The following is a 72089-nucleotide window of genomic DNA, read 5'->3' as shown; positions in this document are numbered from 1 at the left end:
AAAAACCATGCATGTATATTTTTTAGCAAGAAACATTGAATGGGAATTGTAAGTTAGAAAAATTTTTACAAGGCCACAATTTAAGTTAATAGATTATAAATATTAAATTTTCAATTTTAAATTTAATATAAAAATAATTATATAAATTAACTAAACTAAATCTTTTATTTGATAAGTAAGATGCTTTCCAAATTAGAGAGTTTGTAATTATGTTTAACAATACACTTACCATACATAGCAACTCTGAGTGGTAGCCATTAGCCACCAATTTTCAGTCTTTATCGCACTGCTAAGTGATATGGTGGGACCCTATGAAACTTTCCATTTTTACATGCATGGACATGGCTTGCCTATGGCTATGTATTCAACCTATATCAAACGAATTGAAAATTTGCTTATTTCCTTAGCCTATAAAAGGAAATGGCTTGACTGTTTTGGCCATCTCCTTCGTTACTTTCGGTGATACCCCTATTGTTAGATACAAGTTAACACGTTGAAAAGACATCTATATAATAAAAAGTTTAATTTAATTAATTTAATTAATTATTTTTAGAAATGATATTTAATAAATTTAAATTTTAAAAATTTTTTAATTTTTATCAAATTATGATCATATAAAAAATATATATTTTAATTCTATTATTCAAAAAAGCTAGGATGGTAAATTCACTCATTAAAATTATCAAATTATTTTAGGTTTCTCATTTTTTAAAATATTTTCATAATTTATCAAGTTGATATAACTCATGTTAAGTATGAAATTAAATCACAAAATGCTAAATGTAAAAAACAATAATAAAAATATGAAAGTTGAAAAACTTGAAGTCTCAAAATTGTAAGTGATATAATTTACGCTATCATCAACTATCAAGCGGGGTCAGATTGGGTCTAGGTGTGGGTTAACCGACATAAATAAGTTGCGTAATCATAATTAGATTTTAAACAATTTTTATAAATAAAAAAATATAAAATTTTTTATTTAAAATTTAAATTTATTAAATATTATGTTTTAAGATCATATTTAATATATAAAATTATAATAAAATAAAATAAAATAATATTATAAATAAAATTAGATTAAATAATATTATCGTATGTTTTTTTGATGTATATAAGAAATATGATAAAATAATATATTTATTTGTTAAAATTATTCTTTTTTCAAATTTATATAATTTAAAGTATTGATATAAGTTTTAAAAATATAATTAGATATATAAATTTAATCTCATAAATTAAAAATAATTTTCTCTAAGTAGAGAGGATGAAATAATTATATGCGAAAAGAATATTAATTTTTCTTACAATTTTTATTTTTCTTTTTAAATTTAAATCAAGCATGATATAAAATGATTATCATTTTATTTTATTAATAATTTTATACGTTAAATATGACCTAAAAATAATATATCAATTAGTTTTAAATTTAAAATTTAAAATTTTTAAAATAAAGGTTGAATCCTCATTTTATATAAAATTTAAATTTATGTAATAAATCTTACTTCTTACTCAGTTTTTTTTTTATAATTTTACAAAAAATAAGATTTTTAAAAACTTTATGTATTTAAATTTTATTATTAAAAAATTTAGAAAAATTGTAAATAAAAAAAATCATTTAAGACATTGAAAAAAAAAAGAAAAAAAAACTTAAACTGAGTCGGCGAGAATAGATGTTTACACGAAACCAGAAAGAGCAAGAAAGTGAGAAACCATTGATTTGTGCATCCTGACTAAAGGAGTGTTTCCACTAATTTGCGGTGCCTTGGTAACAAAGCGTTCATAATCTTGTAGTCGAAGACTAATTTATTTATAGAACTTTGCGTGTACAGAAAGAAGATCCAAAAGAAGGAATAATGTGATAAACAGCAGCCAAATTACAAATTCCCAAGTGTACCTTCACCAGCAAACAGAAACCCCAATTCCAGCCTACCTTCACACTTTTTTTTTCCTCTTTCCTCAGGGTTTTTCTTCCTATAAAATAATTTGGAGTGGTCTTTGGTACTGTTTGATCAGTCTGAAGAAAAAAGCAATGGCGAAATTAATTGTTTCAGCAGTTCTGGAGAAGTTGGGTTCCCTGATAATGATACCCGATGAGATAAAACACAAAGTTGGGGTGGCTCTGGGTCTTGAAGAAGAAATCCGAAAAATGACCGCCAATTTTCAGGATATTCAATCGCTTCTTCAAGATGCAGAAGCAAAACAGGAACGACGAGTAGGCTAATGGTGAGAAGAAAATCGAAAAAATAAAAAATTAATTTAAAATTATAATGTTCTGTTTGATGCATATCAGTTTTTTTTTTTTTATTTAGTTTGAATTAAATTAAAAATATTTATATATTAGTTTGAGATAGGATTTCAGATTGAAAAATAAAAAATAAAAAGGTTTGAATAAAACAAATTATATATTTTTATTATTTTGTATATTTTTTTTAACATTTTTATAAATAAAAATAATTATTTTTTATGTAAATTTATTTAAATATATTAAAATTATATTAAAATAATATATATAAATTAAAAATTAAAAAATCATTAAATTAAATCAAATTAAAACAATAAAATTTAATTCGAATTCGATTTCAAAATCTATAAAAGTTGGATTCGAATTTAAATTAAAATTAAAATTTTATAACGTTATATATTATTCAAAAAAATGAAAACATATGAAAATTTGATTCAAATTGAAATTTAAATTTAAAATTTTATGTATTATTCAAGTAAATAAAATATGATTCGCTCCGAATTATTATCATCTTTTAACATTATCTACTTTGTCAGATGGGCTATTTAGATACTTTTCTTCTGATTTTGTTAAAAAATTATTGAATTTGAAATCCTAGGATAAATCTAGGGTTTAAAATTAAAGATTTTAAACGATATAAGAATTGAGGTGGAAGTAAAAGTGTGCTTATAAAGTGTTTAAAAAAAATAAGTGCACTTAAAAATTTTAAATGTCTAATATTGTTGTAAAAAAGTATCATGATCAAATATTTAAAAAGATATATAAAATAATAAAATATTAAAAAGATATAGAGATAATATAGTAATTTTTATTTTAATCTGCATTTTTTTCATTTCAAAAGTACTTTCTAAAGAGTTTTTCAGTTTGAGTTTGTAAATTAGAAAACTTGTGTGTGTGTGTGTGCGCTTAGCATTGAGGTTAGATAAAAAGTAGTTTTTAAAGGCAAAATCTACTTTCAACAGGTAAAACTAGTCTAAATCAACAACCAATTCACAATCTTAAAACTTGGAGTTGACCTTTTCAATAATTTCCTAAAATAATTCCCAATGAAAGAATGCATTCTTTTTATGATAAAATGCTTTTTTCACTTGAATTCAAGTCGGAACATATTCTGTTTTGATTCCATTGTGTCTAGTGGGACAGAATTTCGGACTAAAAGTATTGGGCTGTATAAAATTGTTCATTGAATATATACTTGGGATGCTGATACATTTGTAGATCTTATCTTTGCCTTCAACAGCTAAAGGATGCCAATGTGAGCAATCGGTGAAAGAAACTCAAAGATGTAGCCTATGACGTTGATGATGTGTTGGATGAGTGGAATACTGCAAAACTCCAATCACAACTGGAGACAGAACAAAAAGAAGTTGAAAATTTTCCCTTGCTTAAGAAGATACGCTACTCTATCTCTTCTTTTACCTCTCGAAGTTTTCTATACTATAATGTTGCTTCAAAGATAAAAGACTTGAATAAACAACTTGAGTGTATAAATACTGACAAAGATAGGTATAAATTTGGGTTAGAGAAGGTAGTTGAAGAACCCGAAAGGCAAATAACTTCCTCTTTCATAGATGAAGAAGAAGTTTATGGTAGGTGTCAGGAGAAAACGATTCTAGTGAACATGTTGGTGGGAGAGAATAGTAATGGAGGAGGTTCGAGCTTGCAAATCATCTCTCTAGTAGGGATGGGAGGAATCGGAAAAACGACACTTGCTCAACTGGTTTACAATCACAACGAGGTTGAATGTTATTTTGACAAGAGACTATGGATTTGTGTCTCAGATCCTTTTGATGAGATAAGAATTGCCAAAGAGATCCTTGAAGCATTTAAAGGCGAAGCTTTGAATTTAGTTGGAAAGGATTACATGTTGCAGCAAATTCGTAGTCATGTTTTGGGGAAGAAAATACTCCTTGAGTTGGATGATGTGTGGACTGAAGATGCTACAAAATGGGAGCAACTGAAAATTTCCCTCAAGTATTGCTCTCATGGGAGCAGAGTATTGATAACCACTCGTAAGGAAAAATTTGCCATAATTATGGGAACAGCGACAGCAAACGTATTTTCATTACATACCTCGTCTCAAGAGCAATGTTGGTCATTACTTAGTCACAGAGCATTCTATGGGAGGACAAGAGATGAGTGTGAAAATTTAGCAGATATTGGCAGGAAAATTGCAGAAAAGTGTCAGGGCTTGCCACTTGCTGCAAAGATTCTAGGTGGTCTGCTCCGGTTCAAAAGAACTAGAGAACAATGACAAAGTATCTTGAATAGCGAAATATGGAGCCTTGAAGAGGCTGAACGAGATCTTTTCCCTCCCTTATTTTTGGGTTATTACGAGTTACCTTGGGCTCTTAAGCAGTGCATGTCATATTGTTCTGTTTTTCCGAAAGATAAGATCTTAAACAAAGATGAATTGATCAAGTTGAGGATGGCAAAAGATTACCTGAAGGGAGTGCAATGCGAAGAGATGGATATTGTTGGTGGGGAATATTTTGATGAGCTAATGATGTGTTCTTTTTTTCAGGATTTTAAAAGGTCTGAACTTCACAGTGGTATTACGGAATTCAAAATGCATGATATAGTACATGATTTTGCTCAACTTTTAATGGAAGCCGAATGTTTGATGCTACGAAATGATGGTTTTGAAGAGCAGAGAGTATACTTTTTTGAAAAGGCTCGCCACGTAACATTGATCCGTAAAGAAGCTGTACCAATAGTCCCTAATATTTACCATTTGAAAAAGTTGCGTGGCCTCCTTATTGACTCAAGCAATCATGATACTTCATCACTAAGCACATCACTGCCCATGTTGTTTGATTAATTGACTTGCCTAAGAACATTAGATTTGAGTAACAGTTTGTTTGGAAATTCAATTGAAGAACTTCCTGATCAAACAGGAAATTTGGGTCATTTTAGATACCTTAACATGAAACAAAATAGAAAATTGAAAAAATTACCTGAATTAGTATGTGGGTTATGTAACTTACAAGCCTTAAACCTCACATGGTGTGATAGTCTTAAAGAATTGCCGTTTGGAATTGGAAAACTAACCAACTTGAGGCATCTTGAGAATGAGCAAACAGAGTTTAGCTTGAGGACAATGCCAAAAGGAATTGGGAGATTAACAAACCTTCGGACGCTAAAGGTGTTCATGGCAATGGATGGTGGAATTAACAAAGAAGCATCTACACTTGGTGATCTTGGAAATTTAATGCATCTTCAAGGACATCTTAAGATAAGTGGACTGGGAGTTGTGTGTGATGTGGCTGAAGCTAAGAAAGCAGAACTTCAAAACAAGAAAGGCCTCCGCAGTTTGATACTAGATTTTACTAATTCCAAGGGGTTGATGCCAGAGAGAAAAGAAGATGAAGGACTTCTTGAAGCTTTACAGCCACCTCCTTGCTTGGAAAAATTAGAGATATGAGGCTACAGTAGCCCCACCATTGTCCCCAACTAGATGATGGGCTTGGCCAAGCTGAGGCATGTTTCGATGGGTTTTTGCTTTCATTTGAACATTTTGCCTCCTTTGGGGAAATTGCCATCCCTTGAATCACTCTATGTAGGGGAAATCAGAAGTTTGGAAAAAGTGGGAGTTGAATTTTTGGGTGTTGAAAAAGAAGAGATGTCAGCATTGTCTGCATCGTCAGAATCACCTTCATCTATTATTGCCTTTCCTAGTTTAAAACATCTCGAATTTCGTGATATGAAAGAGTGGGATTATCGGATCCCATTAACAAGCAAAGAAGAAGAGCTTATTAGTATTATGCCTCGGCTTTGTTCCCTAACAATTGATTCCTGCCCAAAGTTAAGTGCACTGCCATGCTACATTGTTCAGAATACAAGTCTAAAGCAATTGGACATAAGTCAGAGTCCTATTCTTTCAGAATGCTGCAGAAAGGAGACGGGTGGACTGGCTTAAAATTTCTCATATCCCTAGCATCATAATCGATGGTCTATGCGTGCAAGTAAACTGCTCTTCTACAGAAGAGTTTGGAGTATTGCAATTGCAGCCACTACACAGGTGTTTTTATATTTTATTATTAATATCTGTCCAATTTGCAGCACATTCAAGTGTATGGCATATTATTTGCCTAAATTTGTGGTTGAATTGTCTAAAATTTTCCTATTTCTGAAAACATTACTCCGAAACTGGCATGTGATCAGGATCTGTCTCTGATATTGTTGCCTGTTGCTTTTAAATTTTCAATGATAGCCTTACAAACACCTTTGCAGTACATTTAGTTTTAACTTCTTTACATACCTTCTTTATGATTGTATTTTAGAGATGAAGAAGATTTTCCAGCTACTATAAATTAGTTTTTAACACAAAGCTTTCTAGCAAAATGAACTTCTGATTTTTTCCTCTTGTCAGCGGGAAAAGAAAAGAAATGTTACATCAATGCTATTACATCTCTGTCTTAACTAATTTGCTCTTGCTATTTGCTTGCTTTTCTGCTCTTTGTTAAGTTCTAATGATTTCCACAAAGCGTTTCAACAAGACTGATGTGTATCAGAGGAGAGGTATGCATGAAGTATGAACTATAATTACCTTAATCTCATTTTTTATCAAACAGACATAAAATTGTTGAAGAATGTAATATTTGTTTAATCTATTTCTTTATTTTTAGCGAGCAACTTGATGTTGATTTCTAGATGGAAAATCGTAATATTTAGCAGGTGACTTGTTTCAAGATGCCTTTATAATTATTGAAATACATGCAATGTCACTCATGAATGCATAGTTAACCATTGGTGTTTGAGCTAGCATATGAAGCTCATATGACATCCTGGTCTATACTTTTTGATTTCAAAGCATGTGTGGAGGAAATTCCCCCATAAAATTTTTGGGTGATGCACGGAACATAGACTAGGTAATGTGGTTTTTTTAATGTTAATAATAAATAGAACTAAGTAATTACTAGTTTGGAGTTACGGAATATGAGTTCTGAAGTGATGTTTTCTAACTACTTGCCATTGATGTTGTGTGAAGACAGGAACTGGATATTAAGTAACAAGGGATGTCAAAGAAAGGGGACTAAAGCAGGTTGCGTCAGATTTTGCTCGATGCTAGTAAAGATTGAGAGATCTCTTTGACAAGGTTATCAAAGAAGACTTATCATATATCGATCCTTCATTTCGAAAGGCTGTTGCTTCTCTAGTCATCTGTCTCATTTGTAATCTTAATTTCCCATCCCGATTGCAACACTTTTATTGTACATATTTCCTTTCTTTAAGTTACATTTGATTAGTACAAAGAAGCAAAGTTATATAAAGCTCTTTGCTCTAAGAGGATGAAGAGACAAGGAAACTTTCAATTTCTTTGTTTTTAAAGGTTGGGAGTGCTTTCACTTTTGGAAGATTTGGTAATTTGTGTATCCATATTGCATTTGTTTCTTGTCTAATATATGTAAAATACAAAAATTATTATGTCAAAATTCATATCAATACGTTAAATATGAAATATATTTTTTTATTTTTATCAAATTTATATATAGTTTTTATTAAATATATTTTTTTATTTTTATCAAATTTATATATAGTTTTTATTAAAATTTTAGATTATGTATTTTTTGTCTTTTTTGTGTCGCTTTCATATAATATTAAAATTATCAAATTTATTTTTTCACATAATAAATTGGTTTACCATCTAACCATTGAATTAAAATATCTAACAAATCTAAACCATATATATAACTTGTATTATAAATTAAGAGCCAGGTTTTTCAACCATTGAATTTAAGACCTGTTCCATCTATATTTCTAAGCAAAAATCTCAGACATGGTAGCAAGTTTTGTACTAACAAAAATTGTACTGATTATGTAATTGTGGAGCCTGGCAAGTCATTCAGAAGTTTGAACTTTTGAAGATTACTCAGAATATGTCCGAGCTTTGGTCTGAATAAGAGAATTAGACTAAATGATGTTTGTCATTTCTATAGTTTAATTTAAGATGAATTGTGCTTTTTATGCTATGGCTTTTTGACTGCAAATTAACTACATTTAGCACTTGGCAGGTGGGTTTTTATGTGAAAGACTAAGTGAATTGTGCATGATTTCTTTGGCAAAATCATTGCCATATGGATGTTACATAGGTAGTCCAAAAAAAATCCCTGCCTCAGTCCCTCTTTCATTAAATGAAATCTCCAGTACAAGAGCAATGGCTTGATTCTTGATTCCAAACTAGAGTAGAATCAAGATTGAGAGTTTGTAACCAACCTAGATAAGTTATTCACCAATTCCACCTACAACTGTAATACCCCAGCCCAAATAATAATTAGGTTAGACTAATACTAAAGCCCATCAGTTTATTAAAACATTATTTAGTAAAAAAAAAAAAGTTGAAGTATTAGATGAAAAAAAACCTAACTATCGTGAAACAGAAAAGAAATAGAATTCTTCTTCTTCATCTTCCTTAAGGTTAGAAAATATGAAAAATCAAGTTGGAGATTCACAATCAAAGGCTACAATCAAGTTAATCCCTTAAAAGTGAGTACATACCCTCTTTTTATTTGAAAAGAAATATCAAGTTGATTGCTATTATTTGAAGTTGAAGTTTTGAGAGCAAAACCAAGAAAAATCATGAAATCTTTCATTAATCTTGATGATCTATTTGGATAAATTACTGGGCTTTGTTTATTTCATGTTCTTAAGATTTATTGATGATTATTGAATGAAGTTTGAAAGCTGAAAGTAAGGATTTGAGTTTTTAAAGATTGAAGGAGAAATTTGATTTTTGGATGAGATGTTGTGATCTGTAATAATGAATTAAAATAGAATTTTGTATTAATGGATAGATTATTGCTATGATTATTATAATCATTGGAAAGCATGTTGAATCTAGTAAGATGTGTGAGCCTATACTTACTGAGCTGTGGTTTGCTCATTCCAATTTTATTTTTTCTTTACAGATGACTAAGTGATAAGTTTGGTTAGTCTTGTGTGAAGCTAAAAGATGAAATGGGAAAGATTACTTAGTCGTCAGAGAATATGTTGGCCAATGAGATTTTAAGAGATGGTTTTGTATTTTATATGGTTTGTATTTGAATATATAAAGATGTATCATCAGTTGGATTAAAAATATAAATTTTACTTGTAAATTATTTTAATGAAAAATTTTAGAATGTTTAAAAAAAAATATTTCGTATTACTTTGAGATTTTCTTCAAAATAATATGACCGTGTTACGTCTTGATCACGGGGCGTGACAACAACAGTTCATGAATCTTATACTGTAAAGGACCTTCTCACATGGACATTCTGGACACCAAGGCAAATTTTCAACAAAAAGCATGTGCATATAATAGTAGAGCACATTACCAAGTACCATGGAATGTGAATTGTCATGGAATCTATTACTAAGAATAAGAAACAAAACCTATTCTCCAAACTTTCACAGATGCCTAAAATGTTGATCTAATTACAATGGAAACCGTCAAACTAATATGTTTTTAAAAGCCATAAAACTAAGAGGTTACCATTGGTTTGATCAAGGAGGTGAGATTGTAGAGGCTTATGATGGTCACGAAGAAGATGAAGAGATACTTTGGGCTCGTCCCAACGTGATGTGAGACATGCGATTTAACCCTTTCCATGAGATTCTCCTTCCCCTTTCATCTCTCTCGTCGCTCGCTGCCATATCTCTCTTCCTCTCCTGCTCTTTTCTTTGTTTGCGGCTTTCAAACAAGTCTGTTAGTTATTTTGTCAGCAATTCACAAAAAAAAACCACAAAACGGTGTCGTTTTAACCTTCTCTTTTTTTTTTTTTTCCAACTCTTTTATCGATTCTAAGTTGAAAATAAATAATTTAATTGAATAAGGAAATACAAATAAAATCAAATAAATCAAATAGTCTTACAATAACGAAAGTAATTCAATTATTAAAAAATAAAATTTAAGAATTAGTGGTTAAAAATTTTTTTCACAGCGCGTCTCGAAGATCAATACAAAGAGTTTGTTTAGGCATAATGATATTCTTTAGTACAAAATTCTATCGTTATCAAGGGACAAAATTTGAAGTGTAGACATTTTTAACTTAGCCATTTTCCATTTGATCAATATAAACAAATGTTAATTAGTAACTTTTTTCTTAAGTGAAGGTGATTTCATTAAATCAAAAGGAGCATTTCGTGTATTACAATATCTTTAATATCTTCTAGATAGCCACCATTCCAGGTCAGGGACTCTAACCTATCTACTACAATTCTTGCCAGCCTATAGGCCGCACCATTAGTTTCGCGGCGAGTATGGGAACATGGCCATTCTACAAGATGGTTTAGCTCCAGCCTTGTGTCCATCACCCGGTTTCCTACTGCAGACTGATTTCTTCCTTGATCATATGCAATTTGTGCGACAATCCCAAGTGCATCTCCTTCCAATATAATTTTCTGGAACCCCATCATGCATGCATATTCAGCTGCTCGTACCGCCGCCATCCCCTCTATAATTTCTGGGTCTTTAATCCCTGTTACAGTGTTGCACAACGTTCCCAGGACCTTCCCTTGCTATTTCTCCCAATGACACCTATTCCAGCAAACTTTTTTTCTTTGTCCAATGCTCCATCGAAATTAATCTTCACCGTTTCTCCATTGGGTGCCTGCCACTTGCTTGTTCGCTTTGCCTTTACCACTAGTTGTCGTTCATGCGAACGAGAATAATCCTCCATATACAAGTTCACAAATTCCACTGTTTGCTGGGTTGGTCTTAGCACTTTTTTCTTCACAGCTTCACTCCTATTTCGCCGTATTGCCCTGCGTAACATGGTGACTTTGCCAAATGACTCCCTGCTGGTGCTGTTAGCCAGTAGTGACAATCATTCTATCGTAGTCTTTGCCTGTGCAGTCTGCCATGCTCCATTCTTGGTACCACACTTTCACACTTTGGATGTCAATCTTATCCATACTTAATAAAAAATCTGACATTTTACTCGAATAGGAATGAAGATGTGCATTACATTATGAGTACGGAGATTATATGAGAATAGATATGATTTTAAATTTTTTTTAACGAATAATATAGCATCTGCTTATACTCATATCTTACATATATATTCATATATATTTAATAAATAAATTTTTTATTAAATAATATAAATCATTTTTTTAGATTAATTAAAATTAATATATTTTTATTCAAAAAAATATTAATATATATTTATAAAAAATTACATAAATATACAAAATAAAATTAAAAAAACCTTAAAAAAATAAATTTTAGTTGTAAACTTTTTTAAAAAAATTACGGATAAAAAAATTACTACCCATTAAAAGAAAAAAGATAGAGATATATTTGAAAAACTTATTGGTTATAAGTACGAGAATAAATATAATATACAAATTAAGTAATGGGAATGTGAATGTTCTACTCTCCCCATACTCTACACATTGTCATCCCTCTTTACGTATTAACACTTTTTTATGAACACTTTTTTATGGCATGCATAGTGGTTTCATTGTGCATGTTACATCGTGGGCATGTCGCTTGATCCATTATTTCCCTGTTTTTCAAGACATCAAACACTGGTAGTAATCGTGACACAGCCTTCAAGTGAAAATCTTTACCTTGCTTGGTACCACTAAATGCCATATCCGGTTCCAAACCATATTCAAACCATTGTCAGTTGACCCTTCAGTGCTTACGTTTCTCTAGTTATAGATGCGCTCCCTTGATACCAACAAATGACATCCTCTCGTGCCATTTCTACCCCTTGTATGTAGTTTGTGTTAGGTGTGGGCCTGAAGCTTCCATCTCTTGAAATCCATTTGTCTTGCCAGACCCGAATACTCTTTCTATTGCCCATGCGCCATCTCACCCCAAGCTCCAAGACCCTTTTCTCCGTCCATTTACTCCTCTAGGAATAGGATGATATTTTGCCAAGCTCAGCTTCAAGGAAATCAGATTTGGGGAAGTACTTTAAGTACCCTGTAAACTAATGACGAGGTGTTTTGTAATAAACGCCAACCTTTTTTAGTAATCATGGCTTTATTAAATAGCTCCATGTCTCTAAATCCCATGCCACCCTTCTTTTTTCTAGTGCTCATTCTTTTCCAAGCCTTCCAGCGGATCACTCCTTTTTTCAATGACTGCTGCCACCAATATCTACTGATGATCTTATTAATTTCATGGCATAATCCTTTTGGGAACTTGAAACATGGCATTGCATACCAAGACATTTACTGGAGCACTGACTTTATGAATACCTCTTTGCTCTCTTGTGATAACCATCTGTAGCTTTACTGTTTGATTTTCTTTTCCATCTTTTCCACAATTCCTTTAAATGCTCTCTTTTTCTCTCTATCGACAAACATTGGAAGTCCAAGGTATTTTGCAACATTTTTTGTGGCTTGTACCCCTAAAGAGTTCTTGATTATCTCCACGATATTGACACTTGAATTTTTTTATTAAAAGTATGCCCGATTTTTCGCAATTGATCTGCTACTTCGAACCTTGTTCGTATACTTCTAGCAAGTTTCTCACGTATTTGCATTCCTCTTGGTTTGCTTTGAAGAAAAGCAAACTGTCATCTGTAAAAAATAAATGAGTGATTTGCAAGCCTCTGACTCTTGCACGTACTCCATGTAACAAGCCATCCCGTTGGTATTTGGACAAGAGTGTTGATAGACCCTCTGTACATATCAAGAACAAGTATGGTGAAAGAGGGTCTCCTTAATGGAGACCTTCTCGTAGGAGAAATTTGTTAGTCACATGTCCGTTAATAACCAACTTGTAGGTAACAGATATAATACAACTCATAATAATCAACCTCCATCTAGAACTGAAAACTAATATTTCTATGATGGCATTAAGACAATGCCACCCTACCCAATCATAGGCTTCACTCATGTCTAATTTAGGGGCTACCCAACCATCCATGTCCTTCCTCTTTCTGTTCATGCTATGGATTAACTCATAAGCAATAATGGCATTATTAGAGATTAATCAGCCTGGAACAAATGCACTTTGATGTTCTATAATATAGACAGAAAGTGCATGTGTTATCCTATTAGCTAGGGTCTTGGCAATGATTTTATAGAGAACATTAAAAAGACTTATAGGAAGATATTGAGACATTCTCTTAGGGTTGCTGCTTTCAGGGATGAGTATAATGTGGGCATCATTGATATCATTCAAACAACCATTCCTATTGAGAACATGTAAGCAAAATGCAATAACATCCGATCCTACAATATGCCAAAATTTCTAGTAAAAGATGGCAGACATACCATCCGGTCCAGGAGCTTTATTCGGATGTATCATTTAACTACTTCATAGACTTCTTTGACTGTGAACTCTGAAAGGAGTTATTATTCATCTCATTTGTGATGCAAGGGGAGATTGTTTCCAGGATTTGATCAGTGACGGGTGATCCTTGTGATTAAACAAATTGTTAAAATAATTTACTGCTTGTTCTGCCACCTTTAATTCATCTTCATGCCAGACACTATCATCATCCTCCACGCTTTAAATTCTGTTTATTCTTCTCCTTTTTGACGTTTGGCGTGAAAAAATCTTACATTACCATCCCAATCCTTAAGCCAACTAACCCGGACTCTCTACTTCCAAAACAATTTCTTTTGTCCTCATTCACGGTTTAGGCACGATTTTAGCTCCTTTTCTTTTGCCAGGTTGTCCTTATTCACCGCCTGTTATTGCACCTCATAAAGGTCATTTTTTTAGTTTTTCTATTTTGTTCCTCATACCAAAAAATTTTCCGCTAGCCATATACACAATCTGTGACGTGTCTCTTGTAACTTTGCCTTCACATCTTTATATATTCCATCTACCCAACATGTTTCCACTATATATTTGCTTTTGCCTTCAGAGGCCTACATGGCTTCAAAGCTTTTCTTCTTTCTTTTAAGTAACCCACACCTTTCTATTTGGCCCTTTTAATATCAACCATGATTGGACAATGGTTCAAGACTGAGTAAGCCAAGTGTTTTACCAGAAAATTTGGAAACTCCACCTCCATGCTTTGTTTGCTACAGCTCTATCTAGCCTTTCTCCTATACTATTAGCCACATTCCTACCTCTCCCCTATGTAAACTGAGGTCCTACAAAGCCCACATTATGAAGTTTTGTTTCTTCCAAGATTGATCAAAATGCCTCTATTTGCCACGCCGGCCTTACACTCTTGCCCTTATTTTCGTTGTCTCACATTATCTCGTTAAAGTCACCGAGACAAAGCCAAGCATAATCACTACCCCTAACCAATCTGCATAACATCTCCCAAGCAACATGCCTTTCCCTTGTTAATGGTTCTCCATAGAAGCTCGTGATCCTCCATGTTTTCTTTGTTGAGTCCTTAACCCCCATATTAATATGATATTTTGAAAAGCTCCACAACTTCAGCGTTACTTCCTCCTTCCAGAGTAATGCTAGACCTCCGCTTCTACCATTTGCTTCGATCACAATCATACCTTCAAACTGACACAGCCTCCTTATTCAGTCAATTTTTGTTTTATTAAAGATAGTTTTCGATAGAAATACCACCTCAGGATCATCCCTCTTCAAAATGTTCTGAAGAGTTCGGATTGTACATGGCTTCCCAAGCCCACGGCAGTTCCAAGCTAAGTATTTCATTGATCTTAACAGGACTAGGATACCAGTCTTCGCCGTTTCCACAAATTTGTTCCCCTTATCATTTTTCTCATCCTATTTACTCCTCTTCCCTATGGTATCCATGTCCATTGTTGCTGTCTTGTCGATTCCCAATTTTCTTTTCCCCATGTTCACTTTTACAGATTTCGTTCCCTCCTTTGCAACCCTGGCTAATTTCTTCCATTTTTGATGTGATTGCATCCCTGGGTTAATTAACTATCCCAAGTCTCTTTTAACTTGCTCTTGGCTAATGAACCTATCATTTACCAACCCTTCTAACCCAGCCAGCTTTATTTTTTTCCTTGGTTCTATCTATTTGATCCATCATGCTATTGAAAATCGTCTTGCATGAGACCATGTGATTACTCTTAATATTTTGCTTATCATTTGGACCTTTTAAGGTGGGCTTCATCATAATATTATTTTACGCAATATGTTGGGCCTTGATCCATCACCCCCTAATCGATGCACCCTATGACCGTCAGTTTAGAAATTTGACAATCCCTGCATTTTCACGCTAGAATTATGGAATTGTTCTTCCTTTTGTAATCGAATCATTATCCCTGTATCTTCAATATCCTGATTTAACAAATCTCGATTTTCATGCACGTAACTGCTATATTGATTTATCACTAGATTCAGCTTCTGAACAACTCCCTCTCTGGCCACCGACATTAGTTGCTCGTTGTTATGACAGATTCCCTTCCCTTTGCCGTGCATTCCAATCCTTACATTTCCCTTCTCCCATGGCATAGGTTTGTTTTAAGTGGTGAGGCTCGAAGCCATCCCCCGTATTACTTTATTGGTGATGACTGAAATTGTTCCCTTTTCCCATTGCCACATTCGTCCTCAATATGCCCTAATCTTCTACAAACATAACAGAAGCTAGGTAACCGCTTGTAGCTTAATCTGCCCCATATCTCCTTTACCTCAACTCCTGTGGTGAGTAACACAAGTACACAACCCTCCTTAATGGTCTTGTTATATCTACCTCAACTAACATAGAAACCAAGCCTTGCCTCTTGTTTCAGGGGTTGCATCAATTGATTTAAGGTTGCCTATCTTCTCTCCAATGTGATTTGCGATCTCTTGTTTTTGCATGCCCAATGGCAGTTCATACACCCTTACCCAAAAGAGCATTGTATTGAAGATACAATCCTCAGGCTTTAATCTACCATCGTATTCTATGAATAATATTAGTTGTTTATCAAAGCTCTAAGGTGAACCTTCTGTCACTCTTTTCATGTTTGCACAGGATGAGAACTTAAAGAGGAAAAAGTTGTGCTCTAGATCTACAATATCGACCTTTCTTGCTAGCCTCCAGATTAACTTCAGTGTGCTTTTCATCGCCTCTTCGTTATAGGATCGATTGGTTAGTAGTTTCCCATCCATCCATGCCTTGTTACCGTTGGCCTCTTGTCCTGATCCATTTGTTTGTGCTTCAATTCCATCTTTCTCCTCTTTTGTTAACTATAACTGTCTCCACAGAATATCAAGATTTTCCTCCATTCCCCAATCACAAATTGCCCACCATGATCTTCAACTACACCTCACACTATGATTCTCAAAGACCACCTAGCGACAATCTTGAGATAACTCCCTTGCACCCCAAACAAAACTTACTAAACCCCTAGAGAGATACAGGTCTCAAGAGACTTACTAAACCCTAAAGAAGACCACTTTGTTTTTTCATTTTTTTTTTTTATGTAAAAGAGATCGCAGCATAAAAGATTCAAAAAGAGATAAGAGAAATTGTAAGTATGGAAAATCGAATCCCAACTTTAAAAAAATTTCATCTCTTAAAAAAAAATAAATTAATCATTTGAATTAAGATCCAATTAGTTGCTATTATAATACCTAGTAATTTGCTAGTCCCTACTTGCCAAAAGTTAAATGTATGGATTTTGTGTAGTAATCTGGAAACTACCTAGTGATTTGCTAGTGCCTGTTTGCCTTCAAATGAGTTCTGACAAACGTAGGCAGTCAATAAAAGGAACGTTGTTATGCTGTCTCTAAAAGAGGACTGAACCTCATTTTTAGCATTCAACCTTTAAACAGTCCCGCATCGTTGAGTGAGGATAGTATAGCATAGTGCTGTATTATAAACATGAGGCAAGCTGCAGCCTTTTATCATACTTACCTGGACGAGGTCATAGGGCGATCAGGAAGACTCACGGCTTAGAGTAGTTGTTACGGGTCGAGATTTAAGTTTTGAATCCGTGTTAAGATTTAAGCTTCAAACCCACGCGGCTCTGAAACTCGGGCATCCACTCATTCGACGTTCTGAATCAATTTGACCACCACGGTTCACACCCTTTGTGAGGTATTATCCGCTCTGGCCCCCTTTGGGCTCACGGTTTTGTCCTACAAAAGGCGCCTCACAAGGAAGAGGTGGTGTGAACCCTTTTATACCCTAGTGACCCTTCTATTATGTTCGATGTGGGATTCAGGACTCTTCCTTAGGTCCGTGACTTCTCCCCCACGCAACCTCGTGATGCCCTCTTCACAGAGGCTGGCCACCTTGCCTACCTCCCTCGAGGCACTTTTTATAGGACAAAACCGTGAGGTCAAGGGGGCCAGAACGGATAATACCTCACAAAGGTATGAACCGTGACGGTTAAGTTGATCTGAGACGTCGGATGAGTGGATGCCCGAGTCCCGGAGTCACGCAGGTTCGAAACTTAAGTGTCGACCCATGACAAGTGATATTAGAGCCAGCCCTAAACCGTTCGATTCATGCCAAGCGCCTTGAGGGAGGTAGGCAGGGTGGCCAGCTTCCGTGACAAGGGCATCACGAGGTTGGGTGGGAGAGAATGTCACAGACCTAAAGAGGAGTCATGAATCCCACATCGAACATAATAGGAAGGTCACTGGGATATATAAGGGTTCACACCATCTCTGCCTTGTGAGGCACTTTTTGTAGGACAAAACCGTAAGGTCAAAGGGGTCAGAGCGGACAATATCTCACACGGGTATAAACCGTGACAGTTAGGTTGATTTGGGACACTGGATGAGTGGATGCACAGGTTTCGGAGCTTAAATCTCCACCCGTGACATAGTGACTTTCATTGCACTTGGGAGAGGTGCTATTCTAAAGTCTCCCAAAGTGGGAGAGCCTACGTCATAATTTGTGGCAGAGGGGTCTTGCATTCGCGTTGCTCCTACCAAATTTAGTTTAAATCTTAACATATGTTTTAGTGTCTTTTGTCTAAGTTTAGACGTTAAAGTTTCATGTGCCAAATTCGTTCCTCGGTGATTATGCAGAAATCTGTCTAGGTCCTTTTCTCCTGATGCAGTTCGATGTTTTTTGAAGTCTAAAATTTTTTAATGACTTGGAATGAAAATAATTGAACTTTTCTCATCAGTTATGAAAATAGATGCCGATATTTGATATAGTTTCTTTTTCTTTTCACCTTTCCAAATTATGAAGCCGACGTAATTATGAACCGGAGCATATAAATCCTGGGTCATATGATTATCACTAGAACTTACCACCAAATGTGATCACATATAAGTTGTATGGTCATGAGCCTCTCTATTGCGAGTTCTAGTTCAAGGATCACTCGCACAAGCAAATTACTTTCTATCATGGATTTATGGCAATAGTGCCATGGTGCTGCTGCTGTTGTTTGGCTGAGTTATTTATCCCACATTGTGAACAACTTAAGGATGATTTACACCGTTTAATTGGAACTTTGGTGTTTCTACTTGGGTTCTCATGCGTCGCCCATGCGTTGCACTACTCCAAGGGCCTACCGCAGGTTCAATCAACTGGATAGCTTTGCAAGTCTTCCCAACCATTGTCAAAGGTTCAAAATTCTAGGTTCTACTGTAAGACGGGGCCATGAAACAATTATAAACACAAAGTGCATGATCCCCAAATGTGAAAGGATATCTATCCTTTGTAAGTGGTATTCTATTTTCAAATTGTTGTAATACAATGGTATTTTGTGTTGTTGATTTTGATTGAACATGAAAAACCTGATAAGAAGAACTTCAGCATTCAAATTCTTTTATTTTCTTCACCAAACAATATTTAAAAAACATTAATGTTTTAAACATGATCATCTATAATTTTAAAAATGTATTAAATATTTGCTACATGATGTTTTAAATCATTGGATTTGCTAGCAAAAATGCCACAAATTACTTGTTAAAATTTCAAACTAAAATGGAAAAGGAAATTAAAAGATCCATTATCAAAAGTGTCATGAGTCTAAGAGGTAATTTCTTTCAAAGAAGTGAAGAAATCGTTTGTCAGTGAAGAAGTATTAGGGAAAAATCTTGCTTTTAACATTCACAACCAGTTAAAACACTAAAAGCCCATATGCCACAAAAGCTACTCTCTTCAAAAATATGATATTTAAAATAGTTAGGTGATATGTTCAGATGTCTGAAAGTTAACCATAAAATTATTTGTGTAAGTAGAGTTGATTTAGCGTTTATCTGGCTAACTACGATTACATTGCTGTATTTGTGCCTTGTTTTAATTTCTTTATCAATCTCCTCACAATTCTGCTCAAGTTTATAAGAAAGAGCTTTCAATGGCAATTACTAAGGCATTGGCATCCATTGCTGAGGAGATGACACTTATCAATTATGATAGATTAAATTGCATATTGCTCATTATATATGTAATTATTTTAGTTTCTTTTTTTCAGTTAGGGATAAAACACTAACTTTGAATTTCTGAATTACATAATTATTGAGCTTACGATTCCTAGTTTTTGAAGGTTTCATATCTATCCACTGCAAGTTCTTATTTATCTTTAGGCCTGGTTTGCATTATTGGACTTCATTTTTCTTTCACATCAATATTTGTATGGGATGTGTTCGTCTTACTTTTTTAAATGCAAGATTTTGTTAATTTCTTTTTTGATGGGAGGAAAAATAATTCTTTGAATATAAATACATGCATGTTACTATCATTTTGGTGATTTTCTATAATTCTATTCTATATATACTATGATAATTCATTGTCTTTAGAATATGATATGATAATTCAATGTCTTGATTAAAAAAAAAAGGTCAAATTTTTATCAATATCATAATAATATTTCGCAAAAGATCAATTGAACAAGTGCATTTGAGTATAATTTAGCTTGCTAAATTGCTATTGAAAATGATAACTTTTAGCCATTTTAATTAATCTCAAGTTGACTCTTGGGATTAGCATGGAAAAGCCTTTATAAAAATGTGATGCATCTCTTCACTTGATTTTTGATTATATAATAGAAGAGTTCTCTTCAATCAATCTAATATAAAATCTCATCTCTTTTATTTTAAAAAGTGAATTGAAGACTTTTAAATTAAAATCTCAGCTTTTAAATGTCGAAAGATCTATTTAACTTGAAGACGATAGAATTATCATTTTACATTTTGAGAAAACTTGGACTCTAGATAATAATATGTACAATATCACTTGAATCCCACATCCCTATCATATCATAAACGAAATATAAGCGAGTTGTATAAGGTAGAATCATATCCCAACATTAGAACATACTTACCTGGACGAGGTCAATGGACGATCAAGATGATCCATGGCCTAGGGCAGTGACTTCCATTGCACTTGGGAGGGGTGCTGCTCTAAGGTCTCCCCAAGTGGGAGAGCCTACGTCATAATTTGTGGCAGCGGGGGCCTGCGTTCGCGCGGCCCCTACCCAATTGTAGTCTTAAATGTTCGTCTCGTACTTCTACGGAGCTTATTACCATAAGCGTCTAACGCCACTCAAATGTTATTTAACGACTCTTTTAATCCTACAAATTTCAAAGCAACATTTTAATAAAATTTTGATGCGAGTCCTCAAAATTTAATTTAAAAAAAAATTTCTAGGCCGATGTATATTCTGGATTTTGGAAACACTCTTGGTAATATCTAATTGTGTATTAAAGTTGCTTGAATCTAAGTATGACACTATTTGTGGGAATTGGAAGGCAAAATGGCATGCCGGAGACTTCCATCTCAGGTGCATTAAATGTTAGTACATTTTATATGCAGATCATATTTCTATATTAGAGAAAATGAAGACAGAATTGACTACAGAGGAAATTTATATAAAGCAAGAACAGCACTATCGGGAACAAGAAAGCTCTCTTGCCTCTTATCTACAACATGAATGAATGAAAATTGAGAAGGAAAAATAAATAGAAAAGAAACTGTCTTAATGATTTATCTATTACTTTCCAACATCTAAAGAACACGAGGAAAACAGATGTTCTGATCACAATCTGTGAATGCAAAATGGATTCTGTATTCTCACTTATAAGATGACAAAATAGCGGGAACTTTTAGAACTGTGTATGCCAAAAAAGAAAGACGACAGTGAAGTGGGGGAGGAAGTGTTCTGGTCAAGAAAAGAAAGGGATCGACGTGGACAATTTTGGGCCCTAAATCAATGTTAGGGAAAGCTGTTGAGACATTTCTTTCACAAGCCTCTAGACTAGAGCCATTTCGAAAATCTCTATAAATGGAGAGGGTTAGGAGATGCATGTCGAACCATTAAAACTAGGAATTGTAGGGCTTTACCCCTAAAGGAGCCCTTCCAGAAATTCTCGAAGGCCAGGGCTGAACCCAGGCCTACGAGGGGGTTTGGAAATAGTTTTCAACCAGCAATAGACGCGCATCGGTTAGAACCTCACTAGCAGCGTCATTGCCCCGAGCGCAAAGATGGTTGTTACTGTTTGCTGTCTGTATTTTATAGAACGAGGCGAAAGATTGCGATGTCTTCCTTGCCGATGTGGGTTAGTAAAGCAAAAAAGAGATTACAAATGTTGTCCTAATTGATCTGCAAAGGTGAAAGCAATTTACAGTAATAAGCTTACTCATCTCTCAGATTCATGAAAAACTATACAAACAATTATATATTTATATATACGGGACAAGTTATGCGCTAAAATATTTGATCGAATTTATGTTAATAAATTGATATCCCGAAAAAATTTAGTAAAATTCATGTTAATTCAATTGCCTTTCCCAGTGTATTATACTAAATAAATAACACAATAAGCTCAATTATGTAATTCATAAATACAAAGTTAGTGTCTTATCCCCAATTCAAAAAAAAAAAAAAAAACCTCTAAAATAATTACATATATATATATATATACATTGAGTAATATGCAGTCTAATATAAGATATTATAAATGATAAGCTTTATGTCTTCAGCACTGGATGCCAATGCCTTAGTAATTGCCCTTGAAATAAAAACGTGTTTATGAATGTGCTTATGCCATAAATTTAAACCAAAATTTCATGGCTTATGGAAAGTTTTATCTTGTAAATTTGTGCAAAATTATGAGGAGATTGACTAAGAAATTAAAGCAAGGCCTAGTAAACTCAACCTAATTACTTTATATATACACTGCAAATAAAGCAATAAATTGATTAGAATGAAATTATTTAGAAATTTATTACTACTCATATATACAATAATATGATCAAACAATTGAAAATAGTTCAAAAAGTACTATTGGGATTTGTTGGAATCACATTGGCCAAGAAGGAAACATCTTCATGATAGTTGCAAGTCTGCCTATTTTGAATAAAGCTATAAAAAATCACAAAAGCAAAATCTCAAATGATCACTGCTACCAAAATTTTTCAACATATATCAAAGACAAAGAGGTTAAACCAACCTAATAATCTGCCTTTTTTTTCTCTTTTCTACAACTATAGAGTCAAAAAAATCATGCCAAATACAAAAGATTTCAATAAAATCATGCTAAGCAGGACAAACACTCCTCACCCTCTACATGTACAACTTTCAGCTTTCTCAACTTGTTTTTAATAATCGACACATCTTGCAAAAGCCCCATTGTAGTACATAACTTCTCCCATTTTTTTTATAAATAAACATAACTTCAAATCATCAAACAAAATGAAAACTTGAAAGTAGGCAGAATAGGCTCATCATGGCTCATACTTTATTTTGTTTAAGTGGGATAATTTACTATCCTTTTCTCGCACATGCAAGAAAATAGAAGAAACAATAAAAAATCACCCTATCCTAAATCTATTAACTTTAAATATGTTTATCCTATTAAACATGTTCTATTTTCAAGTCCTCTTTAATGGAAAATTTAATAAACCACAAACAATAATCAAGATACAAACCACATAAAAAAACATCACACAACAAGTCAAACCTTGACTTCTTTGTACAACTTTTATTGAAAATTGAGGAGTAACGGTCATGGTAGTTTTCTTTTGAAATTGTATACAACTCATAATTATCACCAAAAATAAAATAACCTATTACACCTCAACTATTGTTCAAATTGCAATTTAATCTATCTAATGTTAACTCCTCCCTTGGCACTTACATTAGATGCAAAAAAATCAATGCATCTCACTCTACCACCACATTTATTAACAACAAAATTAATATTCATATTTAAAACATGGCTTGGACATTTTCTATACATATTAGCTCATAATTTTTTTTACCATCCTAACCATAAACAAAAGCAAATTTAAAATACAATATCAAAAAAGCAATAGCCACCATCAATTGCCATCAAAGCAACCAAGATGCAAAGTACGTACATGATGAAAAAAATCCAAAAATTATCATGATCATCATCTAAACACTTACCTCAACTAGCTACTAATTAATCGATAAGAACAAAAATTAGACACTAAAAACGTACATGCAAATGAACTTCATTTACTTTAACATTTTCCTTCTATAAGCATTGTAAAAAAATTCAACAATTTTTGCTTATTTCTCTCAACTTATTCCTGTTCCATTATTTTTTTTATTCTCTACAAGAAAAAATGGTGTTCAGCTCCTTAATTGAAATTTCGTAACCCTATTTTTATAACATAAAAGAATCAAATTTACTTGAAAAAATATTTAAATATAAAAAATTAAGAGATCACCTATTATTGCTCCATTTAAAGAAGACATTTAATATCATAGTTAGTTAACAGCAATGGGTAGCAACAAATAACACATTAAAAATTATTATATATGAACATTCACTACTCTCTTACAAACTTATAGCTTGAAAGTTTAAAACAGTCCTTACATTATCATTTAAAGCAACTTTAATCAGAAACAAAATCAATTCTAGCTATCAAAATGATAATATAAAAGAAAAAAATGTGAGTATTAATCACAATGCAATACCAACTAACAAAAGAAAGTTCAATGACATACTCATCATTTACATGAATCAAATCTAACATTGCTCTCATTCGGAGAGGCAATATGCATTAAATAATTTCAATATCTCTAAATAATATAGGATCTTATTATTCATACTTGTCGTAACGATTTCGGGACTACCAAACGTAAAAAAATTTTAAATAGAGAAAAATAGGAAGAGTCACCACCAATCTTTTTTAGGGTGTGATTAGCTACCAAAAAGTTTATCTTTTTAATAAAACTATAAAAACGGGTTCAAAGTTTATCAAAAAGATAAATTTTGATATATAAAAAATCAGGTTGAGCTCAAGAGTTGGTTACGTGTGGAGAAAGATTAGCACCCCCACAATGCCCATATATTGGTACCATTTAATCATGCACTATTTTTTATGTTGGATGCAATAGTTTCAGTTTGAAATTTAATAATAATCCCTTTTTATTATTTTTTTAAAAAAATTAATTTTATCAAAATTCTTTATTTAGGAATATCGAGAAAATCTTTAAGTTAAAGAATTATCTTATAATTCTCCAACATCTAGGTAGAACTTTAAAGATAACACTTTTAACTAATATTTACCATGACATCCCTTGAAAACGAAAACAACATTCTTTGGTAAAGATAATTATTGATAACTTTCTAACATTTGGTAAAGTACCAAAAATTATTCCCCTCGAGATGTTTTTTTTTTTGTTTCACACTTTTAAATTAAACACATTTTTTATACAAAAATGTCAATTATGGTATTATTATACAACAAACGATAAGTAAAAGCATAAACATGCGAATTGAGTCCAATCAATAATAAATAGACACATTAATAGATGTTATGCATAATGATAAAATGCAATTTTGAAATTGAATTCTTAAATATAATGAGACCACCTTAACTCTCCAACATCTAGGCAGAGCTTAGGTGCAACTATTTATATTTAAAATCTCATTTTATTATTATATTTTTTTATAAAACTTATCATTTTGAATTAAGGACTAGCATGAAAAACTTAATGAAATAAAGTTTCTTGAATACCCCATCGTCTAGGTGGCATTCGAGAACAAATTATTTTAAGTGAGATTTTCACATGTATCGTTAAGATTTTGGGATGGTCTTGATTAAAGGTTAGGTTGAGGTTTTAAAGGTTAGGGTTTCAAGATTTGGAATTTTGGATTTTAGGGTTTTGGTTTGAGTTTTAAGGGTTTAAGGATTGGTTTTAGGGTTTAAAAGGTTTAGAGATTCGATTTTAGGATTTGGGGTTTAAGGTTTTAGTTTTGGGGTTTAAGGGGTTTAGGATTTTAGATTTACGGTTTAGAGGATTTAGGGTTTTGACTTTAGAGTTTGGAGGGTTTAGGGTTTTTATTTTAGGGTTTAGAAATATAGGATTTAGAGGGTTTAGGATTTCAATTTTAGGGTTTGAGGTTTAGGGTTTCAATTTTAGGGCTTGGAGGTTTTAGGGCTTTGATTTTAGGGTATGAGGTTTGGAGTTTTGATTTTAGGATTTTAAGGATTTAAGGTTTAAAAATTTAGGATTTAGAGGGTTTAGGGTTTCGATTTTAGGATTTGAGATTTGGGGTTTCAATTTTAGGGCTTGGAGGTTTTAGGGCTTTGATTTTAGAGTTTGAGGTTTGAGATTTTTATTGTAAGGTTTGAAGGGTTTAAGGTTTAGAGGGTTTAGGGTTTAGTTTTAGGGTTTAGAGGATTTAGGGTTTATTTTTAGAAGTTAGAGGATTAGGGTTTTGATTTTAGGGTTTAGAGGGTTTAGGGTTTACTTTTAAGATTTAGAGGTTTTAGGATTTTGATTTTACGGTTTATAGGGTTTAGGGTTTTGATTTTAAGGTTTGGAGGGTTTAGGATTTAGTTTTAGGGGTTAGAGGATTTAGGGTTTGATTTTAGGGTTTGAAGGATTTAGGGTTTTGATTTTAAGAGTTAGAAGGTTTAGGGTTTTAATTGTAGAGTTTAGAGAAAACGTGAAATCTCTTAAAATTTCTAACATCTAAGTAGATTTTTGAAACAAGTTTGATTTTTATAGTTTTTGAAAATTAATTAAAATTTTTCATATATCCTTTTTTTTATGAAAATTTATTATTATTAATATTATTAATTAATTTTTTTATTTTTTTATAATAATTCCCCAACCTCTATGTGGAATTATTATTATTTGAAACACAATTGTATTTCCTCTGACATCTAAGTGAGAAAATTTTCCTTATTACTAGTTCATTTTATAATTATTTTGACATATTTTTATTATTATTATTTTTTATTTAACACTTAGGTTATTAAAAAATATTAAAAGGAATTAAAAGTTTTAAAATCATTATTATTATTGTTATTATTATCATTATTATTGTTATTATTATTAATCATTATTATGAAACAATAAATATTTATTCTAATAAATTCTAAAAGTTTTAAAACATGCATAAATAACAATAATAATAAAGTTAAAAGTGATATAAATAATATATATGAAAAAAAAAAATTTTACCTGAACCGGATCAGTCAATGTTGGTTTGGTCCAATTTGACGATTCATGGTATAAGCGGTTCAAACCAGTTCAGTTGGATCGGTCAGGGCCAAGGGTTCAGTTAGGTCAGGTCATCAGGTCGATTTGTGCGGATCTCAGGTCGGGTCATAGGTACACGGGAATCTTTCCTTACCCAAACGATGTCGTTTTGCTGCTTTGGCTTCTATATAAATGTCAACTTTTTTTTTGTTCATTTTATCCTTTCCTTCAGAAAAAAAAGTCTCAACCTCTAAAAATTCTCTATGGCTTACCCGAAGTCTGGTGCTAGACTGTCATGTCGATCATCACCTGAGGTTATCATCGAAGGTTGCCAGTGATCAAAAAATGCCAAGCATCACCAAAAAATTTCTTTCAACTTTTTGAACTCAGATCTGTCTTTCTTTTTGCAAGAAACAACCTTGATCAGCGTAGATCAGAGTTTGAAGTTTCAGTATTCTTTTTTTTTTTTTTTGAAAACCTAAACTGATGATCTCTTTTTTTATTACAGGAAGGCTTTGGTGCTAAGGTTCTTTCCTATAAGAAAAACTACTTGTTTTTTTTTATGGTTTGTTTCGGGTTTTTAGCTTTTTGAGAGGTAAGGGTTTTTGGGTTTGATTAGTGTTGCCTGGGGATGAGGCTATAGGAAGGTCGAGCCATGGGTTCTTAGAGCTAGGTCTTTGGGGGCTGGAGGTATGCAATGGTATGCATCCGAGCCTTAGGGTTTCATGATATGGTAGATTTGGGGTTTCTAGAGGTTTGAGGGCTTGGGTTTCAATGCATCCATCGAGTAAAGGGTTGGGACTCTAAGACTGGGGTGATTGCTTTAAGTGAATACTAGGTCTTTTGGGTGTGATAGCTTGGGTACCAAGAGCCTCAGGGGTGTTTGTGCATGAGTGAAAGGAAAAGGGGGATTGGTGTTTAGGTTCCCTTTCTTAGAGAAGGGTATAAGGTTTTTAAGAGCTTCAAAGAGGAAGCAAGTGGTAGTTGTAGGGGTGATTGTATGGAATGGCTATAGGTATGGCTAGGGGTTGTAAGGGTGGCTGGTCTGGCTAGGGTAGGCTATAGGGGTGGCTGGCCAGGTGGCTGTAGGGGTGGCTCGTACCAGGCATCAACCCACTACTTTTTGCTTTTTTTTGTATTTTTTTTCTATTTGCTATTTTTTTTGTCTTTGTATTTTTTTTAATGTTTAATTAATAAATGATATTTGATAAATAAAAACAAAAGCAAAAATGAAACAACAATAATGGGCTCGGGCCCAAAAAAGAAATCGAGCTTTAACTCGTAAGCTTGATAAAACTCAAAAATTTAAATTGAGACCCGAAAAAATTTAGTATCTACAACTACCCATTTTTTTTATTACTGAGAATTGGGAATAAAGCAAAGATAAAGACGTCAATTTTGTCCGGAAGCAAATCAAGGACTTTTCAAAAATTTTTTTTTTTTTTAGGGATTGAACCATAAGTCAAGTGATAAAAAAAAGATCGGGACAACACCGTGAGTCAAAAAATATATAACGACCGAGACAACATCGCGTGTCAAGAAATAAAGAATCGATCGAGACAGCATCGCAAGTCAAATAATGAAAAAAATGATCGGGATAACACCAAAAGTCAAAAATAAAGACTCGACTAGGATAACACTACAAGTCAAATAAAAAAGAATAACTGGGACAACACCATAAGTCAGAAGATAAAGAATCAACCAGGACAACACTGTAAGTTGAAATAAAAAAAAAATGACTGCAACAACACTACAAGTCGAAATTATATTCGGAGGTCTTGAAAATATACCCAGAAGTCTTGAAAATTATGCTCGAAGATCTTAGAGATTTTGCTTGTAGGTCTTGAAAATTGTGCCCAAAGGTCTTATAAATTTTGAAGTCTTTGAATGCTCTTCTTAATCAAAGGTAATAAAACTTTAAAATATTTTGTTCAGAGGTCTTGGAAATTATGTGCCTGAAGGTTTTAGAGATTATGTTCGAAGGTCTTATAAATCTCAATAATCTTTGAATGCTTCTCATAATAGAAGTAATGAAATTTTAAAATATTTTACTTGGAGGTCTTAAAAATTGCAAAATCTTTGAATGCTTATCTTAATCAGAGGTAATGAAACTTTAAAATATTTTACCAGAGGTCTTAGAGATTATGCTCGGAGGTCTTACAAATTTCAAAGTCTTTGAATGCTCCTCCTGATTAGAGGTAATGAAACTTTAAAATATTTTGCCTGAAGGTCTTGAAAATTATGCCCGGTGGTCTTACAAATCTCAAAAATCTTTGAATGCTCTCCTCATAACAGAGGTAATGAAACTTTAAAATGTTTTGCTCAGAGGTCTTGAAAATTGCAAAATCTTTGAATGCTCCTTTCAATTAGAGGCAATGAAACTTTAAAATGTTTTGCCTAAAGGTCTTAAAAATTGTGCCCAGAGATTTTAGAGATTATGACCGAAGGTTTTACAAATTTCAAAGTCTTTGAATGCTCCTCCTACTAAGAGGCAATAAAACTTTAAAATGTTTTGCTTAGAGGTCTTGAAAATTATGCCATGAGGTATTAAAGATTATGCTCGAATATATTGCAAATCTTAAAAATCTTTGAATGCTCCTCATAATAGAGGTAATGAAACTTTAAAATGTTTTGCTCGGAGGTTTTGAAAATTACAAAATCTTTGAATGCTCCATTCAATCAAAGGCAATAAAATTTTAAAATGTTTTGCCCAGAAGTCTTGAAAATTATGCCGGAGGTCTTACAAATTTTGAAATCTTCAAATTCTCCTCCCAATCAGAGGTAATGAAACTTTAAAATATTTTTTAAAAAATCTTTTTGAAAATGGCTTTCACCTTAGCAAAGCTTTTTTAGACTCTAAAAGTCTTATTTGAAGAAGGTTCCTCCCAAATAGAGGCTTCGAAATCTTGATTTAAAAATTGTTCTCCTTAAATCGAGGCTTTGAAATTTCAAAATCTTGTTTTTCTCTCTCTTTTTTTTTTATATTTCTTTTCCCTTTTTTATTAATACTTGCAAAGTTGATAAATGCAATCATGATACAAATGTCTATTCTCATCAAATGATGCTAATGGAAATGTCGATGCAAATGCAAGAATGTGAATGCTTAGTGCAAATATAATTGACTTTTTCATAATGCAAATGATAATGTTTTCTTCATATAAATGCCCCTACAAATACCTTTTCTTAAAATACGGATGCCATGATGCAAATGCAAATTTTTCTTATGGTACGAATGCAAATGTCTCATACAAATGCAAATGCAAATGATGGAAATGCGAATGTCTTTCTTATGATGCAAATGCAAATATCCCTTTCATGATGCACAGGTAAGTGATGCAACTACAAAATGTCTTTTTCTTTTTTTTTTTCATTTGCAGGTCAAATGTCTTTCCCATAATGCAAGCGATATAAATGCAAAGACTATTTTTACCTTTTTTTTTAAATCTTTATTCAAATTTTCAATGTCAAATTTTTACTAAAAAAATGATCTCAATGTTATGTCTAAAGTGTTCAAATAATCTTTAAATTTTTCAAAAGTGATCACAAAATTGTCCACATAAAGTATCTTCACAATCAATGAGAAAATTTAAAACTCAAAACTTCCAAATCTCTTAGAAATTGATGATTACTATTTAAAATACTTGTGGATATGGGGTAATTGACAATTCAATTCTTTGCACTGGTAGGCATATCTCGTGAAAGCTAGATGAGGGTTACAAGGATTTCTCTTAAACTCACGAAAGAGATAACTTTCTAAAACATTTTTTTTAAAACGTGATACTTCAATGTGTGTCAAAACTAGCCATTACTTTCTGAATAAGATTTGAGAAGAGGACAAAGCTGGCTTTCTTTTTTTTTTTTTGATGAAATGCAAAGTCTTTAATGGGTATTGATTTTTCAAAAGGTTTTGCATCGAGATTTTTTTTTGTTTTGGATAAAACCTTGAAACTCTAAAATTCATTTTGGGACCTCAAGAATAACTTTAGCTTTAAACTGCCCTCTTGGGGTTTTCACCTTAGAGCTATATTTTCTATCAATGAAGAACTTGGTGGAATCTTGCCAAATACCAACAAGTATATACAAATTTTCAAGGACATTGCTCTTCAATTCAAATGTCCACATTTGATTAAAATAGACTTTTCAAAGTATATAATGTAGGTCAAGGTTAGGGGTTCTGAAAAAATGGATAAATAGGCTCAAAATAATGTTATTTAAGGTAGTTAGGCTAAGGATCTTGAGGAGCATTATCTGGCTTTCTTTTTTTGCTTTTCTTTTTCCTTTTCTTTAAAACATCAAAGCTTTAATTTCAGCAACTTTATTCATTTTTTTTTGCCTTGAATTATCATTTTTGAGGTACATGCTTTCTTTTTTTTTTTTTGGGATTATATCTGAAGCTTCAAATTTTTATCCCCATGGTTTCTTTGCTCTTCCTTGGAAATGCCTAACTTTATTTTTAGCTGTTTAATCTCTTGAATTCTTGGGATTCCAATTAAAGCCTTATTTCACTTTTTGCCTTAAACTCTTATCTTCATAGGACATGTTAGATGCTTTCAATATCAAACACTTTCATTTAAGTTAGTCTCTTGAAGGTATCCTTATTTTGCCCCTAATGTAAAAGATGATCATTGGCCGAGGTTTATTTTGGAATAAAAATTTAATAGATTTAAATGGACAATAAGTGGATAATTTTTATGTACGAAAAGGATAGAGTAAGATGGTCATTCATCATTTTAAACATGATCACTTGGTTAAAAGAGTAAATAATTGAAGATGTCTTTTTTTTTTTCTTTTGTTTTTATCTTTTTTTTTTTTTGTGATGCCCCATCTTATTTTCCATTTAAGGTTCTAATGATGATCAAGATGTATAAAATCGATCGCACAGTTCAAAAAGGCTCTTTGGGCTCTAAATTTTTTTTTTATTTTCTTGGTCAAAAGAAAAAAAAAAGTATAAAGGTATGAAACAAATTGTCTTAAACAAAAAGAAATTCTGTTTTTTTAATCAATGTGCCTTAAGACATGAAACAATGGCTACTTAAGAGAAAATGTTCAAGCATTTTTATGTTTATGGTCATGGCAAAATTTTGATACACATTGAATTACCACTTGAAAATTTGAAAAAGCATTTTAATTGATTTTTTTAAAAAAAAAGTTCAAAATAAATTTTCAAAATTGACCTCTTTCGCTCATTGTCAAAAAAAAATTATCACCCCTTTAAAGTATGAATTCAAACTTATATTCCCTAAGAGATTATGGTTGATGAGTCAAATCATTTGAGTGATTAGGGGCATGAAAGTATTCAAAAAGTTGTGGAGGTATTTGATGAACCTTTTTCTAATAGTAATCATCATTTCTTTCAATAATCCTTCCATCTTTATTACAAAAAAAAAAACTTTTTTTTTTATTTTTTATCTTGAAAGTGACTTATGTGGGACTTTTATTCAAACAAATGCATAATGAGAAAATTTTATAGAAAAGATCCAAAGTATTCAATTCTTCTAAAATAAGTTAGATAACTCTTAGGGACACCATGCGTATGTCATACATAAATAGTGAAAAGATTGAAAAAAAATCATCTTATCTTGATTTTTCTGAACTCGAGACCTTTTTTTTCATCTCAACTCCTCACATTTGGTAATTATATGGAGTTAACTTTTATTTTTCTATCACTTCTGGAGTCAGAATACCATTCTTGATAAAATCTTCAACCATTTCTTTTAACTGTCTGCATTTTTCAATTGAGTGACCAATTGCTCCTATATGATAATTACACTTGCTATTGGGATCATAACTCATTGTCGATGGATTTAGTGTTGTTTTTAGAGGCACATGAGTGAGACACTGACCTTTTATTAGTAAAGGTAAAAGGTGAAAAATAAAGATTGACAGTTTTTCTTGATCATTCATTGGTCTCTTTCGATTATTTATTGGTCGGGTGGTAGGTTCAAGTATAGGGACAAGATCATGAATGGTCATTTGAGGATGGGAATTTACTGAAAAGCTCAAATACTGGCTTAGTTGGCAAAGATATAAGTTTTGAGAGATATGGCTTGTGACAAGGTAACTAGGTTGATGAACAGGATAAGGATTGTATGGGATGAAACTCTTTGGTAAATGCCCATCCATTGTGACTCTTGCACTTCCTCTTTATTCCTTTCTGATGTACTTTCCTCTTCAATTTTCGTCACATCTTTCAATTTAATCCTACCATTCTTAATTACATTTTCTATAATCTCACTGAAAATCACCATGTCAAAAAAGTTTTTAGAGACATTCCCGATCATTCTTTCATAATATGGAGTGTTCAAGGAATTGACAGATAGAATAATGATTTCTTTCTTTGACAAGGGTGGTTGCACTGGGGCTACTATGTCTCTCCCTCTATGTGTATATTCTTTGAAAGTTTTAGTTAACTTTTTTTTCATGTTCTGTAGAGACAACCTATCTGGCACCATATCTTTAACATGCTTGTATTATGCTAGAAAGGCCCTAGCCAAATCATTTCAAGAGTAAATCTTATTTTGGTCTAACTGAGCATACCATCTTTTTACAGACCCAATAAGACTATCTTAAAAGTAATAGATTAACAACTTATCATCATGAGTATGACTCGTCATCTTTCAACAGTACACGGTAATGTGTGTTGAAGAGCATTTTGTTTCATCATACTTCTCAAAATTTAGGGCTTTGAATTTTGATGAAATAACAAGATTAGGTAATAAACTAAGCTTGTTGGCATCAACACTTTCATATATATCATGGCCTTCAATTACTTTCAGTCTCTCTTCCAACAGATCATATTTATCTTTCATCACTTATCTCTTGATGGATCTAACACCTTCTTTAATTTTTTAATTCTTTAGGATCATCCATATTAGACACAACAGTGAAGTAGTAAGGAGTATGCTCGAGATTGACATTTGTCTGAATTGAGGGCAACTTGGTAGAAGTATCAGTATAAGGTTGATGAGTTGTTGAAAGTGTATATAGCATATGGGGGTCTTGAACATATGTGAACCTAGATGGATACAATGGTATCTCAATAGCTATTTTCTCATTTATCTTATGCGTTTTAACAATTTTTTTTCCTTTTGTCAACTCTACTAATATCTGTTTTAATTTTACCAACTGTCTATTCATGTTCTGTTGCATTTCTGTAACTATTTTTTTGATCTCTTCTTGGGCTTTTTTTGTTCTATCCATCTTACTTGCATCTTTATTTTCCATAATTTTGGTACCGACTCGAGTGCTATAAGTGCACAGACTTAACTGATCTCATTTTCTAAGATAGCTATCCTTGAACCTTTTATTAATTATCAAAAGTCAGAAATGCATGACATGAATTTTATTATAAAAAATCTTTTGGCTTTGAAAGTTTAACAAAAGCAAATTCACAATCATCATTTTTTTATCCTTAACTAGCATGAAAAATAATGAATTCAAATAGATGATGCATGATGTGTAAGTTAAATTTTATTATTATTAAGAAATGGAAACTTGAGTTCCATCCTATATTCTGGTTGGGTTATCTAAAGACATTCTTTCCTTTTCCAAAGTTTAATGAAAGCATAATCACAACTATCACTTTTTTTTTCATAAGCTCCTTTAGACATACAATTATTAAAAGTGGACAAAAGCATCAATTCATAGAAAATTCAGGTCAAAAGAAGTTTTCATTTATTTTCAAAAGTATCAAGTTTACACATCATGAACCATTCTAGGGCTAGGGCTAAAAAAAGCTAGATCTGCTCTCATTCCCTTTGTTTTACCTAAGAAATCCAAAAATAATTGACTATGATTGCTAGAGAGGACAACCCTTTGCTTTAAAAGCTTATACTTTTTATTTATCATCTTGGCCAACCTTACTGTTAACCACAGCACTGCCTGCTATCTCAGCATGGATCAATGAAAGATTCTTGTGAACAACTGGTTTTATTTTGGCATCAAAACCCAGATATCTAGCTTTCATCAGTCCCTATACCCTATGTTTCAAAGCCATACAATCTTTCAGAGAATGGCCCGTAACACTAAGATAGCATTCACATCGGGTATTAAGGTTATACCATTTGGAGAAAGGTGGTTTACGAAGTTCAATAGGGATAGGGGCATTGAGGTAGTTTTCTAGGAGCAATGGGTATAACTCTGCGTAAGACATGGATATTTGATCAATAAAGGCTTTTTCTTTGGTGTTGCCAGAGTTTTTTTGTTCTACGATTGGTTTGTCTTACTGAAAAGATAGCGGTATAGTTGGTCTTAAAGTGAATTAAGAAACTCTGGGTCAAAGATTAGACTGAGAAGGTGGTGATAGGATGGCATGCTAAACAAGTGATTGTGAAATGTGAGATGGTGGATATGGATTCAGGTATAAAATTCTTAGAGGTTGCATGAAATTTGGGGAGTTAATCCTAAGTGCTTGGAAAAGAGGTTGGAAATAGTCATGAGAAAGACTTAGGCGCAGGTTTGGACTCGAAATAGTTGGTGATGGTTGTTTGAAGCCAGGTGACTCTTGTTTGAAAATCAAACTTTTGAGCTCAGTCATTTGTGTGGCTAGTTCACCCATTCTTCTCTTTAGCTCACTCAAACTTTGATCACTATTTGAATCACCCAATGCCTTAGTATGCTTGAAAAAGGTATTAAAACCAACAAGAGTCAGTTGATTTTGATTTGATGGAATCGCAAGTGACAACGATCCTTGAGGAGCAACAATCTTAACCATACCACTACCTTTAACCATTTCTATTAATTAAGCAATCTGTTGTTTCATCTTTTGAAGCTTGAGCCAAAATTTCTCTTGATTCAAGTCCAACGCATTAATTCTTGCTTCCAATTGATCTCTCATTTTCGTCATTCTGATTCCTACCAAGACAAACACTTTATTTCGGGACTTAGGCCAAAATTTTATATTATTACCCTTATTAAATGTATGCCACAAAAATAATTTCTAACTTATTGGGCATACATATCATGTTCATGAATGTGACAATGATGCCTAATGAATGTCATGAAATGCATATATACCTAAGACAATGGATTTTATGCATACAAGCTCTAAATAGTAAAAGTTTCGTCATCCATAAATGTGTATGCAACAAATGTAATGTTATGTTGGATATGAAATGCATTGCATGTTCTATAAAACCCTACCATTCATGAATCCATATGGGTGAAATGCTATATGAGTCATGAAATATATACCTGTAATTAATGCAACATACTTGTATAGAATGCATAAACCTATCAAGTGTATGTTATATTTCTACATGAAATGCAATGCTTGTGTTATCTCAACCTAATGAATTGGCACTACCTTAAAATATGTAATAAAATGGAGTGTGCACATTACCTATTAAAATGCGTATAAAAGGCATGTATCATTTATCAACATGTGCATAACATCGATGCATGCACTATTCATTAACATGGATAAGATACAATGCATGTATTATCTTATTATGATTAGAATGGAATGGAGTACATTAAAGATTAAATGAAAATATGAAAGATAAAACAATATTCAAAAAAAATTTAAAAGGAAAAAACATTTTTTTATCACACAGAATACCTAGGACTTGAAAATTAATCTTTATTTGGCCAATAAACAAAGAATTTAATAAAAACCTTTAATTTTTAAAATTTTTGTTTTTTTTTTTTTTTGCTTGTTGGATAATGTTGAAAAAATATTTTATGAAAATGCAAGTTTTGGACAATTACCAAATGAATGAACTACATGTTCAAAGAAAGAAAAAAATATTTCTAAGATAATGATTCTCTTTTATTATCTATTTTTTAAAATTAATACATATTTGGGTTATTTCTATAAAAAGGTCGGCAAGGCTCTAACCTAGGTAAGCTTCCTATGGCCCACGATATGCTGGGTTAGGATTTATATATCTAAGATTCTCAGACTATTCCTTACATCATCGTCTATCATAGACTAACAAGGCTCCCCAACCTTCACCCATTACAGGCTACTAATGAAAAGGGTTCAATCTAAGTGAAAGTATTTCGCTAGCTAATGCGGAGGTTATCACCTCATAAGAATGTAACTATTTTACTTCTTCCTAAAAAGAATAGAGCCATGGTCTAGAGCTTATACATGCAAGTGAATATGCAGAGTGAGTGTAAAGTGACATATTAATCAAAATATGATAAATAAATCATAAGCACAAAATCAAAACAAAATAATAATTAACATACAATTCATTTTATTTATTAACTTGTATATATATTTTTTGAAAAATTAAAATAAAGGGAATTAAATTGAATATAAAAAAACCAATTAAATCCAACAATTATTAATAGCGCATAATTAAAATTTTTGGTTTGATTCTTAAAGGTCCCCAATGGAGTCGCCAAGCTGTTATAATGGTTTTGAGACTGCCAAATGTAAAGAATTTTAAAATAAAAAAAAAATGGGATGAGTCACCAAAAATCTTTTTTAGGGTGTGATTGTCACCTAAAAGTTTTTCTTTTTAATAAAACTCTAAAAATAGGTCTAAAGTTTATCAAAAAGATAAATTTCGATTTACAAAAAATTAGGTTGGGCTCAAGAGTCGATTACGTGTAGGAAAAGATTAGCACTCCCACAATGCCCATAGATTGGTACCATTTAATCATACGCTATTTTCAGTGTTGGATGTAATGGTTTTGGTTTGAAATTTAATAATAATCACTTTTTATTATTTAAAAAAAATTAATTTTATCAAAATTCTTTATTTAGGAATATCGAGGAAATCTTTAAGTTAAAGAATTATCTTATAATTTTCCAACATCTAGGTAAAATTTTAAAGATAATGCTTTTAACTTATATTTACCATGACATACCTTGAAAACGAAAACAACATTCTTTGTGAAAGATAATTATTGATAATTCTACAACATCTAGGCAGAGTATTAAGAATTATTCCCCTCGAGATTTTATTTTTGTTTTATTCCACATTTTTAAATTAAACACATTTTTTATGCGAAAATGCTAGTTATGGTATTATTAGACAACAGACGATAAGTAAAAGCATAAACATGCGAATTGAGTGCAATCAATAATAAATAGATGCATTAATAGATGTTGTGCGTAATGATGAAATGCAATTTTGAAATTAGATTTTTAAATATAATGAGACCACATTGACTCTCCAACATCTAGACAGAGCTTAGGTGTGACTATTTATATTTAAGAACCCATTTTATTATTATACTTTTTTTATTAAAGCTTATCATTTTGAATTATAGACTGGCATGAAAAACTTAATCAAATAAAGTTTCTTGAATACCCTATCATCTAAGCCGCATTTGAGAATAAATTATTTCAGGTGAGATTTTCACATGTGTCCTTAAGATTTTCGGATGGTCTTAGTTAAAGCTTAGGTCAAGGTTTTAAAGGTTACGGTTTCAAGATTTGGGATTTTGAATTTTAGGGTTTTGATTTGAGTTTTAAGGGTTTAAGATTGGTTTTAAGGTTTAAAAGGTTTAGGGTTTCGATTTTAGGATTGGTGTTTAGGGTTTTAGTTTTGGGGTTTAAAAGGTTTTGGGTTTTAGATTTATAGTTTGGAGGATTTAAGGTTTTAATTTTAGGGTTTGGAGGGTTTAGGGTTTTGATTTTAGGGTTTGAGGTTTAAGGTTTTGATTTTAGGGTTTTAAGGATTTAAGGTTTAAAAATTTAAGATTTAAAGGGTTTAGGGTTTCGATTTTAGGGTTTGAGGTCTGGGGTTTTGATTTTAGGGCTTTTAGATTTTAGGGCTTTTGATTTAAGGGTCTGAGGTTTGGGGTTTAGATTTTAAAGTTTTAAGGATTTAGGGTTTTGAAATTTAAGATTTAGAAGGTTTAGGGTTTTGATTTTAGGGTTTAAAGTTTGGGGTTTCGATTTTAAGGCTTAGAGGTTTTAGGGCTTTGATTTTAGGATTTGAGGTTTGAGATTTTGATTTTGGGTTTTGGAGGATTTAGGGTTTTAATTTTATGGTTTGAAGGGTTCAGGGTTTAGTTTTAGGGTTTAAAGGTTTTATGGTTTAATTTTTAGGTTTGGAAGGTTTAAGGTTTATAGGGTTTAGGGCTTAGTTTTAGGGTTTGGAGGATTTAGGATTTAGTTTTAGGGGTTAGAGGATTTAAGGTTTTGATTTTAAGGTTTTGAGGGTTTAGAGTTTAGCTTTAAGGTTTGGAGGATTTAGGGTTTTGATTTTATGGGTTAAAGGGTTTAGGGCTTTGATTTTAGGGTTTGGAGGGTTTAGGGTTTAGTTTTAATGTTTGGAGGATTTAGGGTTTAGTTTTAGTGGTTAGAGAATTTAAGGTTTTGATTTTAGGGTTTGGAGGGTTTAAGGGTTTAGTTTTAAGGTTTAGAGGATTTAGGGTCTTGATTTTAGGGGTTAGAAATTTTAGGGTTTTGATTTTAGGGTTTAGAGAAAATGTGAACATATTTGAAAATCTCCAACATCTAGGCGGATTTTCGAAGCAAGTTCGGTTTTTTATCATTTTTAAAATTAATTAAAAATTTTCATATATCTCTTTTTTATGGAAATTTATTATTAATAATATTATTAATTTTTTATTAAATTTTTTATAATAATTCCTCAACATCTAAGTGGAATTATTATTATTTGAAAACAATTGTATTCCTTCAACATCTGAGTAGAAAATTTTTCCTTATTATCAGTTCATTTTCTAATTTTTTTTACATATTTTTGTTATTATTTTTGTATTTAACACTTAGGTTATTAAAAAATATTAAAAGGAATTAAAAGTTTTTAAATCATTTTTATTATTGTTATTATTATCATTATTATTGTTGTTATTATTAATCATTAGTATGAAACGATAAATATTTATTCTAATGAATTCTAAAAGTTTTAAAACATGCATGAAAAACAATAATAATAAAGTTTAAAGTGATATAAATAATATATATAAAAAAAATTTTTAAAAAAATTTTACCTGAATCAGACCGATCAACGGTCTAGTCAATGCTGGTTTGGTCCGGTCTGACGATTCAGGGCAAAAATGGTTCAAACCAGTTCAATGGATTGATCAGGGCCAAAGACTGAGGGGGGTCGGGTCATCGGGTCAATTTGCACGAATCCCAAGTCGAGTCACTGGTACGCGCAGATCCTCCAATGCCTAAACGACATTGTTTTGCTGCTTTGGCTTCTATATAAAAGTTTACTTTTTTTTTTTTCATTTCATCATTTTCTTCAAAAAAAAAAAGAGTCCTAGCCTTCAAAAATTCTCTCTAGCTTAACTGGAGTCTAGTGCCAAACCACCGCCTAAGGTCACTGTCGATGGTTATCGTCAATGGTCACCGGTGATCGAAAAATGCCAAACATCACCAAAAAATTTCGTTTGACCTTTTGAGCTTAGATTCATCTTTCTTTTTACGAGAAACAGCCCCAATCAGCGTAGATCAGGATTTGAAGTTTTGGTTTTTTTTTTTTTTTGAAAACCTAAACTGACGATCTCTTTTTTTACTGCAGGAAGGCTTTGGCACTAAGGTTCATTCATGCGAAAAGGACTGCTTTGTTTCTTTTTTTTTGTTTTCTTTTTTATGGTTTGTTTTCGGTTTTTAGCTTTTTAATAGGTGAAGGTTTTTGGGTTTCATTAGTGTCACCTAGGGATGAGGCTGTAAAGAGGTCGAGCTGTGGGTTCTCGGAGCTAGGTCTTTGAGGGCTAGAGGTGTGCGATGGTATGCATCCAAGCCTTAGGGTTTCAGGGTATGGTAGATTTAAGGTTTTTGAAGGTTTGAGGGCTTAGGTTTCAGTGCATCCGTTGAGTAAGGGGTTGGGACTTTAAGACTAGGGTGATTGGTTTGGGTGAGTACTAGGTTTTTTTTGTGTGGGAGCTTTGGTGCCAAAAGCCTCGATAGTGTTTGTGTGCAAGTGAAGGGAAAAGAGGGATCAATGCTTAGGTCCCTTTTCATAGAGAAGGGTATGAGATTTTTAGGAGCTTCAAAAAGAGAACAGGTGGTGGCTATAGGGGTGGTTGTAGGGAGTGGCTATAGGTATGGTTAGAGGCTGTAAGGGTGGCTAATCTGGCTAGGGTAATCTGTAAATGGTGGCTGACCTAGTGGCTGCAGGGGTGGCTCGTGCCAGGCATCAACCCCCATGCTTTTTGCATTTTTTTTGTATTTTTATTTTTTTAATGTTTAATTAATAAATGATATTTGATAAATAAAAACAAAAGTAAAAATGAAACAACAACAATGGGCTCAGGCCCAAAAAAGAAATCGAGCTTTGACTTGTAAGCTCGATAAAACCTAAAAAATTATGCCCGATAAAATTCAAAAACTTAAATCGAGACCCGGACAAATTTGGTGTCTATAATACTTTGTTTTACTTAGGTGAAATAATTTATTACATAAAAAGTTATTCCTCATTCATGCATATAATAAAATAAAAACAAAAAAAAAAAACATCTTTATCTAACTCCAAAGTCCGTTGGCAAAAAAAAAAAAAAAAAAACTCCTAAGTCTTAAGTCTTAAGTCTTATATCCTTCCTCATCGAAAATTATCCTTCATGCATGCAAGATAAAATGTGTCAATGTCTCTTTTTACATTTTTTAAATTTTTATTATTTTATATTTTTTGTAAGTATGCAATACCATCAAGTTTTTGATTGATTGTCAAACAAAAATGTACATATCCAACCATGCAACTTATTTAAAATTTTATATCAATATTTTTCAATTTAACTCAAATAAAAAAAGCCTAGGTAAAAAATTGTCATCTAAGACATCATTTATGAGAAAATATTTGGACATGTGAAGGTAAAAAAATATAGAAATTAATAAATATCATACTTTGAAGCTTTGCATTGACAATAAAAATATCTTAAACAATTTTATAAAGTCACCTTCACAATCCAAATATATAATGCACATCTAATTTTAATAAGAGCAAACCAACATTGAAAACAATAATAAAATCCTACATAAAAAAAAATGAAACATCTAAAAGAAATGGTAAAAAAGAAAGTTTTAAATCAATTCAAACTTAAATTTATAAAATGAAAATTTGATAATGCTTTATTTTATCAACTTGGCCAACTGATACCCTCAATAAAAACTTAGCCAAATATATAGATGAATTAAACTAAATAAGTTCTTTAACATTTAACTTTAAATATGAAAAATATTCATATAAAAAAAGAAAACTAAAATAAAAACAATTAAAGTAATATGACTAAAATATAGACTTGCATTAAATTATAACCCAACCTGCATTAAACATTAGTTTACTTTCAACTAATCAAAAACTCAACAAAATTGTCATCATTACTATCATTAAAATCAAATTAAATCAACCATTACCTAAAATTAACAATTCCATCAAAAATCAAGATCAATGAACAAAAATTAAAATTTTAAAAGAAAATTCAGGAATCTAATCTAACCTCTTAGCAAGTGAACACCAACAACATCTACAAACCTAACAAATTCCCTCATAGTAAGTGTTAAAACATCCCAATGGACAAAAACTAATCCAAAAACTCATCCAACAATATAAAGAAACAAAAATGAAAAATAAATAATATTTCATTTTATCAATTTAGGCAACTAATATACAAAAAATTAACTTAGCCAACTATATAGATGAATTAAATTAAATACTCCTTTTAAAGGTTATCTTAAAATGTGAAAATAGCCAAATGAAAGAAAACAAATACAAAAAAATAATAAAAAAGAGAAAGAAGAAAGATAGTTGTCCTTTTAAGTGTAGCTATCATAGGTGATTATAGAAGCTTCTCTATCTTTCTTTTCCTTCCTCTCTGTGTGAATCTCTTTTTTGTCTTTTCATTTTTTTCACCAACAATTATTTTTTTCAAAGTAATGGCTTATATCAATTACTATTTCTTTTCAAAATAATGGCTTACACTAGCTTTTTCTTTTTTCTTTTTAAACCAAATAGTAACATTTTTTACCAACTTCCCTTTCCTTTTTAAAAGAATAATAACATCCACCAACTAATTTTTTTCTATTCAAAAAAAATATCTTTTCAAACAAATTTTCAATAAGATGAATAAATTAAAAAAAATTAATGTATGAATAATTTAAAAAATAAATTACTTATTTTCTTCGTTCAATAATTGGATTTTCATAAAAATTTTAAAAATAACAATCTAATTTAATCTAATTATATTCTATTTTTATTTAAACAATCTTGAAATTGTGACACATATTACTTTTTTTTAAAGCTTGCCTTTTAAGTTTCAATTTTCATGCATGTTTTCTAATAAAAAATTATTGTTAAATAAATTTATTTAAATTGCAAGGTAAAGTTTTTTTTTTAAATTCATGTCTCATTTTTTTTGTTTTAAATTTTTTCTCTCTTTTATTTTTATGAATACATTGAATCAAACATGAAACTATTTGTTTTAACATTTAAGAAATTATCAAAGCCCCTTTTAGATGTAACATGTCTAAGCAAAAAAATGTTCATTTGACTTCGCAAATTTTATCATGAACATTTTGGTAACAATGTTCTTAAGCTATTTTTTAAAATTCCTACCATAATCATTCTATGTTAGATCTAAAAAGCTTTCTAATCAAAAAGTAAGAAAAAAAATCATAACCTCATAAAGAAACAATAAGTCCAATAACAATGCTTTGTCATTGATACAACTTGAGATAGCCTAAACAAATTTACATCATTCCTTCTCCATTTTTGCTTCCCATTTTCACCCTATCACTTTGTCTTGTTTAGACTTTTTCCCTATGCCCCTTCACTATCCCAAAGCATCAGATCCATTTCTTTAACTTAAATTTTAAAAAAATCAATCGATAAAGATAAAGAAAATGATTTATTTTTAGAGAAGAAGGGGAGAAGGTTAGAGAAAAGATGGGTTAATTTTTTTAGATAAAGGGGAGAAGGTTATAGAGAAAAGGGATTTGGTTTTGAGAAAACCAAGAAACAGTTAGAGAGCTAAAAAATAAAAAATTAAAATAAGAGTCAACAAATATTTTAAACTTAAAAAAAAAAAAAAGCTTTTGGTCTTGTTAAAATACTTCTTAATATCAAAATCAAGAAAAAAAATTAGACTCAACATCATACATATAGAAACCTTTCTTTACTCCAATTCAATAGCCAACATTTCATATCCCTAATTTTTTTTTTTGGATCTCAGCTAAAATTTTTCTTAAAAAAAATTAAAATGAAAAATTAAAATAGGAGTAACAAAAAATGTGAAAAATTAAATTTTTATATTTTATTTTTTTCCTTCCCCTTCTCTATTTTTTTTTTTTCACTCTCTCTTCACTAATTTTTTTTTTTTTTAAATCACATGGGTATCAACAAAGCCATAAAATTCCAAGTAAAAAACTAACGTTATGTTTGGATAAATATTAATAAAGGAAAGAAAAATAAAGGAAAAGAAAATTTTTTAAAGGAAAGAAAATGATTCACGTACCCCTTTTGGATAATTAAAATTAGTAAAGGAAAGGAAAGAAATTCTAATAACCATTGTTTGGATAAAGAGTGAAAAAGAAAAGAAATGATTCATTATAATAATTTTTTCAATTATAACATTTTATTACTTATGATTTTAGAGCACTCTTAGATCATGATATATTTACTATTTTATCTAACTTCACAATTGCTACGATATCAGTGGTTTTTAATTAAGCAAAACAAGAAGATATTTTACAAACATGCATTGATGGATTTTTTAGCTATTGTCAAAATTTCAGCACATTATCATTTTGGCAATATATTCATATAAAAGCTGTTAAATATAAAAAAAACAATCACATAAAAACATTACATACGAGCGAATTATGTGTCCTTTTTGTACCAAACAAAAAGTAATAATATATCATCATATAGTTGTCCAACATAAATTTATTTTACCAAAATAAAAAATAAATATTTCCATCCTAAGAAAAATAAACCTATATAAATGAATTAAAAACATATGTAGCAAAGAAATTTTTGACATCTTTAATGACTAGATGAACCAAACACCAACCTTTCAACAACCTCCTTTCTTTTATCCTATGGGCATTCAAGTATTACTCTTACTTTCTTAAGATTATCAATAAAATATAAGTAAGCAGTAGTGATTCATTGTGAGTAAATTCCCTTACATACATACTACTAATAATAATACTAATATTTATCAATTACTTACATAAATTAATTGTTATAATACTAATATTTACCAATTAAGTTTGTGTGAAAAGCATACTAATATGTTTATAATCATAGCTAAGTTAATTGTGTTTCAATGAAACATCTACCTTTTCCTACTCTTCTTTCTATAATGTCCCAGAATTACTGACATCTCAAATCATAATATATTACATATAAAAATAAAAAATTTTGAGTTAGTTTAATATCTCATAAACCTAAAAAATATGTTTATTCATATTCAATCATTCATCAAAATCAAATCATCAAAAAATTATAAAAAAATTTTTATATTAGAAGAGACATGTGAAACTTACTTGAAAAAAGAGATGATTTTGAAAAAATTATAGGAAGATTGTGATGTGGTTAGATTTGTTTGACTAGGCTTTTAGCATTAATAAAAAGATAGATATAATAGTCTTTTTATAAAAATAAAATTTTTTTAACTTTCCTTTCTTTAGCTTTTCCCCCAAATTGGGGTATTAAAAAAGTGAAGACTATAGGTGAAACCAAGGGTTATTGAGTTCCCACATATTTTCTTTCCTTTATAGTGTATTTGGATTGAAATGAGAGGAAGGAAAAGAAAGTAAAGGAAACAAAACTCCATTCCTTTGTTTGGATAAATATTTAATTTAAAGAAAGGAAAAAAGGTGGAAACCAAATAACCTTTGGTTTCCCTTGTAAACCCAATTTTTCTAATACCCCAATTTGGAAGAAAAGTTAGGGAAAGGAAAGTTGAAAAAAAAATTTATAAAAAGACTATTATGTCCATCTTTTTATTAATACTAAAAACCTAAGCAAATCACAATCATCCTGTAATTTTTTTCAAGCCATCTCTTTTTTTCAAGTAAGTTTCATATATATCTTACAATATAAAAATTTTTTGTAATTTTTTAGTGATTTGATTTTGATGAATGGTTGAATATAAATAAATATATTTTTTTAGTTTATGAGATGTCAAACTAGCTCAAAATTCATCAATACATATTTGTAAAATATCTTCCTATTTCACTTAATTAAAAACAATTGATATAGCAACAATTGTGAGGCCAGATAAGATAGCAAACATATCATAGTCTAAAAGTGCTCTAAAATTACAAGTAATGAAAGGTTATAATTGAAAATTTTTATTATAATGAATAATTTTCTTTCTTTTTCAGTCTTTATCCAAACAATGGTTGTTAGAATTCTTTTCCTTTCCTTTCTTTTATTAATTTTAATTATCCAAACAAAGGTTACATGTATTCTTTTCTTTCCTTTAAAAAACTTTTTTTCTTTATTAATATTTATTCAAACATAGCGTTAAAAGTTTATCCAAACAAAGAAAGAGTTTTTTTGTTTCCATTATTTTCCTTTGATTTGAGCCCAAACCCTAAAATACTGAGTTTTTGATGAACATAATAAAATTTCAAGTTGAGATCAAACCTTAGCAAATTTTTTTAGAAATTAAAAATCTCATTTGAAAATCTCATTGTTAAAATTTTAAAAAGCTAAAAAAATTGAACAAAAAAAATGCATGGCTTTGCAAATCGTCAATACTTGATGAAAGCTTTCAGAATTATTTCTTTGTTTCAGCCAAAAGCAATGGAGTGTAAAAAATAAATATCATAAGAACAGAAAATAGGGAAAGAAGAAAGAAAAGTAAGCCCATAGGCTTTCACGTGGGTATAGGAAGAAGTGGGAAAGAAATGGAAGGGAAAAAAAAGCAATAAAGAGATGCCACGTGATGATTTTAGAAGAAGTCAAGCTAAGTCAAAATAAGCAAAATTTATCATATAAATGGATTTGTAGTGTTTTACTCAAGGGTGTAATCGATTAAGTTTGAATTAATATAGTATTAAGCTTGAGTTCAAATTTGATTCCAAATTTGAGACTCGAAATTTGACTCGAATTCGATCAAGTTTTATTTTTTTAACTCGTGTTCGACTCAAGATAGAAATTGAGTTACTTGAATTCACTCGATTAAGTTTGATTAATATGTAAAAATAAGTTTGATTCTTATATTCAATAAAAACTTGATTATTTGTGCTCGAACTCAAATTTAAAATATTTTATTAATTAAAATAATAAAAATATATTTAAATATAAAAGCTCGATTAGGTTTGCGAGCTACTCAAGTCAGATATAAAAATGCTCGAACTCGGTTAAATCGATGAGTCGAACTACTCAAGCTCGAGCTCGACTCGATAATAATCAAGTCGAATTCGAGTTTTATTTAAATCAAACTCAAATAACTTACGAGTACTAATGTATCATTTACACCTCTAATTTTACTTGATAGCAACTCCAATTATTTAAAACATTATATAGCAAATATTTAAAAAATTCTCAATATTATAGAAAACCATGTTTAAAACATTAGTGTTTTTAAAATATTGTTTGGTGAAGTAAATAAAAGAATTTGAATGCTGAAGTTATCATTGCTCCGTCTGTCTTATTTTTTTTTGTCCTTTTTTTTTTAGTGTCTCAAAATTATGTTTTTTTTTTAATCTAAAATTCTTATTTTTTATATTGTAAAATTATTTTATATAATTTTTTTACTTTTTGATATTAAAAATTATGAAATTTTAATTTTATAAAAAATTTTAATTTTAATATTAAATACATTAAAATCAGTTTTTTTTTTTAACTCCCAGAAGGAATATCAAGCTTTTTCATGTTTAATCAAAATCGACAAAACAAAGAAACCATTGTATTACAACAATTTGAAAACCGAAACTACTCTTACAGAAGGATAGCTACTGGGGATCATACTACAAGTCTATAATTGTTTCATGGCCCTGTCAAATAGTAGAACCTAGAGCTTTGAACCTTTGGCAATGATTGGTGGGGCTTGCAAAGCTATCCTGCTGTTTGAATCCTGATACTATTTCATTAAAATTGAAAGAGTGCACCAGACCCGTGCAGTAGTGCAACGCATGAGCGACACTTGAAACCCAAGCAGCAAGCTACCGTGATGGGATCTCTCCTAAAAAAATTAATTTAATATCATATGAATCAATTAGCCAAAAGGCCGAAAAAAGTATGCTTTAACTCAGGCCTCGACTTCTGTTTTTACTGATTTCTTTCGAATACTGATGTGTTTTCTCAGTGTGGTAAGGGAACTCAAGCCAAGCAGCTGTCATGAAACTGAGCATATGATTATATATCCAAGTCCAACACATCCTTTGCTTGTGCAGATGTTGCACATCATTTATTAATCATTGTTTTATAATATCTGTGGTTTGTTTCTAGTGTCGTTTTATACTTCTTTTCCCTCTTTGTTTTGGGGTTAAATGCAGTAAGTTATTCTAGCTAAAACAAATAGCTCACATACAATCCAAACGTCTGATGGCTATACAATCTCCTAGCTCCAATCTGCAAAGATAACTATTTTCTTTTGAAAGTTGGAATGCTCGAGCTAATTGTTTTTTTTTCCTCTTTTAGCTTTACTAGTTTCTTCTCACTTTGGCAAACTGATCTGGTTCTTTAAATTTGTTTCCAAATGCCAACAGTCAGCTTTTGAAGAATTAAAAACCTCAGCCCCTCAATCAGAGAAGCACCAAAGTTCCAATTAAACCGTGTAAACCCTCCTTAAGTTGTTCACAATGTTGGATAGAGAACTCGGCCAAGCACCACCACCACCACCATGGCATCGTTGCCATGAATCCATGCGAGAAAGTAATTCGCTTGTGCCAGTGATCCTTGAGCTAAAACTCACAATAGAGAAGGTCATGATTAATGAGTCATGACCATACAAACTTATATCTGATCATATTAGGTGGTAAGTTCTGGTGACAACCATATGGCCAGGATTCATATACTCCGGTTCATAATTAAGTTGGCTTCATAATTTGGAAAAGTTGAAAAGAAAAGACAACTATCATCAAAGACATTGCCATCTATGTTCATAACTGATGAGAAAATTCCAATTTTTTTCACTCTAAGTCGTAGAAAAATTCTACAGGCTTTGCAAAGGAGAAAGAAGGACCTAGTCAGAATTCTACAAAAGGCTCATATTCCAAGCTGAATCACCTAATGTTGATTCTACGTTAACTATTTTAGCCAAGGGCAAACATTGGAAAATCATCCAGAACACATTCAAAGCTTGAGACTAAATCTTAAAGAGGCCGCGCGAACGCAGGCCCCCGCTGTCATAAATTATGACGTAGGCTCTCCCACTTAGGGAGACCTTAGAGCAGCACCTCTCCCAAGTGCAATGGAGGTCACTACCCTAAGCCATGGGTCTTCTTGATCGCCCATTGACTCCGTCCAGGTAAGTATGATACAATGTTGGGATATGCTTCTTCGTTATACACCTCTCTTATATATCTTTTATGATACGATAAGGATGTGGGATTCAAGCTGATATTATGGATTATTTTTTAAAGTCCAAACATTTCTCCAAAAAAGAAAAAAATAAAAAATACATTTTTAAAAGTTGACCAAACAATAATGGCAATTCCAGCGTTTAAAGGGATCTCTCGAGGCTGATATTTCAATTTGAAAGGATTCTATTCAAATCTTAAAATAAAAGAGATTAGATTTGTATTAGATTGATTGAAGAGGTCTCTTCCATTATAAAAAGAAAAAAAAAAATTTCTTTCCCAATCCGATTCGATTCTTTTATTTATTTATTTTTTCTTACGATACAACAATTTTGATTATCAGATTTTTTGAATAAAGCATCAGTCTACGTTTATAACCTAAAATAAGGTAGAGTGGACTCGAGGTTTAGTCCAACCAGGATAAAGTTATCATTTTCGCACTATTTTCAGGAGCAATTCTGCAAGCTGAATTATAATTAAATGCACTTGTTCAAGTGAAAGTTTCGCTAAATATTGAAAGAAAATTATGAGATTGATCACAATTGACATTTTTCTAATCAAGACATTAATGAATTATCACAGCATATTCTATCAAGACAATGAAATATCATAGTATATATATAGAATAGAATTATAGAAAATCACCAAAATGATAGTCGCATGCATGTATTCTATATTCAAAGAATTATGTTCGAATTGTTTTTCCTCCGTAAGACTGGACACATCCCATACATCGATGTGGCATATAAAAAATGAGTCCAATGGCTTCCAACTTTTGTTAGTATCTGTTTCGAAAACAGAAATAACTACATAAAACCATCAAAAAACTTTTCAACTACAATTGGTGGGGTGCGCCTGGCCGTGCAGTAATGCAACGCATGAGCAACGCTAGAGAAACCCGGTAGCAAGCTACTGTGATGAGATCTCTCCCAAAAACAATTAATATAATATCATGTGAATCATTATCAGATATTAAACTGATAAAAATAAATATTACACCTGATCTCGGTTTTTCTTTTATAACACACTTTACATCACCCTTCGGCCTGCGCTCTTGAAATGGGATACGAACTTATTCAATACAACTTTTAGTATGTATCCTTACGCTGGACAAAGTTATTTGATGTCTTTATGAAACACAAACTTGAAAAGGTAATAGAACTGGTTGAGTAGCACGTCCATATAGGCAAGTTTAAGAAATTAAGCATTTTTTTTTTACTGCTTCTAGGCAGAGGAATTAGATTCATTATTACCAATTGGCCAACTGGAAAAAATCTAAAATCAATTCTCGCAAAAAGGAATTGTGGGAGACTGTCAGACAACCTTTGTGACCATCCCAGGCTGGTTCAGTAACACCATACAATCTTTTCCATCTGCCTAAGCATTTTCAGTACAGGATCAACAGCCCACACCTATGTATATTTTCATATTTTAAGTACTATCTTTTCTAATAGAAACTATAAATTTTGATTTATATCATACTGAATTTTCAAAATAATTTTTTTATAAGAGTATATGGTAAACATTATACTTACATACCATATCTAATTAACCATTGGTTGTATGGTAATGGATCAATTAATTCTTTTTCTAGAGATGCTTTTTCTTTGTCAATGGGATAGAAAAAGACTTAAAAGAAGAAAAAAAAATTGAAATTGTATTTGAATATCTGCTTCTAAAAAATTCAAGATAAGAATGAAGAAGTCATTTTTTGATAGACAATTAAGAAGTCATTTTGAAACTGTAAATTGACAATTAAGAAGTCGTTTTGAAACTGTAAATTTAAGGCCTAAATTCAATGGTCAAAACAAATAACTTCAAACATTAATATGAGAGAAGAAAACTCTCTCAAATCAATGCAAATTTGTGAGGTTCTTTCCAAATTAAAGCAAACTATAAATCTTGATTCCACCCTCATTTCCCATATTTTTTAGTTTCTACGTACTTTCCATAAAATCAGCCTAAATAAATTACAATCTGCCCTCAGTAGTCAGTAAGTCTTCCATTATTTAATAGCTTGCCTTTTTTACCAAATTCCCATGAAAGAAGGTAAATTTTCAAAACGTTCGTAATTTCTCTATTACATTGTGAATATTATTTATAAATAAACCACCCTAAATGTCTTTCTCTATTGTTTTATAGACTTTGATAAACCTATCGAAAGTAAACAAAGAGTTTGAAAAAAGAAAAATAATGTCCAAGAAGCTTCAAAAATCTCTCCAGGATTATCTCTCCAAGATCAAAAAACCCTCCCCAAATTTTCAGTTCCCTTCAGACTCATTCTCTTCTTCCAAAAAATGGATCCTGAAAGGCTGCAAACAACCCAAAACCCTTTCTTTTGCTGTCGATCGCTACATAAATCATGATCATCAAGCAACCAGCGACGACAATAATGATGATGCGGCGACGCTTTCTGATGTTGATCGTTTTCTTTTTGAGAATTTTAAGTCTTTGTATATCAATGACGATGAAGAGATTAATGAAAGGAGAGGTAACGTTAGAGAAGATCACGAAGATCATCATGATCATCAAGTGAAAAGCCCTGGTGGGATTTTGTTTGAATCCCCAAGGTTTGTTGATCCTCCGCCAGACCTTTGCGGGTCCAACACGTTCTTCGTGGCTACAGGGTTGTCGAGTTCTCTTATGGAGGAAGCTCGGAGTAGTGCCGTGACTAACACCACCGTGTCAATGTCAGAGGACATGGGTTCAAACTCGACCTCAACTTCAACCAACAACAACACTGCCAACAATTCCAACAGCTATGGCGACGGCGGCGTCGATCATGTCAAGTCTCCAAGTATTCCTAACGAGTGCATCGCGGTGTTAACGTACTCTCCGAACCCGTACGATGATTTTCGACGTTCCATGCAAGAAATGGTGGAAGTAAGGCTGCAATATCACTCGACGATAGATTGGGATTTCATGGAAGAACTTCTGTTTTGTTACTTGAACTTGAACGACAAGAAGTCATACAAGTTCATCTTAAGTGCTTTCGTCGACCTGATCGTGGTTCATCGTCAAAACGATAGAAAGATTCCAGCGAGTTCTCGAAATTCTAAGGTTAATGTAAGAGACAAGAGATCAAGGAGAACGAGGCACAAAATAACGTAAGGATTTGGCAATTGTGGCCCTCTTTTTTTGGAATGGAAAAAAAAGAGGCGTGATAACGGGGCGGCTTTTGGGTTCGAGAAATGTTGATGTAAAACTGATTCATGTTTTTGTTAATTTGGAATTTGTTGTTTTTAATATACCAATGTTGGTGATTGTGATATTCTTTTTATTGCTGAATATTTTTAAAAGATTTGAAAAAGTAATTTTTCATAAAATTATTAAAATGAACTTAAATAAATTTGAGATATAATGAGTAAATATTAAGAATTTTATACGACTCAATAAAAAATACAGAATATGCGTCATTTTATTTGAGTGATTTTCAAGAATCACTTTATTTATAATTTAGGTTATTGGATGGTAGTGGTTTTTGGTAAGATTTGGTGGATATTTGTGTTGAACTTGACCATTGCTTGTTCCCCCGTGATTAATTGTGCAAGAAATGAGACAGCTCTTGGAATAATAATCCAATAAATAATATTTTCAGCATTAATTTAGGTATCCAATCACAAGTCTGGACTTAGCTAATACATGTAGTAATTAAAGATGAAACATATAAGATACCCACCCATTTACAAATAAAATCATTTTTTATTCTACAAAAATAAAAGCAAAGTTAATTTGTTAAAAGTGGAAAATTTTGCCACTTTGCCCTATTAGAGGAAAAAGAAATAGATGAGAAGGCACCATTCAAAAGATCAACATCATTTTATGCCTGACTTTGACCTAACATATAATGCCCATTTTCATTTCATATTTGGCCAATAACTTGTTAACTAGTAATTTTTTGGGCGGTTGGCTGTACCCAAAAAATGTCCATAGCATATGCCATTGTCTAATTTAATATCACATGTACCAAAAAAAAATTAAAATAGTAACTAGTGGTGCTGTGAATGTAGTAATATTATTGAAATCACATAACCTTAATTATATCCAAAAAAAAATTTCAGAACCTTAACATGGTAGCATAACGGCGGATGCAAATGTCACGTGATCACTATTTTCTTCTTGCAAAATTGATTTATTGGGACATGTAGTGTCAATGTTTATATTTCTAATGATCTTCCCTTCCTATCTGGTATAGGATTGAAACATTTGATCTACTCTTTTAAAATGTTTAACCTGACAATCTCTTTCATTCAATCTCATGACGTTCTCATCACAACTATCATTTTATCTGTTTTCTTTTGAATTGTTTAGTGTGACCAAATTTTGTCACCGTACTTTATTTCAATACTTTATTAAGTGATCAGATTAATTTACTTACTTTTATTATGGCACCTTATTAAGTGGTCAAACTGACCCATCCTGCCTATCCTTGCTGGGGCCATTAGATTTTACTATTATGCCTTACCCCAGCATTTTATTAAATGGTCGGATTGGCTTATACTGTTTACCTTTGTTGGAGCATTTGATATGAAATCAGATAAATCAAGAATTGATTCTGATATTATTTATCATGTGATCATTATTTTTTTCTTATAAAATCAACTTATTAAAATATGTAACGTCAAAATTTATATATCCAATAAGCTTTTCTTCTTAATCAATTTGAGATTGAAACATTCAAAATGCTTGACATGATACAAATATACTGCAAAAATTAAAAAACAAATACTTTGAAGAAAATTACTTATTTTTCATTTTTTTGTTAAACATTTTTAAAATTTCTTTATCTTTTATATTAATAAAATTAATAAATACGTCATCAATTTACATACATACATATATATATATATATATATATATATATATTATAAATGATCAATCCGAAAAGCAGCAATAGATCTGTCATTGAAAACGATGTGATGGGACCGGTGGGAATCACTCCCCACCAGCCATCCATATGAAACATAGGAGTGATCACTTTGGTAATACGCACTGTTGACTGCCTACTTATATCTCTATCATTGAAATAGACAAATACCATAAAACATAAAACCAAAAACAGCAATGATACTCGAGAGTAAATAATTTAAGCAGGTTCACAAGCCACTGGAACTGAAACTGAACAAAGGACAACTTTTGTAACTACAATACTAATGGTAAGAAGCAATTATGGGCGCCTCATATCCTTTTCATCAAATGGACCTCATTCCTTTTGCATCAGATTCTATATATTTTAATATCTACTCATGAATACCATAATTACGGTAGCTACTGTCATTTCCAAAAACTATTCTATATTAAATCAACCCTTTTTTTTTTTTGTTCAACTATATAAATCAACCATTGTATTGACAAAGGTGATCACTTTGTAGGCTCTTACCTCTTTGTGAAGCATTGACAACTGTCAAGGCTATACAAATCAGGAAGCAAAAGTTTAGGCTCATCCCCTCAACAACTTCACTTAATTTCGGTCGGCTTGATTTTGTTTTCCACAAAAAGTCAGCTGTGACCAAGTCTAGTCCTTCGTAATCTCAGTAGTAGTAGCCCCAAATCATAATAGGGGAAGACAGCTTGCAAAGTGCAGCATCGCCCTCATGTTGAGAAAGTACTTTCCTCCAGAAATGAATGAACAAATTAGTTGCTTGGTTACACAGGCAAATAATTTTGATAGTTGTGAAAATGCAATATGCTTCACACATAACCTCCACAATGTTTATCATAATTCTTCTCTCTTCTGACACTCCAAGAGATCATTGCTCTAGAAAACATCAAGCATCCAAGTTTCAAACCTTCACTTCCACCCAGACCAATCATTAAATTGAGAAATAGCATCCCCTAGTAACTGGTAGGACAAGATAAGTTTACTTCCTTTGATTGTTCGGCATTTCTCTACTTGTTTCCAGGTACTACTCATATAAAGAATGATACTTCGCAGGCACAAAATCCTTGAATCTGTTACAAATGACAACAGTATAAGATCCAGTAAAATTATCAGATAATAGTTACATGCTAACAAGGAAAAAAAAACTTTCGGGAAATGAATGATACGCTAAAGAATATCAGGTACCTAATAAACCAACACCAGTAATCTACAAATCGTATAATAGCAAAGTGTTCATGCAAATTGTTTCTTGGATGAGTGTTGCAAACAGGTAGCCCTCGTAAGTTATGAGACCTCTGAGGCCCCCTCTAAGGCTCTTAACATATTTAATTGTTCTCACATAATGTTGGATTATGCTTAAGACATTTTGGAGGTTTTTGCAGAGGAGTAAGCATAAACGGAGGTGTCAGTAAGTATGGAGAATGGTAGTCCCTTTTCAGCATGTGAGGGAGCTGTGGAAAGAAAGAGTATCGAGTACTCAACACAATGGAGCATTTTATGGCTAATTTGCTACACTTAAAGCACTTTCTGGTTATTTTCCTCCTGGTGCATGGTTTATGCTAGAAATGATTTCAGTTATTCCTCCTGAGTTTATTAACAGCTTTGGTTTTATCATTTTCTGCACTCACATTTTTCCCTTTCTTCTGTTTTAAGCGGCTACATGCTTCTTCCTTTTTTCCCCCATATTCTTTGATGCTTCCCAAATATACTTCGACGTACTTAGGCTTTGAACATTCTCATACCAAGAATAGGAAATTAATTTTGCCACACTTCCAATGATATCCTAAAAGTGCACAACTCTGGTTTGAATCATCATCACATTAACCAGACAACGAGTTCCAGAAATCTCAGCCCAAGGTATACTAAAGGTGAAGCAAACGTATACTAAATTATTTTTGAACATGCCTAACTTACAATGGAATTTATATTGCTCACATAATGGAAGATCAATCATACTAGAAACATGAAAAACAAAAAGCATCATGAAGAAATTCCGACCTTCAAATTTAATGCTATCATTAAGGTGACAGCCATTTTAGAGTAGATGGATACCTTTCCTGAAGAGGAAGCATCTCTGGTCCTGAAAATAATCCCACAATGCATTGCAGAACATTACCAATCTTCATCACTTTGGACTTCATTGCCTTCATAAACCCCAAAAATTCTTTATATTCTGCAGGATTAAGTTTCTCTTTAACCTGAAAGGCAAGGGAATTGATAGAAAAAATCCCTAATCCAAAGCAGTTAGATAAATGCTATGAGGAAAGTGAAACAAATGAGGAAAAGTTTGATTGGTTTTGTGAATTTCAAGAGAAAATAGCAAAGTACAAATTAACAAAAATCATTCCAAGGAAGCCAGTTCCGACCATAAAACCAGGAACGAATCCATGTGATACCATGGGTAGCCTTTTGAATTTAATTTCTCCAGAGGCTCCTAAGATAAGTTTCTGAACTCCTAACATAATTCCAAAATTTACAAAAGAACATTATGACATGTTTTAAAATAATATTTCATTCCTACTCCACTCCTACATCCAATAAAGTTAAAGAAAAAGCCAGTCACTTAAGCCACTTAAAGTGCCTGCTTTCTCCTAAGTGAAAAAGCAGCAGTATGTAATAACCAAAAGATACTGTTGCAGTCACTCCAAGAAAGAGCGTCACTAAACCTTGTCAGCTACCAGCACATACCTCAAACAAATAGATCATAAAATTTTAAAGATTCAGAGTGGAGTGCATGAACGAAGTTAAGCATAGGACCTGGTCTAGGCAACAAAGACAGACTTTGTTTTCCAACCTTCACTCCAATGATAGAAGCATTCACATTAATTTCATGATTTTTAATTCAATGTCCTAATCCATTTCTTCGAGTTCCCAAAATTTTGAATACACCTGGAGGTTTTTTTCTCAATCAGCGTTCTCTGTTTTTGTCTCATATTGTACTTATAGTCCTGGATTTTTGCTCCGTCAGTTTCACATTATGCCTTCCCTTTCTAATTCAGTACTCGATTCCAACATCACACAGCTTTTTCTAAGGAGGTTTTACTTCTTCTATAGTCATGATCTATAAGATAGTTGTAAGATGCAAATACAATATCAACAACCTTGTGGAGCTCTAGTGATACATGGTATGGACGCCTGCAAGAAAAAACATTGTATAAATTAGCAAGCAAATATTGTTAGCAATACTAACGTTACCAGTGGGGCTTTAGAACAAGACATGTATAATGTATTTCAAAAGAACAACCATATGAAGTATGGAAAGACAACACTACTGCAGAAACCTACGGTCCAAATTTTCTTCCAATATTCACGAAATCCTCTATGTCAAGAGGTTCATCTCCACTATGAGGGTTGTTCTTCATATAATCTACAAAAAAGACACAACATTAGTGAACACCAGATGCACCTCAAATATGTCTAAATGAAAACTTCAAAAAAGAAATTAGAGAGATAGTTGCTTAATTCACTGGAAACAATATGAAAAGTGTAGTCTAGAACACGAATACAACAATATCCCAATTCTTCCCTATTGTTCATATCAACCCAGAATCACCACCATCTAGTAAATAATTCGAAGGACTAAACAATCAGAAACGTAAACCATTTCAGCATTACCAAGATGAATCAACTGACAGGCATTTCTTACTTTCTTCTTGGGGATTGGATAACAATCCAATGTGAAACAAAACTTTAACAGCATCATGAAATCATACACAGCATTCCATAATAATTAGTACAAACTCTAAAGCCTCAATCAAAATCCACCTCCTCCCGTTTTAGTTTTTGTTTTTTTCAGAATTACTTTATAAGCCTCTTTAGTAGAAGATAATTGCTGCCAGTCTATATAAGATAAAAGTTGAAATCAATTCAAGAGTTAAAGTTGAAATTAAACAGAAAATTGTATAGATGCTGATACATTCCGTGCACTGGCCTGTGCATGTCTGATGAAATCTATGCTGAAAAGTATAGTACACTTACCAGCAACACGAGGAAAATGAGTGCAATAAAGCTTCTAACGCTTTCTGCAAAGGAAACACAGGCATTTGTCTAAGCTTTTCCTCAAAGTAAACTCACTTCATTATGTATGCACAATTGCTTCCGAGATCCCAAAACTACCATCTTGAGCCAAAATATTGAGCTTACAAAAATATCAACAAGATAAATGTCTACTGCTAGCTCTGAATTTTTTTATGGAACAATCATTTAATTCTCATGCTTAAGAACATATTGCAACAACAATGATTGACAACAAGACTCAAAGTTCCATCATGTATGATATATCAAAGCAAAAGGTCTAGAAATCTGAAGTATCTTCACCTTTCTCTTTCTTTAGATAAAAAGGAAATTAAATTTTATGGCATATTAAAGGAAATTAAAATTGAAATGGTGTTATACCTTCATTTTTTGTCTTTAAGACTTAATGTTTCCAGACAAGCAATTTTTCATATAAATACTGATCAGGGAAAAAAAAAAAACCCTTACCAGTTAGGCAACAAGCAAAATGAGATAAATTTAACAATGATTCAAGTTGAAACATAAAGTGAAAGATTTCCTAGAAATACAGCAGGTTTTTATATACTCCAGATCAAAAAGCGATTGAAATCAGGCTGCAAATTAATCAAAACAGTTCACAAACAGCTACAACTTGGCTTAATAATTAAACAAAGCTCAAGCTGCAATGGGAAACTCATTTGTTAAACAAGCCAAGCGTCAAGAAATTTATCCCCAACTTGAAGGAGCTAGTCAACACATGGCTTAATGGATTTTCATGATTGCTCAGCTCCAAAGCATCTTATATCATCTCAAGGTTCCACTTCTTTTCTTATCGAAACAGATATAAGATAACAATCCTGCATCCATAAAATATTATTTTAAAAGGGAAAAAAAAGCAAGAAGTAGTTATCAGCTCATAATCATTCTTCCTAGGCTCTGACTTTTAGAATAAGACAAAGGCCTTCCAGGAGAATGGAATTTTTGCCAAAATCAGACATGTTTTATAAGGCAGTCAACAGACTTTAGTCTACCTCATTCACAAGCAACATAGATAAATTAAAGAAAAAGTACTCTTCTTCTTCACAACCCAATGCATCTACTATTGAAGAAAAGCAAAGATTATCATGCTTGGACTCGTGTGGATGTCAAACATGAGTATGTGCCAACATATGCACTTTCAATTTTTCCTAACTTTGGAGCGTCATACCGTCATATCGTGCTAACTTTGAGGTGTCAGATATGAATCCAACATGGGCAATGACAAGACCGAGCAATATCAACTCAGGTGCGAATGTCAAACATGGCTATGTGACACAATACATGCACTTTCAAAGTTTCCATAAATTTGAGGTGTCAGATATGAATCCAACTCTAACATGGGTAATTACAAAGAGTAAGCAAGATCAAATAAATCTAACATAATGTAATAAACAACTAACTAGTGATGATGTTAATATTTCTCATAAGACATATTAATCGACCCCACTACAGCAAAATCACGCATCACAAAACTGGAATGATAAGCCAGCAGCAAAGAAAACTAAATTATTTATTAACCTACAATGAAACAATCAACACTGACCTGTAGTTGCTTCTTCTCAACTCTTGAAAGACTTGAAGGAGTTGACTGTGAGTTTGTGAGGTATATATAATGGTTGGAAGGTTGCTGGCCTGAGATTGGGATGATCCCACATCAGATTGGCTCCCTGAAAATTGACTCTTTCTTTGACCACTCCCAGTTGAAAAACCACCCAAACTTTTCCTCCAGGCCAATGTGGCACAGAGAAGACGTAAAGTTTTGCAAGTTCCAGTATGATTCTCCAAAAGTGCATTACACCTCTGCTACATAAAACAACAAATATAATGCCCTTTGAATAAACAAAATTCATGCCACTCATCTCTTAGTATTAGAAAAATGAAACTCAGAGCAGGAATTTATAATCACCCTACATCAACATCCAACTCAATTATACTAAAAATATAAGCAACAATTACCAAAGCGCCCTTCAATTGCATACCCATGTTTCAATGCGGCATCAAATTTTCTTTTCTTTTAACACATTTCTTTTAAAAAAAAAAAAAAAACTGAACAATTTATTAATTTCAATAAACTAAAAATATGGTTTTATGCTTTTAGAAAAAAAAATTGAAGAAAATTACCCACGTAATCACTGTTCATTAAATTCAACACCATTACCCAAATTAATTCTGTATCAATAAAATGAAAAAAAAAAAAAAAAAAAAAAAAAAACAAGAAAAAACAAAATTTAAGGAGACAGACCTTTTGGAGAGCTTCAATAACTTTCTCCATGTAAACAAGTTGGCAATCGTAGGCCTCGAATGGAAAATCAACATCGATTCCCCGTAATTTGTATGTTGGCGTCTTATTTTTTTTTCTCTGTTTGGATTCCGAGAAAGTGGATGAAAGAAAATGATCGGGTTTTACCTTCGTTCTCTCGTTTATATATGAGAAACAGGAACGTTGAGTATAAACCCTGGGGAACAAATGTGAGTTGGATTTTCCCGCCATTGTGCTACCTATCAGTACATGGCCTTTTTCAAGAAACGCTGTCGTTGGACAAGCATCAGGTTACTTCAGGGTTTTCAGTCAGGTACTCTAGTTATAGCACCCTGCCATTTTCTGCTATTGTTACACAGGTTAGTTGAGTTTCTTATAACCATAAACTTCAATGCCTTATCTAAAACTCCAATTTCCATGTCTTTTCTATTCAATTAAAGATGGGAAGCTCATTCAAGTAAGTCTTGTTGGTTGGGCACTGAAGGCAAAGAAAAACGAAGCCTTATTAAAAGCTGCTACCGAGGGTGCAGCTCCTTCTGTTGCAATTCAGTTGGGGAGAGTATGGCGCAATGCATCTTCTCCCGATGAGCAGAGATGATGGGGCAACAGAGATTGCATATCTCATATTTAAAGGCTTGCAATTTTAGATGATACTATGAACTATTGTCTAATTATCCATGACATTGCATATCTCAGATTCACAGCAAAAATATATATTTTTGATAGAGATTCAGAGAAAATATTTAAAATAAGAAGCAAATCAGAGCATATTATTGAAATTGAACTTTCATCCGAAGCAAGAATTGAAGTTTACATAAAAGAAAATATGATCTTCTTGATCTTCTTCTCCAAGAACTCTGTCAGGTCTTCTTCAAAAATAGTTTCGCTTGTCTATTCTGAAAGACATGAGAATTGGATATATGTTCTCAAATGCCTTTAAAATATCCTCTCTCTTCCCTCCAGCAATAGCAATCTTTCCCGAAGCAAAAACCATGACCTTAATTTGGGGTTGTTATATCCAATAAATGAATCCTGGAAACAACTCTGGCTCGTATATTGAAACCTCGCTATGAGAATTCCCAAGGCGTGTAAGATTTAAAGGGTATGTAAAATCATAAGAGGCAACCATGTTTTGAATCTTGAAATCCTTAAACTTAACATCAAAACCAAGTTTTTGGATGATCCGAGCATGCTTACGGGCGGCCAAGTGGGATTGTTGCTCGGTTTTGGCTCCAGTGCAAACCATCTTTCCAGAAGAGAATATGAGAGCAGTGGTATTGGTTGACCTTATCCTCATCATCACCGCAGCAAACTTTTGCGGTTTGTGTTCAGTATTTCGAGAATGAAGGGCAATGGCTTTGAGGTCCAGCTTGCAACCCAAGTTCACAGTCGACACCACATTCTCAATAGTAGGAACAATGCCAGACCCAGAACCAGAATGGAGACAGCCGAGAGGGTGCCTGGGACTAGAAGAACGCGAAACTTGGGTACTGGCTAACTCTATATCAGCCGCCATTAAGAACAACTCTCTCTTGAAACTAATCTTGGAATGAAAAGAATGCAGGGCTTAATGATCAAAAAGAATTTGCAGAATTGGAGAAAAGGAAATTATGAAACTGATTAATTGTATTTTGCCTAAGAATCAGAAGAGAAGAGGCGGCAAAGAAATCTCTATTTCAATTGGGATTAGATAATTTGATAAGTAACTTGGTACTTGTGGCTCAAGTCTAACTATAAAGAAATCCCCATTCCAATTGGGATTACGTAATTTGATAAAGAAATCCCTAATCATATCCCAATATTGGGATTAGGAAATTTGATAAAGAAATTCCATTTTATATATATTATTATTTCCCCATTGTTTTTATGTTTGTCTTAGTAAGGGATAATATTAATATTTTTATTATTTTTATTGTTATAAATAAAATGTAGATATTTTTAATTGAACAAGATAAAAGTAAATTTTAAAGTTCTTCACATATTTTTTATAGGAATAGTTTGTCTTTATTTAAATTTTGAGACAATGTTAAAACTACATCTTATGTAAAATATAATATTTTTAATTCGGTTCAATAATATTAACATGAATTTATATTACAAAATAGGCGAATGAATTTTATAACTTGTGATTTTTGCTTTTTTGGTGAATATGATTTTTTATGAAAGGTGAATATGAATTATTGATATTAAATATTAAGTCATATGATTGTTGGTTTGTTCCATCATGTATGGCATGGAAAATATTTATAATACATTTATATGACAATTCTTGGTGATATGTTGAGTATTTAGTTACTTAATGAACACTAATCAAATTAATTACAAAATATAAAAAAAATAATATCAAAGTCTCAAAAGAAAAACAATTAAAGCTATTTTTTGTCAAACATGTTTTTAGTATTTGTTTTTTATTCATTTTTAAATTTTATTTCTTGATTTTTTCTATTTTAATTATTTTGCATTTGTGACCAAATATCACTAGCATCACATCTAATAGGCGTGTCATTGCTGTTGAATTGGGTTGAAGAAATAATGTGAGGGAAGAAGAAAAAAAAATGAAGATGACATGGAAAAAAAAAAAGGTTTGGGTGATATGGGCTGGCATGCCAATTCAAGTAAATATTTTCATGTCGATGTCTTGTCATCACATTAATGGTGATTAAGTAAAAATTCTGATGGAAATATTAACTGAATATTTATATTTAAAATTTTAATAGAAATAATATATTAAATATACTTCTTTTTAAATAATATTTTAAACAATGAATATAATCGAATCATTCTATTAATTGCATAATTTTTTTTACAAAATTTAATTATTAAAAGATGTTGTATTATTAAGGTTATGTGTAGGAGTGAGCATTAATCGATTTAAATCAATAATTGATAATTTAAGTAATTTGGATTCATTTTTTTTAGTTATTAGGTTTTACTATTTAAGGTTCAATTTAGATGATTTAATCTTTGGTTTTAAATTTTATAAATTAAATCGATAAAAAAAATTGATCTTTATAATTAAATATTTAATAAAATACCTATTAACCCTTACTCAACTCATAATATAAAATTTACTCGTATACTGTAAACATTACTTTTTTCTTAGCTTACGATTAAGAGAATAATTGAGTCGAGTCGAGTTGATACAGTAAAAAGTTTGAGCTCGACTCTCAACTCGTGATTCGATATTTAACTCGAACTCAATCGAATTTTATTTTTTTAATTCGAATTCGATTCATGATCGAACTCGAACTACTTAAACTCGTTCAATTAAGCTCGATTAATATATAAAAATAAAAAAAATAAATTAAAAATCCCCCGGACAAAATAGCTCTGAATTTGTCATTTTCCTTTATAGAGCCTTCTGTAGCTCAGGGATTAAAGTTTGACACAACAATTATTGCATGGATTGCTACTAAACTCATCTAAGCACATGGACGACTTGATAACTTGATAGACTTACTACTTGCATTGAAACAAATTTGGTCATTCTCACAAAAAGCAATTCTGGACTATTCCAGACAACGAGAATGGCTATTCCAACAATAGAAAACATAAATTAAAAAAGAAAACAAAAAAAAAGCGGGATAACCCATGAACTATGCTTTGGATGATATATATGTGATAACTGCCTTTTCCCTAACTCTCAACCACAAAGATATCTGGTTCTTGGCCGAATGGTAAGTGCATGTACGAAATTACATGGATGACTACATAATCAGACACAAGAAAGAATCATGGCTACATCTATAAAATTCACTTATCATGAAAAAATCTTTTGTAGTTATGCAGAAAGGTAGCAACTTGCTCTAACTTTGATTTATCTTGGATTTTCCAACTTTGATTTGTCTTGGATCTTAGTTGACTCTGGAAACTAGCTTCGAAATATTGAAAGAGAGTGAAAAAAAAGGGCGTTGCATGAGATGAGAGAGACAAGGAGAAAGGGAGAAAAGAAAGAAGGAAAGAAGAAAATAAAATTTTAGGAGTTTTTAAGTTAAAAGTAAGATAGTAGTTTTATAAATAAAATAATAAAAAATATATATAATAAAAAAATTCGATTAAGCTCGTGAGTTATTCGAGCTAGATATTAATATGTTCGAATTCGACTCGTTCGATAACTCGAACAACTCGAACTTGAATCGATAATTATCGAATCGAATTTAAATTTTAATCAAATCGAATTCAAGTAGTTTACAAGTACTAATGTATTATTTACACTTCTTCTCACGACATGACTACTTCATTTTTTCTTTAAATCCTTTTATTATTTTATGTTTTGTAACTTTTCTATTAAATGTTATAGTTTTGTCTTTTACTTTTCCATTTTTTTTCGTTTTTTATTTTTTTATGGTAGGTCTCACTTTTTTTTCTTTTGTTTCTATTTTTTCGTTTTTCATATTAAAAAAATTTTAATTTTTATATATTTTATTTTATTATTTCAATGGGACCCATTAATTTTTATGGTGCTTAGTGGTCAAATTTTTTTTTAACTTTTTTGTATATATTTTATATTTTATATTTTATATTTTTATTTAATTTTTTTAAAAGTGGTACCAGTTATTTTTTGTTTTTAGTCTTTTTTTTTCAAATTTTTTATATTTTTATGTATTTTTTCAAAGGGATTCACTATTTTTATAAGATATATTTTTTCTGTTTGTTTTAGTTCTTTAATTTTTAAATGATAACTTTTTTAAGGTGAGATTGACTTTATTGTTATATTCTTCGTGAGATCTGCTTTTTCTATTGCTTTTTTTGCTAATTTTCATTTTATGGCACATGTCTTTTTTTTATTTATCATTTAAAAATGTTTAATATATATTTTTAATTTTTTTGAAATCACTTTATACCAATTTTTCCTTTAACAAAAAACATAATTAATCTTTGTTATTTTTTGTTAGACTTACTTAATACTAAAGGTACTATTTTTTTCTTCAATTTTTAAATTTTTTTCATTTTTTATTTTTGTATATATTTAATAAATAATTTTTTAAATTTCATTTTTTAGTGACTTGTTTAATATCAAAGGTGTGTCACATGTCAAATAATTTAATTCCTTTTTTGCCTTTGATTTTTATTTTTTTATTTACAATTTTTTATTTAATAAATATTTTAAAATATTTTTATCTTTTTAATATTGTGCCCATTTGATATTATTATTAAAAACATATTTTTTTTAGTTACGTTTTTATTTGATAATTATTTTTAAAATAATATTAATGAAGGTGCCAATGTCATAGATTAATTTTTTTTTTTCGTTCTTTCTTTTTAGTCTTTTCTTTTGTTTTTTTAAATCTATGATACAAATTTTTCAAAAATAAAATGATTATTGCTGATGTAATGTGTCAATTCAATTTTTTTCTCTTTTTTTTTTTATTTTTTGTTGTTTTTCCTTTTTCTTAAAGTTTTCTCTTCCTTTCTTTTTTTTTATTTTTTTTCTTAAAGTTTTCACTACCTATTATGTTATTAAAATTAAAAATTTGACAACCATTAAAAAACCAAAATAAAAAGATCTTCATTTTTATAATATTAAAAATAAACTAGTTTATTACGAAATATATATAATTAAAAAAAACCATTACACAAAAACTACATTTTTTTAAGTGGAAACGTGATTTTTAATTGAAAAAAATTTGTTATATGAAGGCTATGTTTTTTAAAGTGAAAACATAGTTTTTAATTGAAAAAAAAAACATTATTGTATAAAAACTACATTTTATAAAATGGAAGCATCATCTTTAAATATTGTACAAAGACTATATTTTTTAAACTGAAAACTTGATCTTTAATTGAATAAAAAATTATTGTACAAAAACTACGTTTATTAAAATGAAAACGTGGTATTTAATTGAAAAAAAAATTATTGTACAGAAACTACATTTCTTAAAGTGAAAACATGGTTTTTAATTATACAAAATCTACATTTTGAAAGCAAAAAAACATAGTCTTTTATCTCATAAAAAAATTAGTTGATTAAAAATAATTTTCAAAAAATATTTTTTGTATTTTTAGGTGTTTGTTTGACAAAAAACTATTTAGTCAATGAAAAATTACTTATTGGTCAATGAAAAATGAGGTAATTTTTCTAGAAATTATCTTATTCTTTTCAAAAAGGGAAGATAATTTCTGAAAAGAAGCTGTTTATGAGTAAAACTACTTATCAATGTGTTTGATCATAATTTTACTCAAGTCAAACCTTGTACATGTTTTTTAAGCTCAAATTTAATTTAACTTGATCCAAAATATTATTATATTAATAAATAGCATTTTTATTTAATTTTACTTAAAAATTAAAATATTAATATTAAAAGTCTTTTAATATTTTAATTTTAAATATTTTATAATTATAATCAAGTAAGACTTTGAACATAATATTTTAAGCTCGAACTTGATTTGATTCAACTTAAAATATTATTATATGAATAAAAATATTTTATTTAATTTTAATTAAAAAATCAAAATATTAGCTTTAAAAGTCTTTTGATATTTTAATTTTAAATATTTTTATTTTTATATTATTAAACATGAATATTTTTAAAATTTCAATAATAAATAGTATTATATTATTATTTTAATAATAAATAATAACATATATAATAATATTATTATTTTAATAATTAATGTTAAATAATATAATAATATTTTTTTGTCATAATGTATAGATCGTAAACCTACCACTAGACATAGATTAAAATAGTCATCACCAATCTTTTTTATTTAGTTGTAATTGGTCACCTGACAAAATCTGTCTCATTTAAAGATGAGTTATAAGAATGACTTAGGTATTTTTAAATAGTAAATTTTAATCTATGAAATCAAGTTTTAGGTTTGAAAGTGTGATTACGCGTGAGGAAAGTTATAGCACCTTCACAATGCTTATAAAAAAAATGGTACCAGTTTAATTTCAAATTATCCAAGTCTTAAAATATTCTTATAATTTTACCAAATTATATAATTATTGAAAACTAATCTTAAATTTACTCCAATAGTTTGGTAGTAATTTAAGATAATTTCTTTATATCATAAGTATTCATAGAGACTAGTGTCCCACTTTGAAGAGACTTTATTGTCGGGTTCATTAATATATTTTTATTCAAGAAAAAAATTAGTAAAATCTTTTAATAATTTGGTAAGAATTACTTTAACGCAAATCTACCAATAGTTTGGTGAGATTTTCTTATAAATTTATTTTTAAAAAATGTATTAAATCTTTCAATAATTTGGTAAGATTTAATTTAAGATATAAATCTTCCAATAGTTTAGTAGGATCACAAAATATTTTATTAGTAATAATTGATTTATGAGATTCTCTCTTGGTAGAATTCATAAAATATTTAAATTCATGAAAATCTTCTAATAATTTAGTAAGATTCATGAGTTTATTTTAAAAATATTTTTTTGGTTATTATTTTTAAATAAATAAATAAATAAAACAAAATTCATAAAAGTATTTTTAAAAAATAAATAATAAAACTTTCAATTTAAAGTAATGAATAAAATAATGATTAAAGATGAAAATTATAATAATAAGTAAAAATCTAAAAATTTAAAAATAAAATAAAATAAAAATAAAATAGAAAAGTAAAATCAAATCAAATCAAATCAGAAAATAGGATGAAAGAAAAAAAAATCCTACGATCAGGTTGAGCTTGAAGTGCAAATATTCACACAGGTCATCAGGTTCACGTAAAACTTCAAACTTTAACCGGAATGTTCATTCTAAACCCAAAAAAATTTAGAAAAGTTTTCAAATTCTTGAAAACCCAACAGAAATCTCAGAATCAAAAGCTAATAGAAAATCCTAGCAAAAATTTTAGAAACTCAACAAAATATGAAATCAAACTCAAAAATTAAAACCCAAATTTAGAAAATTCAAAAGTAAATCAAATCAAACTTAGAACAAAATAAAATCACAGAACCCAAAGAAAAAAAATCTCAGAATTTACTTGAATGATTCCTCCTCAAAATTAAAAAAAACTAAAAACTAAAATTCCTAGAATTTTTCTTTTTTCTTCCCCTCCATTTTTTTATTTTTTTTATGTGTAATTGATTAATATTTATATAGAGTCTTATGTTAGGAATTTTAGGGATTTACATTGAATGAAAAGGATTACAGATCTGATTATGCACTGAATTGATTTTTTCTTGATTCTCTTTAAAACTTATTTAATTAATATATGAAATTATCTTGATTTTCTTTAATTTTTAGAATCCTTCAAAAAATTTCAAATTAAATCTAACTTTGATTTCCTGATTTAATTTCTTTTCAACATTCTTTTGATATTTGTTAGCTTTATAGGTGAGATAGTGATAAAAAAGTGAGGTGAATTGAGTTTTTCTAAATTCTTCTCAAATAAATGATTTTAATATAATTGAATAGAAATTAAAATAATAAGCACTTTTGATGAAAATATGCTGTAAAAAATAGCAAATAGTGAACCTAAAATCAAATATAAACAAACAATAAATTGTAAGGAGATAGGGATAGAGAAATCAAACATAATGATTTATAGAGGTTCGATCATTCTTCACAAGGCACCTACGTCCTCTTTCTTGATTATTCAAACCAAAAATTTAATCCACTAATTAAAGAAGAACTCTTATAAGATACAAATTTATATTGTACTAAATCTTTATCTTTTCCTCAAAGCTTAGATAGCAACCTCTACTTTTACAATATCAAAATGATACCTCACCTTTTGTTTACAAGATAACCCAAATAATTTTTGCAAACTAAAATACCTCTTATAATTGAGTGTTTGCCTAATGAAGTACAAAAAAAAATAATGAATGATACACAACAATATTTTGGATACAAGAAATACAAAAGATATTGAATTTAAGATCTAAAAATCTTGATTTCTTTGAGAGAATAAAAATATGACTTGTTTGATCTTGCTCTCTTTATTCATCAACCTTCTTAGTGTGTTCGAGTGGCCAATATATAGAGAAATTAAAAAATTATCCGTTGGGGAAAGTTTGGAAGAAGAAATGCCCATTGGAAGCATGAAAAACTAGTTGTTAGAGAGTTTCTGCCTAGACCCAATCAATCTTTTTTATAAGGGGATCGATTAGTTCAAGTTTTGTGCCATCTTCCACTTGAAAAACATGACCCGATCAATCAAATAAAAGGCCTAATCGATTCGTTCAACTAAGGGATCGATCTTATAACCCAAGGGATCAATCCGGTTGAGCTGTTCTGTTGTATCCTATTTTGCACTATACTCACTAATTTGATCATATCTTGAGTTATACAAATCCAAATCACAAACCTTTTAAATATTTAGCAACTAGACTTAAAAAGCTTTCTATCCATATAAAATTCATCACCTAATTCATTGTATACAAATTATAGTGAACTTTCAAAATTACCCCTTATATAGTTTTTAGACAACTACAAAATATCTAGTAAAAATTCAAAATCTTTTCTTAGAAAATTTGGATTTTGATTTTGTTTATCCATTAGAAAGTAGACTTAAAGATCTTTCCAACCATATAAAATTCAAATACTAAAACTTTGTGAATTAATACAGAAAAATAAAACAAGTTCAATGTTGAAAAATTTTATTTTTGTAAAATAACTTTCTTAAGTTAATCTATTTCTCAAAACCAATATTATCAAAATTGTATTAAGTCTAACATGAATAAGTTTACTTTGAAAACAACAATCGGACTTTCATTTAAGCTCAAATAAATAATCTTTAAAAGATAGATTTAGTTTGAGGAATATGAAAATAAAGAAAGGTTTATTTACACTTTGAAAAACATATTATTTATTTAGTACCAAAATATAAAACTTAAGAACATATACTAAATCTTTTTCAAAATCTTGATCAAGCTTATTTACGTTAATGTTTCATCATTTCAAAATAAGGATCAATTCAAGGCTAACAATCTCCCCCTTTTTGATATGATAAAACTTAAAGATAAATTTGCTTGATAAAAAATTTTCTTTGAAACATTTAAGGTTTTGAAAAACTCCCTCTTAAATAATCCATGGCAAAACTCTTCCTCAATTTATGCATCCTATTCTAACACAACTCAACAAATATATGTTAGTCAAATATATGAAATAAGCACAATCAAACATATGCATATGAAGCACAAACAAATTTATCTATAAAATATTTCTCTCCCTTTTTGTCATAGCAAAAAGGCATAAGCATATTAATGAGTAAATAAACACAAAGAGGTATCATTAACAAATATATTCATGAAACATTTTTTTTGTTTATACTCTTTATATCAAATGTTTAAGCTCCTATATCAATTACTATAAGCATACAAAAAAAATCCATAAATTCTCACCCCATTTTTGTCATTCCAAAATAAAGAGAGATCAATTCAAGGTATAAGACAAAATGCTTGATACCAATAATATCAAGAGTATTTGAAATGCATGTAATCAAGTATAATAAGCATAATGAAGTTCATATACATGTATTCAAGCATAAAAGCATAAGTGTATCCAATTTTAGCATTTTAACACAAGTCATCAAATTTACTACATGAAATTTATGAGCAAAGCATAATAAATGATATACAATCTACTCATAAATCATGTTAGGATAAGATGTGCTTAGAACCTAAAACATCAATAGCAATTAAGCATAAATTCAAGCACATGCATACAAGCTCATACCAATTGTTATGGATACCAATTATTAAAGATATCGCAAAGCATATCAATTGTTATCACAAAATAAATCAAGCAAAATTGTATTCTAATATTTTTTTTATTTTTAAAATAAGGATTAATCAACTTAAGATACACACAATTTTGCATAAAAGGTACAAGTTATATCAAGGACAAGCACATAAATAAGTGTACATGAAAATTAAAAAATTATTTAGCAATTTTGATACCAATTGTTACCATTTGTTAGCAATTTTATTTAACAACTTTCATAGATCACACATACTTCAAGCATATAAAAAATTCATTCAATACATGCATAAATGATAATAGTAATCTTTCATAAGCTATCATATCCAAACAAAAACCAAAAACTCATATGTATATAATAAATCATAAATACTAATGAGCAATGAGGTTTAGTCATCATGTCCTAACAAAGATCATAGAAGCATGATTTTTCAAACATGATAAGCACATATACTATAACAAAGAAATAATAAAAGCATAATTATTCAATTATAATCCAAATTATTTCAATGCAAAGCAATATTGCTAATCCAAACATATGCCAGTATTCAATCATATATTTCAATAAAATCATACAAGCATATGCAAAATACATAAGCAATATACCTAATTAAAAAAATATGCAAGCATTTAGGCATAATTGGGTACTTGCCATCTCAATGATCTCAATCAATGAACATGTATATAAATTTTAAATTTATAATTCCTAATCTATGAGTCATATCAATTTAAAAATCAAGAAATCAATATAGCTAACTCATAGTCATGTTCAAAGATTCAAATGAATATTCATGCTATAAAAACTATTAATTAAAGTAATCAAGAACTAAGCATGAATATTAATCAATCCAAGCATTTAACAAAGTTAAGATACATTTTATCAAGTAGCTTGGTGATTAATTTGTGCAAAGTGTTCACAATTCAAATATAATATCTCATTTTTGCACGTATGAAAGCAAGCATTTATCAAATCATGCATTAAATATTACAAATCATAGGCACATAGCATAGATTCAATATAATTACTTCCATCCTTATCAAGCTATGTTGTTGTGCTCATTATAGTTGAGTGAGGCTTTGAATCCTCATATCATTTGAGCTAGTCTTTAATGTACTTGGGCTTGAATGATGAAGATGACTTACTTTGCTTGTTCCACTTAAAATCTCAAAAATGTAAGTTCATTCATGCTCATTTTAAGATCTCTTACATAGACTTAGAAAAATATTTTGACAAGTGATTTTCATTAAAATCATCAAGAAAATTAATTGATAAAAATTATACCAATTGTTAGAAAATAATTTCATATTCTAAGTCATTATAGATAAAAAAAATTTATTCATTAAGCACAAGTTACC

General features: G+C 30.8%; 2 protein-coding genes, 1 long non-coding RNA gene, 4 other non-coding genes and 3 pseudogenes across 7 annotated transcripts; 3 read left to right on the top strand and 7 right to left on the bottom strand.

The window, feature by feature from the left end:
* The first annotated feature begins 1786 nt into the window (after window positions 1-1786).
* Window positions 1787-6498, top strand: LOC111278922 (putative disease resistance protein RGA1; annotated as a pseudogene).
* Window positions 6499-11871: 5373 nt separating this feature from the next.
* On the bottom strand, window positions 11872-13130 carry LOC149517606 (uncharacterized). The gene is made up of 5 exons (XM_089765083.1): window positions 12914-13130; window positions 12683-12862; window positions 12437-12530; window positions 12158-12335; window positions 11872-12087 (listed from the first exon to the last, which is right to left on the bottom strand). The coding sequence occupies exons 1-5, from the start codon at window positions 13128-13130 to the stop codon at window positions 11872-11874; spliced, it is 885 nt and encodes a 294-aa protein (XP_089621209.1).
* Window positions 13131-20339: 7209 nt separating this feature from the next.
* Window positions 20340-20500, top strand: LOC149517605 (U1 spliceosomal RNA). The gene has a single exon (XR_016344584.1). It is a non-coding gene; the product is annotated as a U1 spliceosomal RNA (small nuclear RNA).
* An 865-nt stretch (window positions 20501-21365) lies between these two features.
* LOC149517604 (U4 spliceosomal RNA) lies at window positions 21366-21509 on the bottom strand. Its single transcript, XR_016344345.1, has one exon. It is a non-coding gene; the product is annotated as a U4 spliceosomal RNA (small nuclear RNA).
* A 25966-nt stretch (window positions 21510-47475) lies between these two features.
* Window positions 47476-47618, bottom strand: LOC149517603 (U2 spliceosomal RNA; annotated as a pseudogene).
* A 1076-nt stretch (window positions 47619-48694) lies between these two features.
* On the bottom strand, window positions 48695-48855 carry LOC149517602 (U1 spliceosomal RNA). Its single transcript, XR_016344809.1, has one exon. It is a non-coding gene; the product is annotated as a U1 spliceosomal RNA (small nuclear RNA).
* Window positions 48856-49743: 888 nt separating this feature from the next.
* LOC149517601 (U2 spliceosomal RNA) lies at window positions 49744-49930 on the bottom strand. The gene has a single exon (XR_016344340.1). It is a non-coding gene; the product is annotated as a U2 spliceosomal RNA (small nuclear RNA).
* Window positions 49931-51092: 1162 nt separating this feature from the next.
* On the top strand, window positions 51093-52049 carry LOC111278760 (transcription repressor OFP14-like). The gene has a single exon (XM_022865383.1). The coding sequence runs from the start codon at window positions 51093-51095 to the stop codon at window positions 52008-52010; it is 918 nt and encodes a 305-aa protein (XP_022721118.1). The 3' UTR covers window positions 52011-52049.
* Window positions 52050-54068: 2019 nt separating this feature from the next.
* Window positions 54069-57445, bottom strand: LOC149517600 (uncharacterized). Its single transcript, XR_016344232.1, has 3 exons — window positions 57067-57445; window positions 55834-56916; window positions 54069-54851 (listed from the first exon to the last, which is right to left on the bottom strand). It is a non-coding gene; the product is annotated as an uncharacterized LOC149517600 (long non-coding RNA).
* A 3386-nt stretch (window positions 57446-60831) lies between these two features.
* LOC111278547 (TATA-box-binding protein 2 pseudogene) lies at window positions 60832-61842 on the bottom strand (annotated as a pseudogene).
* Window positions 61843-72089: the final 10247 nt, after the last annotated feature.

The sequence above is a fragment of the Durio zibethinus genome, chromosome 8 (assembly GCF_047325235.1).
Source record: "Durio zibethinus cultivar Kanyao isolate XHJ-2024 chromosome 8, ASM4732523v1, whole genome shotgun sequence".
Taxonomy (NCBI): domain Eukaryota; kingdom Viridiplantae; phylum Streptophyta; class Magnoliopsida; order Malvales; family Malvaceae; genus Durio; species Durio zibethinus.
The sequence above is the reverse complement of the archived record's forward strand: the minus strand, read 5'-3'. Positions and strand labels throughout refer to the sequence as shown.

Excerpts from the sequence above, each read along its gene's own strand:
- LOC149517606 (XM_089765083.1), bottom strand. The coding sequence starts at position 13,130 with ATGAACAGAAAGAGGAAGGACATGGATGGTTGGGTAGCCCCTAAATTA. Across the intron at positions 12,531-12,682 it reads GCTAGAAGTATACGAACAAG|AGAGAAAAAGAGAGCATTTA; the intron begins GTTCGAAGTAGC and ends GTTTGTCGATAG. Across the intron at positions 12,088-12,157 it reads CCTCGTCATTAGTTTACAGG|AGGAGTAAATGGACGGAGAA; the intron begins GTACTTAAAGTA and ends TCCTATTCCTAG.
- LOC111278760 (XM_022865383.1), top strand. The coding sequence starts at position 51,093 with ATGTCCAAGAAGCTTCAAAAATCTCTCCAGGATTATCTCTCCAAGATC.